Genomic DNA, 68661 nt, shown 5'->3' with positions numbered 1-68661 from the left:
TCGGTTTATATAATCGCTGGTACAGTTTGTACTGAACCTCTGCACGGATTAGAGAGCTGGCACTGGCCGTGGGTCATTAGCAGCTGGGCTGAGCCCCCCCAGCGTGGCCACCCAGGCCCCGGCCCCCCGGCCAGCGGCCCCCAGCCTTGCACCCTATTTACCTACCCAGGTACTTTTTAACAAGCAACCTTGGGAAGGGCTGTGCCCGTGTGTGCATGCGTGTGTAAGTGCCTACATGGATGTGCGCGCACGGGTGTGCGCGTGTATGCGCCTCTCTGCAAATGTGCTCAAGTATGTATACGCACGGGAGAGCACGCAGGTCGTGCAGGCGCCTGCCTGTGCCCAGGTGTGCCTGAGCACGTTGGCGCGTGCGTGCATGGGATTGTGAGCGTGCGCCTGTGCGTTTTTGCGTGCCTGCGTCCACTCGCGTGTGTTTGCGTACATACGTGCACGGGTATGCACGCGCGCATACGTGTGCGCGCGCGTGCCTCCGTGTGTGCACGAATGCGCTTGTGGGCGTGCACGCTTGCGTGTGTGTGCGCACGGGGATGTGCGCGTGCCTGGGAGCGTGCACGTGTGCGTGCGTGCGTGTGTATTTGCACATGCGTTTGCGTGGGTGGGAGCGTGCCAGCATACGCGTGTGCCTCTGGCGTGTGGTGTGCGTGTGCACACGCGTGTGTGCACCTCTGCACAAGCGTGTGTGTGTGTGTCGGGGCAGGAGGGGCCACCCCCCATCGCCGTGGCACCCAAGGGAGGAGGTGACAGTGTGCCAGGACACGCTGGGTGCCAGCAGACCAGGGTCTCCACGTCCCCCCTCACCCCTCCCTCGCCTCCCGATCGCCCCCCGGCCCCCCCCCCCCCCCCAGCCTCTACAACCCACCCCGGGAGGGGTTGGGGAGGGGGCCCCGGGGCAGAGCATCCCACGGCAGGGTCGGCCGACGTGTCCCTCTCCCCACGGCGTCGTCCGGGCAGCGAGGACGGTCCCCGGGGCGTCTCCGGGCTCAGCCCGGGCTGTCCCCGCCGGCGGCCCCGGTGCCCCGGAGGACGCGGCTCCGCCGCCGCCGCCCGGGGCCGGGACCGTGTGCGCTCGTCTGCTGCCATCTAGTGCTCGCCCACGGGCGAGCCCCGGTCCCGGCCCGCGGGGAGCGCAGGGAGCCCATCGCCCGTGGCCTCTGGGCACGGCGGGGCGGGCAGTGCCCCGGTTCTGGGTGCCGTGGGGAAGCCACCTACGAACTGGGGTAACCCCGGGGCACCTTGGGTCTCTCTTTGGGGAGGTGCTGGTGGGCTGGGACCCCCTTGGCTCTGGAGCTCGGGTGGACCCGGAGCCACATCGTCCTGGGAACTGGGGGAAAAAAAGCCTTTTCTTGGATGAACCCCACGGAGCCACGCCGCCAGGGAAGAGTTCGATTGACGCTGGGTGCTGCGATGCCGTCTGGTCACCCCTTCACCTTCTCCCCCCCGTCTACCCCAAGCACAGGCTGTGACGGCGGAGTGCAGGATCCCGGTTTTACCCACAGGCAACCGTGCCGCCACGCTTTGTCACTGGAAGGGACGGTGCCACAGAGGGGCCGACACGTCGCCAGGGCCCGCTGCCGTGGGTGGCTGCACCAGCCCCGGGCACCTTGCCACCACTGTAGCGGTGAAGGACCAGCCTGCAAACCACCACCGCAGCGGTCCCCAATGGAGCCTTTTTATGCACGATGCTGGTGAGCAGGTTTCTTCCCTTTCTCCCGAGGCAGCCGAGTTTCCCCGAGATGGATGGCCTCACCCTGCGCTCGATACCTGCTGACTCAGGGACTTGTGCGCTAGCATTGACTGATCGGCCCGCCGCATCCCTGCTGGGGCTCGGCAGTAAATCGGCTGTGCCGAAGCCAGACGAGCCTGTGAAACACTCGTGTGCAGATGCTCGTTCCAGCCCCACGAAGAGGGGGGGGTGATCGATGGGGTGTCAGCAGAGACTCGGGCTCCTTGGTGCTTTGCTCGGGGACGTCTCGGCAGGAGATGCCGCAGAGGTATTTTTAGCTGCGTAATTCATAGCTACCTCCAGCCTGATTAATTTTTTTCTCCATTGGTCAATCCATCACGCGCCCTTCACCGGCTGATGGATGGGAGCTGGGCGTGCTGGGAGGGGCTGATGCAAAGACTGGGCGCCGGGTGCGTCCCTCTGCGTCAGCTCCAACCTTTGCTCCTGTTTTATAGGGGGTAACACAAAATGCGACAAGCCGGAGCGCAGCGTGGCAGGGAGACAAGGCGCCTGGCTCAGGGGGCTCGCAAGTGGCTGGTGCCATCCAGCTCGGCAGGACGGGCACAGCGGTGAGCGGCTGTGGGGCAGAATTGGTGCTGGGAGCGTGTGTTGACCGTGGACCAGCTCCCGGGATGCTCCAACCTTTGCCAGGGCACTTTCCCAGCCAGAGATCCCCAAATGGGAGACAGGGAGAGGCTGCAGCATCCTACATCTTTCACCCTGGGGAAAGCATCTCCACTCAGCCCTGATTCAGCAAAACAGTGTTTTTTCCAAGTGCTGCTGCTCCCAGGATGAGGACAGACAGTCCCCAGGGGCTGCCGGCATCTCCCAGACGTGCGGGCGCAGCAGATGGATTCCCAAAATATTTGGGGGCTTAAAAGCAGGCAGCTGATGTGCTTGTCGCCTTAGTGGGAGATGTGGGCTGAGGGAACTGAAAGGACCAGTCTTATTTGGGATTTAGGGTCCCATCTGTGTTCGCACCCCCCCCCCCCAGCCCCCCGCAACTCTCCCAAACCCTGCAAGTCCCATGGCGAGCGGCACCGCCTGCCCGTGCGAGAGCCGGCACATGCGGGCGCACAACGGGGCTCCCAGCAGCAGGGCCACCCCAACACCGACCCCCCAGAGCCCCTGGGCTCCTGCCAGCCCCCCTTCCGGCCCGCCAAGCGTCACCCGCCACCCCCGTGTCCTGGCGCGACCCGGGTCCCCCACGCCGGTGGCTGCAGCCGGAGGCAGCTCGGGGCTGCGGGGGCCGCCTCAAAGGCCCAATTTTCTCGCTCTGAAGCCTTGGCTCTGTTCACGGCCACAGGCAGGGCCACGGGGCCGCCGGGGCAGCGTGGGTGCTCCCGAGCGAAGGGGCACCGCGTTCCCGCCGCGGCGCAGAGGGCTGCTGGGGGGGGGGCCAAAAAGCCGGTGCCCTCCACCTACAGCCCTTTGATACTGGTCCAGCCTCTTGCCCTGGAAATGGCAGCCACCCACGGCAGGGCTGTGCAGGGCAGGATCTGGCCTCCTGCTCTGCCCCTGCCCTCTGTGCCCGAGCCCGGTGGAGCTGGCGCGACGCCGGGTGCCATCCCTGCACAGAGACGGGGACAGCTGAGTGTCCCCGGGGTTTGTCCCTGCCTGAGCACCCTGTGCTGCTCACGGCCGGGGCTTTTGGGCTTCCTTTGCAAGCCTGAGCTGCCTCAGTGGTGGCGGCTGGTGCTTCCCAGCAGGAATCCACTCAGCAAATCTGCTTCCCAGAAATCCCACATACCAGTCCGGGAGAGCTATAGGGTCCCCTGCAAAGGGAGACGGGTTTTTGGGAACTGCTGCAAATGGCTGGGTGGAAACCTTGATTGCTCCCTGGGGACCCACAGCCCTGGCTCAACTTCTTGCTGTGAAGCTGTGGAGGGATTCCTCCCCTTCCCAAAACCAGGCCGGGGCTGTGCCCAAACCAGCCTTAAGTTGGGCTTAAGGCGATCCCCAGCCCCTGCCTCGAGCCGAGGGGGTGCTGGCAGATGGGCCCCTCGTGGGCACCTTCTCAAGGACAGGGGCTGGCAGAGGTTGGGTGAGGCTCATACACCAGCAGAGACCTTCACGGCCAAGCAGGGAGATGCTGTTTCCTGCGACAGCAAGGTTTTCTCCAAAAAACAGTCATGGAAGCAAAGCACCTGGGGTGAGCTGGGGCGAGGACAACCCAGCACAGCCCCAGGCCTGGCCGGGACCCAGTGCAAGGCCAAGATCAGCAGGAAGAAACAGAAAGCCAAACCCCCAGTTCAGGGAAACCACCGGACCAAACGAGCATTGGCGAGCGGATTGCATCCCAACCCTCCTCCACCTTAGCCCCAGCCAGAGCTGCGGCGTAACCCCCGTGTCCTTGGCCCAAAGTCCCACTTCTGCCCAGCAATTGGCCTCCCCCTTCTAAAATCAAGTGGCCGAGACCCGACCATGACTCCCCATCCCCGCCGCCCCCACTCACCATCCACCACGTCTTCGCCCTCATGTCGTAGCACAGCTGCCACTTCACCGAGCCCTCGGCCGCTGGTGCTGCCGCCATTCCCGGCGCCTCCATCCCCAACCAGCTACTCCAGGAGGTACCCGGTGTGATGCCCCACTCTCGGTGTCATCACAGACCTTTTTTACCCCCAAAAGTACCCAGAGCAGCTCCCAAGCCCGGAGGGCACTTGGGGGAAAAGCAGTTGGATGGAGGCGAGGAATAATCCCTATCCGGGAGCTTTCTTGGCTGCCCCCGAGGGAGGCGGGTCGGCTGCTCTCAGTTGGGCTCGTGGGTGGTCACTGCGCTGCAGAGGCTGTGCCAGCGGCCGGCCAGGCACGCCTGCGGGACGGCACCCGTGTCAGGGGAGGCCAGAGGGACCCCGAGGGGTGGGGAAGGCAAAGGGACGTGTGGGTTGTCCGAGGCTTTGGGGGTTGCTTTGGCTTGGTCATCCCAGGGAAGGGGCTGCTGCAGGTACCACCTACAGCCCACAAGCCCCCGTGCCAGGGACCCTTGAAACCAGACAGATGCACAGACACGTCCCTGTGTGACTGAGGGACTCCCACACCATCCCTTCCAGCACTGCCCGCCCGTGTCCTCCCAACACACGTGCACCGAGCACAGCGTGCTCAGCCGGCGGGGTCCTGCTCCCCTCTGGCTCTTACATCTGTAGAAACTCAGGGACGAAGCGGGGGTGCTGGGGGCCAGCAGGGCTGTGGGGGCTGATCTCTGCTCACAGTGCAGTGGCAGGATCCGGTCATTGGGGAAAAGCAACTGCAGGTCCCAGCCGGGAAGCCCCGGCCCTGTTGCCCTGGCTTGGTCCCAGCATGACCCAGCCCTGAGGATGTCGGTTGCTCTTGGGGGACTGACATCCTTCAGGCCCCACTGGTGTCATGTGTGCTGCAGGGATCCCCAAAGGATCCTGGCTGGGGTCATGCCTGCCCCCTTCCCCCTGAGCCTGTCCCTGGCTCCATCCCCAAGGACTTTGGGCTCTGCCACGGGGAATCTCGACCTCCAGCGAGTGCGTGGGGCTGTCAGTTGTCCATGTCGCCATCAATTTAGATGGATTTAGTATCCATCCTCCCAGTTTTTACAATTCGACTTGGGGTTTGGGGGTCGCGGGCTCATCACCTCCTTTTCGTGTAGTTGAACCTCTGGTTATGGCTTCGTTATCCTCAGCTGCAGCCGGGTCCTTCCTGGCGCTGCCCACTGGGACAAACCCCAGTCCCTACTGGGTATCCTGCCTTCCCCCTTGCTCCCTGCCTGCCCTCCTGCCTGCTGCCCGCTGGTTTTCCCACCCTGCCTAATGGCTCAGCCAACGTGCTGGCAGAGCCCGGCTCTTCCAGGCTCCTCTCCACAGCTCTGCCAGGAGGTGCAGCAGCTGCCCTGGGGCATCTCTGGAGCCCGGTGATGCTGTTAGCAGGCAGGTGAGACCCAGGGTTTTGCTGGGAGGATTGAGAAGGTTTGGGTTTTTTTTGGCTTTGAAGGCCCAGGAGTCACAGGAGAAGCTGGTTTTATGCTGAGCTGGGGATTTGATGACATTTGGGGATATTTAGACAAGAAGATTTTGGGGATGGGAGGATCCTGCTGGCTGGGGTCTGCCAGAGCCGGGCACTGCCTTTGCCGGGGGGGGCTTGGGCACTGCTGCAGACACAGCACCGAATGATTTGGGGATGGGGGAAATGGCCGTGTAGAGAGGGAAACAGCACGAGAGGCAGGTTGCAGGAATTCAGCTCCTGGAAATAATTAATTTCAAGGCCTGGAGATTACTTTCTGGTTTTTTTTTTCTGAATACAATTTTTTTATCCTTAGTTCTGATCAAAAGCCAGGCTTTTTTTGGGAAAGAACGCAGGAGCTTTTCATGAACATTTCCCCTTCTGATGAGACTTGTTTTCATCCAAAGAGGGGCTTGGGGCAGAAAATAAACCCAAAAGTGAGCCATGGGAGCAGCTCAACATTGGGTGCCAGGGCTGGAAGGGAGATGCTTTGGGGCAAGGGTGCTGGAGGGTGGCATCAGGCAGCATTGGGTGCAAGCCCCTCAGTGGAGGTGGGGGCAGATAGACTGTGCTAAACAGGAAAATCTTCCTGTTTAAGAATTGCTGTTTGGCTTGAAAAGGATTGTTTTAAAGCAGTGTGTGCCTGCATGCACGTGATAATGCGTGCATGCCCGTGCGTGCGTGCCTGTGCATGTGTGCATGTACCAATATGTGTGTGCACAAGCATGCATGTGTGTTTGTGTGCATGTGTGTGGCGTGGCATGCACGTGTGTCAGTACATGCAGGCGATGTGTTGACTGTGAGCGGAGGAGACGCGTCCTGCTCAAAGCAGGGCTTTCCTGCCCGGGGGCTGCAACGCTGGCAGAAGCAGGGAGGAGATGCCACAAGACAGCACCCAAAAATACATTTGGGACTGGAGGGACCTTGGTGGAGTTGGGGAGGGCCTGGCACGTCCCTGGCTGTGGGGAAGTGCCCTGGCAGGATCTGGGGGGACGCTGCCAGCATGGTGGTCATGAGGGTGGGCACTGTGGGAAATGGGATGCTGCCAGGGCTGAGGGGGTACCATGCAGCCGGCCTGGTTTAGCAGGAGCTGGTCCATCATCATGGACATCACCCTGACTTTATGGAAGTTTGGAAGTGCTTTTTATGTACCAGTGGGAGGCAGAAGGGGGGGTGAGCCCCCCCCGCCCCCCGAGTGGGCAGGGGGAGGTAGCTGCAGTGCTGGCTGCCATGCCAGGCGTTGGCACCTGCCCTGGCATAGGCCAGCTCTGCCATCCCTGGGGCACAGCTGCTGGGAAGCAGAGTGCCAGAGGAGTGGATGTGGTGGGAAAAGGGATAAGGCTGAGCCAGCCACTCTGGCCAGGGGGTCCTGGGGAAGGACTGCCTCGGCATCCCCACATTGCCCAGGATGATCTCTTCTCATTTGCCTCATTATGGATCTGTCGGTGCAAAGCCCAGCTCTCTGTGCCTCAGTTTCCCTGGCAGGCAGGGCTCTGCCTACCACTGCATCCCCCTGCATCACCTCCTGGGGCATCGCCCCCATCGTTCCCTGCTCATGCCTGGGGCCTCATCCCTGGAGGGAAGGGAGGGAGCTGGCAGCCGTGCTGCTCCCAGCATGGCTCCCTGGGCTTCCCTGCTGCCTGCCGTGGGTGGGCCTGCCGTGGCTGTCCGTGTACATGTGTGTGGGTACACGTGCTGCTGTGGATGTGCGTGGACATACGGGTCTGTGCACATCTGGATGTGCGCAGGCATGCCTGTGTGCGTTTGGACTGTATGCACACACCAGGGTGGGTGTACACGTGTGTGTGCTGGCACACACGGACGTCCAGCCTTCCTGCCTCCTGCTGCCACCAGTGACTCCAGTCCACCACTGGCAGAAGGCTGACCCACTCTAGGCCCACAACTACTTCTTGGGGGGGTCAGGTCCTGCTGCGACCATGCAATAGTGATCAGGGGCCGGTATATGAGATCAGACCAGGGCACTCGGGTCTCTGCACATGTTCCTTTGCTGCTCTGTGCCTCAGTTTCCCTCGGCATCTCTTTGTCCCCTGGTGTCCCCGACCCCATCTTCTGCTGGTCCGTGCAAGGCGCGGCGATCCCGTGGGAGTGGCACGGTGCCACCCTTGCTTACGCTACAGAGGCAGTGGGAACAGTAGGATGGCAGAGTGAATCCCATCACCTGGCTCCACAGCAAGAAGGGAGGCAGATGGGGACAGGCTCAGAATGAAACCCTGACTGAGCTCATGTCCCCAGCTGATGGACTTGGGGGGTCTGATTTAACCCCCGTGTGGGACCCCTCCCGTGAGGGTCAGCGTCTGGAGCTGGGGTGCTGATGCCCCCCTGGGACCATGGCAGCTTCTCCAGCCCCTGAGCAAGGATCACTGCGCCCAGATCTGAGCATCTCTTTGGGATGTGACATTTGGAGGTGGAGAGGAGAGAGGGGACCCTCTTGGGGAGGGACAATGACAGTTTACCCCCACCTGCTCAGACCCATCTCTGAACAGGCACAGCACGGCACATTGCTGCCCCCAGGGGCTGGGAGCCCCCACCAATGCCTGCCCCCGGGCTGGGCTAAACGCTGCACCCCCAAATCATCCCCTCTTTCTGGGGCTGTGCAGGCAGGACAGAGCCCCCCCAGACCTGTCCAAACCAGACGCCCTCCCCCCCCCCCCCCCCCCCCCCGCCAGGGGCAACGAGGGCACAACAGCCCCCCCCGGGGGGTTGTACAAACCAGACAGCACACCCCCCCCCCCCCCCCCGGCGCAATATGGGCAGAACAGATTCCCCCCAATGTAGACAGAACAGCACAACGCCCCCCCCCTCCCCTTCCCGGGGCAATGCGGACGTGAAAGACCCCCCCCCCCCCGCCGCGGCTATAGGGGCAGGACCCCCTCGGGGTCCATACATTCAGGACAAACCCCCCCCTCCCCCCCGGGGCTGCACAGAACCGGGTCTTCCCCCCCCCCCCAATAAACCGACTCGCCCCTGGGTGCGGCGGAAAGGCGGGGAAGGAGGGGGGGGGGAAGTTGGGGGGGGGGGGGGGGCGGTGCCCGGCGGTTCCTTTAAGGCGGGGGCGGCGGGGCTGACGTCAGGAGCTGTCCCCGGTGCTGAAACAAGATGGCCGCCCGCTAGCCAACCGGGGCGGCGGCGGCGGCGGCGGCGGCGAAGAGCCCCCGCGCCCCCCCCCTTCCCCTTCCCCTTCCCCCTCCCCCCCGGGCACCGGCGCCGCCACCGGGACCATGTCGCTGCTTTGCGTCGGAGGTACCGGGAGGGGGGGGGGAAGAGAAAAAGGGGGGACATAACGCGGGGGAAAGGGGGGGGGGGGGGGCCAGATTCGGGTGCCCCCGCTGTCCTCCGCGGGGGGGGGGGGGGGGGGGGGCAGGGGAGGGGGGCTCGCTGCCCCGGTACCGGGGCAGCGAGCCCCCCTCCCCTGCCCCCCCCCCCCCCCCCCCCCCCCGCGGAGGACAGCGAGGCGCTCAGGGGTGACGGAGATGGCGGGGTGGGGTGGGGGGGTGTGTATGTATGTGTGTGTGGGAGGGGGGGGTCGTGAGAACGGCTCCATTCACAAAAAAAAAACCCCCAAAACCGGCGCGTGGATTTATGAATGAACCGGCGGGGGCGCGCGCGCGGCGCCGGAGCCGGCAGTGGGGGTGGGGAAGCGAGGAGGAGGGGGGGGGGGGGGGGGCGCACCCCGCCCGACGAGGGTGTCCCCCGTTTCCCCCCCCCCCCCCCCCCGCCGCTAATCTCCTACCCCAGCCTCTCCCGTCCATCCCTCTCCGCCTTTCCGCCCCCATCCCGGAGCCCCCTTCTCCTTCCCGCCCCCCCCTCTCGCATCTCTTTCCACCCCCCCCCAAACGCAGACCCCCACGTCCCCACCCCCCTAAACACCCTCACCCGTCCACCCTCCCCCTCCCAGCTCTGCCCAAATGCCCCCCACCCCAAGCACCCCACGCCCACCCCTCACCTCTATCCCCAAGCCCCCCCACCCCGCAGACACAGCCCCCCGCATTCCCAAACACCCCCCACCCTAAACATGCCCTATACACCCCCCAACGCCCCACATCTATCCCCAAGACCCCCCCATTCCCACCCTCCAGTCACCCCCCCACCCCAAACACCCCCCCAAAACATCATCAGTCCCCGAGCACCTCCACATTCTCACCCCGCCCAAACAAACCCCACGCACCCCCAAATCCCCCTATCACCCCCCCAAACCCCTAAATACCCCCCCCCAAATTACACCCCCGGCCCCCTAAGCCCCTGGAGGCATTGCCCCACCTTGGGCATGGAGGGGGGTTATGGGCAACTGGGAGGCTCAGGGCAGGAGCGTGGTGGTGGTCTGGTGCTGGTGGGGGCCCGGTTAGGGGTGCTGGTCACCCCATACTGGGAGGAACTGGGGGGAGCGTGCAGGTAGGGGATCCCCCCCAGTCCGGCGTGCTGAGACCTGCCCAATTCGGTGCACAGATGAATCCCGCAGTCTGGGGCTCGGCCTCACTGGCAGTTACTCTGGATTGGGTGCTTAGTCTAGAGGGGGAGAATTCTGGGGGGGGGTGTGGGGGGGTCCCTTTCCCCCCTCCCCAGGCCCTGCAGCACCCTGATGGGGAGGGGGTGGCACCTGTGGGTCCCTGGGGTGGTGGGATGGAGGTGGCAGAGTGGCAGCTGGGGACAAAGGTGGGGCACAGGGTGTCTGCGATTCCCCCACCGGCATCTCCTCCCCCCGGGGAAAATCAGGAGGAAAGTGGGGGCTCCCCCACTGCTGCCTGGGCTCAGTGGGATGGGGGGGGGGGGCTGTGTCCCTCCCCCAACCCCCCCCCCCCCCCCCCGCCGTGTCCTTGTCCCTTAGGTGCTGTCACAGCCCCCTCTCCCATGGTGGTGCCACTAGGGCATGCAGGGAGCGGCTCCCCGGGGGGCCGGGAGCTGTGCCCCCCCCCCAGCCAGCCACCAGCCAGCCCCAGCTTTGGGGTCCCCCCCTCTGGCAGGGGGAGGGCTGCGTCTTTACTCCCGTTTAAGGGACTGTCACACGCAGTGACACCCTCAGTGAAGCCGGGGGTGGATGGTGAGAAACAGCTCTCGGCGGGTTCGGGCTTCCCCCGCCACCTCGTCACTGGTTTTGTCACCCTATTTTTGGGGTCTCAGGGGTGGAGGTGCCACCCCAAAGCCTCCCCCAGCCTTCCCCTTGCCCCTCGCAGGGGGGCCGGGGCCACGCGCAGCCCCCAAGGGCTTCGTGGAGGGGGGAGGGATGCGCCCGGGTGACGGGCATTGAAGTGGCCGTGGGAGGTGTGGGGTGAGCGGGGACAGGGGTGCGTGGCCGGGAGGGGGGTGTCTGATGTGGTGCGAGGCAGACGGACAGATGGACGAGCGGGTGGATGGGCATCCGGAGGGACAGATGGAGAGACAGATGGACAGATGGATGGAGGGGTGGGGAGACGTGAGCAGGTAGACAGAGGGGTGGAGGGACAGAGGGAGAGGATGGATGGAAGGACGGATGGATGGATGGAAGGATGGAGGGAGGGAGGGGGTGGATGGATGGACAGACGGAGGGAGGGGATGGATGGAGAGATAGGTGAGTAGATGGATGGTCAAAGGATGGACAGACGGAGAGATGGGTGGACAGAGACATGGGTGGATGGACAGACAGGTGAATGGATGGGCGGACAGAGGGATGGGTGGATGGACAGGTGGATGGACAGACAGGCCTGTTGCGGGATGCCTTCAGCCCAGCCTGGTTTTCATGCTGTTGCCAGTCTGATCCCTGCCAGCTGCCTCCTGCCTCAGTTTCCCCAACACCCCCCCAAGACGAGGCTGATTACCCCAGCCTGGGAAGCACCTTGGGTCTTCCACCCTGTTGTGGGAGTCCCCAGCTCCCGGGGGGTCCCCGCTGTCCCCAGCTCCTTATCTTGGGGTCTCAGGTTGAATTTAGCCCAAGGGTGGCACCCAGGGACCCACCACCCCTGTGCCAGGACCCATTGGTGGGCAGGAGGGTGGCACAGCCCGCTCGGGGCTGTCAGCCGCAGATGGTGGCAGCAGGACTTCTCCCTGGCAGTAGATGACAGCCAGGAGAGCCACGTGTTCCCTGGGTAATTGTTTGTTCCTGTCAGCTCGGGTATTTTTGGAGCTTTTCCTTCCTCTGCTCTCCCGTTTCATTTGGGAGGCAGTGGCTGGTGGAGAGCGGTCGGCCCCAGCGGTTGTGTCTGGGGCACGGGTGATGTCCCACGCCGGGGGTCCCTGTGCAGCTCCGAGTACGCTCCATGGGCAGGTCCTGGTACCAAATACTGTAGAATAATAACAACAACAACAACAACAACAAATAATAATAATAATAATAATAATACAGTTTATATAATCTAATACATAAATATACATATAATATTATAATAGACAGTGATACCGGTCGTCCCCACGCAGTGCCCCGGGCTCCCAACCCGGTGACGCTAGGGGATCTTTGGGATCCCAGAGGCTCATGCCTGGCCTCGAACCAATCCCCCACGCGTGCCCCCCCCCATCCCTGAATGAAGCCGCAGCTCCCAGAGTTCTGTGATTCCCCGGGAACCCAGTTGCCAGTGACGCGGCTGGTGACCTTCCTTTGGGCAAAGAGCCGCCCAACGCGTGACCCTCTCGGCGGTGCAGGACAGGCGGCCGAGCCGAAGGATCCCCAATTATTTTCTGAGCAGTGTGCTGAGGCTGAGCCAATGATTCCCCCCCTGCCTCAGTTTCCCCAGAGGTACCCTGGAGCCAGGCGGGGGCTGTTTATGCCGTGTTGCCTCCTCCGAGCCCCACCGGGCACATGGAGCCGGCAGCAGCCCCGTGGCCTCTCCAGCGCTGGCAGCGGGTGATAAGCGGCTGGCGAGTGGCTCGTCTCTGAAATCAAATTACCTTTGATATCGCCAGGGCTATTTTCATCCCTTCTCGGTCACGTTGGTCCTCTACCCGCTGGCACCCGCGTCATTTAACCGTTCTCCGGGTGCTGTGTCATTCCCTCCCTGCCTGGTCCCCTCATGTGAGCCCCGAGGACACCCCTCGCCCCCGCCACCCCCTGGCATCGGCAGCGTCGGTACCTGGCTCTGCCCAGCTGCCCGTTTGCCTCCCCATCGCGGGCAGAACCTGGATACCAATCCCCCCTCCACCTCCTGCTCGCAGCACTGGTGTAAAGCTGGGGGGGGGGGGGTGGGGTGGATCAACCAGAATCGGGGGCGTTTGTTCCCGCGGTGCTGAGCAGGATACGGCCCAGATGCAAGCACCCCCCTGGATGCAATCAGCCAGTTGGGAGGGGTCCCCTATGGGCAGGATGGGAACCAGTCCCTCGGTGCCCCCGGGATGGGGACAGGGCTGGGGTGCAGTGGGGGGTATTTTGGGGCTCTCTGCTACAGTGGAGTTAGGGGAGCATCGCCACCACCCCTGGGGCTGCCATCGGGTGGGGAGGGTTACAGTCCCCCCCGGGTTTCCTGTATGAAATCTGGGTCAGCAGTTTGGGAGACCATGAGAGCCTTAACCCTGGTGCTGTTGGGCCGGTGCCCCACGGCAGAAGGTTCCCCCAAACCCCACCTTTCCCCCTGGGATATGTATGGTAACATTGTCTCTTTTCCCAAATGGATCTGAATTCAGAAGTGGGGGGGCAAGGGGAGTTAAACACCCCCTTGACAGATGAAGGCTGGTCATTTGGGGTTGCAAGTTGTCCCAAAGGGGCAGTTTTTTGGGGGGTGCCTTTGCTCCCCACCGGTGCCCACCTCCAGCTCATGCCTGATACCCCTCCTTCATGCCTGGCACTGGGGACCCCTGATTCCCAGCAGCAGGAGGGATCCCACCACCTTTCCCCACCTTGCACCTGGGGGTGGAGGGGGTGGCCAGCTCTGGGGTCCTCCCACCCCCTTGGCACCCTGGTGGGGGTCCCCAGCCCCCTGCATGGGGTTCTCAGGCTGAATCTTTTCCCTCCCTCTCTGTCCCCGCAGTTAAAAAGGCAAAGTTCGACGGGCCCCAAGGTAAGTGGCCCCCCCACCTGCCTGCCCACCCGGGGAGGGGCCGGGGCTCGGGGGCTTCGCTCTTGGGCTGGTTGGATGTGGCAGGATCAGAGGAAGGGCTGGGGGGTGGTGAGGGGACCCCAGGCTCAGCCTCAGCTCTGGAGGCATCATTTGGGAAGTGTGGGGGGGGACACATACAGAGATGGGGGTGCCCTGGACAGGAGCGGGGGGCAGCTCACAGCCAAGCCACCCATGGCAGGGGTAGCATCCATCCTGCCTGCCCGACTGGGGTTGGGGTGCTGAGGGCAGCGTGGAGGAACCCCACAGGAGGGTGGCAGTGGGGGGTGTCCAGGGAATGGGAGCATGGCTGGGGTGGGGGGCGCACTGGGGGCCACTTCACCCTCCGCTTGCTCCCGCAGAGAAGTTTAACACCTATGTGACACTGAAGGTGCAAAATGTCAAGAGCACAACCATCGCGGTGCGGGGCAACCTGCCCTCCTGGGAGCAGGACTTCATGTTGTGAGTGTCCAGGGGCCATCCCATGTCCCCTACCCCTGCTGCTCCCCTCCGCCCCCCATCCGTGGGAGGTCCCCCACTGCCGATGCTTCCCCTGACCCCAGCCCTGGGGGGCTCACCTGAGTCCTGGGGCCAAGGGGACAGGCAGAAGCTGGGGTGGCCGCAGGGGGCTGCTGGGGAGGGGGGTGACCTGATGCCTCTGCCTGCTCCCCAGTGAGATCAACCGGCTCGACCTGGGCCTGACGGTGGAGGTGTGGAACAAAGGGCTCATCTGGGACACCATGGTGGGGACGGTGTGGATCCCCCTGCGGACCATCCGGCAGTCCAACGAGGTAGGGAGCCAGGGACGTCCATCCCTACACTGGAACCTAAGGGACACATAGCCAGCCCTCTGGCTGGCTGTCCTTCGAGGGGGCACAGAGCCTTCCCCATCCCTGCTTGGAGAGACCCCTGCTTGGGGCCAGATCCTGTCTGCGTGGGGTTGTGAGACTGGGGAAGGGGAGTCCCTGGCAGCTCTTCTCACCCTCATTTCTGCCCTGCAGGAGGGTCCTGGGGAATGGCTCACGCTCGACTCCCAGGTCATCATGACTGACAACGAGATTTCGGGCACCAAGGACCCCACTTTCCACCGTATCCTCCTTGACACCCGCTTCGAGCTGCCGCTGGGTGGGTACCATCCCTGGGCACCCCAGGACCAGGGTGAATCCTTCCTTGTCCCCAGCCCCAGGGATGCTCATGAACCTCAGGCCTGGGGCTCAGGTCTGATCCTGTAGCCCCAAAGGCTGGGGGGCTGTTTTGGGGGGGTGGGGTCCGTGCATCAATCAGGGTCTTTGCCCTTGCAGATATCCCCGAGGAGGAGGCCAGGTATTGGGCCAAGAAGCTGGAGCAGCTCAATGCCATGCGGGACCAGGACGATGTAAGTCAGTGCAGAGTCAGGCCCGGGGCGAGGGCTGGGCAGCAAGCAGCAGTGCTGCGAGCAGGCAGCCCTCACCAGCCTGTCTCTCCCCAGTATGCCTTCCAGGAGGAGCAGGAAAAGCCTCTGCCCGTTCACAGCTCCCAGTGCTGTAAGTGCTGCCCTGTCCCTGCTGCGCAGCAGGACCCCCCCACTGCACCGTCCCCCCAGCTCCCCACATTGGGGATGCGCAGGAGTGGGGTCCGTGCCTGCCTTGGGGTGCTGGACCCCAACCCAAGTGGGGCTCAACCTCACCCCACACCCTGTCCCCATCCCTGTTCCCATCCTCCCTCCCGTGTCTGCCGGTGTTTCTTTGCTGTCTCCCCGCCCCACAGTGTGGGAGCTCTCCCGTGGGGCTGAGTCGTAGTGGACAGGGGTGTGGGGGGACATGGCAATGGGGGGCGTAAGGACTGTCTCCCGGGGAGCCTGGGCAAGGGGCAGCAAGGCTGGCGAGAGGCTTGCTCAGTGGGGGCAATGGCAGAGGTATCTGGGGGATCTGAGGTGGCAGCTTGGTTTGTCCCAACCCGTGCCTCAGTTTCCCCTTCTGTAATCACACCAGGGCCATGCACGCCCTGGCACTGCCCCAAGAACAGCTCAGTGCCTCTGTGCCCAGCCCCAGGCCCTGTCCCCTGTGCAGTTCAGTGCCACCATGCCTAGCCATAGCACTGTCCCCAGCCTGGGTCAGTGTCACTGTGCCCAGCCCCAGGGACTGCCCCAGCACGGTTTGGTGTCACCATGCCCAGGCCCGCGCACTGCCCCCAGTGCACTTCAGTGCCACCATGCCCATCCCTAGGCCCCATCCCATCTTGCTGCTGCCTTGCCCAGCCCCAGTCCCTGTCCCCAGCATGGCTCAGTGACAGCGTGCCCCATCTCAGGGCACCGTCCCCAGCCCAGCTCTGTGCCACCGTGCCTGGGAGATACTGGTTCTTCCTGGCCAGCTCATGCTGCTGCCCTGGAGCTGCCTCCATCCTTATTGTCTCTGCCCCTTTTTTTTGTAGGCAACTGGAATTATTTTGGCTGGGGAGAACAGCAGAGTAAGTATCCCGTTGCCTCCTCTCCTCCCAGCCTGGTGGTCCCCGGCGCATCCCCCTTTGCCGTGCCATAGCCTGGCCCAGGGCTCAGGGGACCTGGAGCTCTGGTCCAGCCTACGGCCTCGCGCTGTGGCTCTGCGCTGGGTGAGGATGGAGGCACCAAGCGCCCTGTCTTGGGCAGGGCTGTCCCCACGGGCTGGTGGGGACATGGCACCGTGAGGCTCTGTGCCCTCGGGGTGCCCTGGTGCAATGAGCAGCTCAGGCTTTGCCTCTGTGGTGGGATATCAGTGGGGCAGAGGGAGGGTTCCTGCACCCTGTCCTCCTCTTCCCTGCTTCTGTATATCCCATTTCCCCCCTCTGCCCTCCCCTCCTCCCTCAAAACCCCTTTCTGCAGAAGGGAACACGTGTAGCTTGCCCCTTCCCCCTTCCTGGGTCTGTCTCCCCAGCACAGTCCCACAGCGGTGGGGACAGAGTGGTGGCAGTAGCAGGGCTGTGCCGGGCACGGGGCGGATTTGTGGCATCCCTGGCTGCAACAGCCGTGCGGCTGTCCCCTGTCCCACTCACCGCGGCCCCTTGCAGATGATGACCCTGACAGCACGGTGGATGACCGGGACAGCGATTACCGCAGCGAGACCAGCAACAGCATCCCGCCACCGTACTATACCACCTCCCAGCCCAATGCCTCCGTCCACCAGTACCCCATGAGGCACCAGCAGCAGAGCTCCCGCGACTCCTACACTGACTCCATGCAGAGCTACGAGATGGACTACTCAGACCAGCGTCCCATCAGGTAGTGTCGGCGCAGCCAGCTCCCCCCCAGGACCTGCTCTCTCAATCCCCCTCAACGGGTGGCAGAGGCCAGCGGGTCCCCAGGGTGGCACCAGGGACGGTGCTCTGGGTGACAGAGGCATGCTGAGGCGAGGAAGAGGGGAATGGTGCTGGCCCCAAGCCTTTCCTTCTCACTGGAAAGTTTTCAAGCTCTTTTGAGTCACCACCCTCCTCTGTCCTCACCGGGCTTCAGGACCCGCAAGCCCCGGCTGTCCTTGCTGGGAGCTGAGCTAGCGGGCTGTGGCGTGGCTGGGGATGCAGACGTGGCTGTAGGCAGAGCCACAGGCAGGGACGCCTGCCCGGCGCTTTGTCCCCGTGGTCGCAGCACAGCCCAGTTCCTCGCCAGCATCCAGCCCAAGGTGCCAGCGCCGTCCACCAGGACAGAGCCTCCCTGCCAGCATCCCCACGGCGGCAGGGGATGCCGGGGCGCGGCGGGTGGCGGCGAGCGCGGCACCTGGAACCTTGCTGATCATCTTCCTCTCCTCCCCGGCAGACGCTATGGTAGCGTAGACTCTGCCGCAAACGGACGCAGCGACGCTGAGTCCGCTTCCGAGTCGAGCAGGCGGACCAGCCGCCAGCCTTCCCTTGAGAGCAGGCGGTCCCTAGACCTATCGGATAGGTGGGTCGCTACCTCGTCGCGTGCCGTGTGCCGTCGCAGAGTGCTGTGGTCGGTCCTTGCAGCCGTGGTGAGGCCAACACCAGTCCCGGCAAGGGCGGCCTCGTGCCGCCGCAGGGTGCCCCTCTCCCCGCCCCGGACTGCTTTGCAGAGGAGCAGCACTGGGATGCTCTGGGCGTCTCTTGGCCCCGTGGCGTCCCTTCCTGCTGCTGCACCCCAGTTCATAGGGGCGATGCCCCAGTATCCTGGTCCCGCTCGCCGGCACGGCGACCGTCTGGCAGCACTGCCTTCCTGTTCCCTGTCGTGCCAGCGGGTATGGGCGCTGGGGCCTCGGGGACTCAAATGCCACCCTCTGTTTCTGGTCACCTCCCAGGGAGCACCTGGCTGGGCAAAAGCCTTGCGCAGTGTTTTGGGACCCTCGTGATGTGCCAAGGGCCCCTCTCCCAGCTCTGGCCAGGATCAGGCCGGGGAGGCGAGGGGATTTCCAGGCATGAGCCGTGTCTCCTGCACTCCTGTGCCCCAAGTCCCCTTTCCCAAGGTACCTGGATGATGCCAGTACCCCTCCCTGCTGGGGCCAGCCTGGGCAATCCCCCAGCACCCTCCTCCCTGTGCTGTCCCCGGCTCCCCACTGCCTGGCCCAGCCGCTCTGGACCCAGGGCTCTGCCCATCCCGAACCCTTGTCCCCTTGTCCCCTTGCCCACCCCTGAGCCCTGGCTGCCGGTGCTGGAGACGTGGTGTCGGCCTCTTCCTAGGCATGTCCCTGTCCTGTCTGCATGTTTGCTTATGTGAGCCTCTCCCCACGGAGCCCCGCGGCCACCCCGTCCCCGGCAGCCTCCTCGGACGCAGGGAGCCCTCTGCGCCGCTGGCAAGAAGAGTGGAGAGGGGACCCCTGGGTAGAGATGATGTGGTTAAGGAAAGCGATGGAGTTGAGGGGGTGTCCTTGGAGATGGGGTGCCCGGGAAGTCTACAGGGAGCGCTGGGATGTCAGGGTGGAAGCTGGGTGACAGATCCGTGGGTTGGGGGCAGGACAGGGTGTCTGGCAGAAGCAGGAGGCAGGATCTGGCTGGGGGTGCTGCCTGGCTGCTCTCTGCCCCCACCCCTGGCAGGGGGGAACCGAGGGGACAGACACCATCCCCCATGTCCCCACGCTCAGCCCAGGCACAAGCAGGAAGGTCAGACCCCTGAGAGTGCCCCAGCCTGCGGGACTAGTCCCAGTCCGTGGAGTCTCCTGGGTCCATGCCTTCGACTCTCAGGACGAGGAGCCCGCTGCTCACCTCGGGCTGCGTCCCACGTGGAGCCACGCATCCTCCCACCCGCGGTGCAGGGACCCCGGGGGGCTCTGGCTGGGGCGGCACGGGGCAGGCGAGGCTGCGGCACAGACCCACGGGAGCCCCTGTTCTTGTCTCCCCTCGGCCCCGCAGCCCCACGGGGAGCAGCCGCTACGCCTCGTCGGCCGAGCTGAGCCAGGGCAGCTCCCAGCTGAGCGAGGACTTCGAGAACGAGAGCCTGCGGGACTCGGAGCTGGACGAGCGGGACGGCGATTCCTACCACTCCTGCCACAGCTCTGTCAGCTACCGCAAGGACTCGCCCCGCTGGGAGGAGGAGGAGGACGATGACCTCTATCTGGAGGAGGAGGAAGAGGAGGAGGAAGAGTTCAATGAGGACTACAGCGAGAACGAGGAAGGCTACCCCAAGGAGGAGGAGGAGGAGGAGGAGGACCTGCGGGAGCAGGGCACCTACGAAACCCCGGAGCATGACGCCTACCCCCCACCGCAGAAATCCCCTGGGCAGCAGCAGCAACAGGTCCCGCAGCAGCAGCAGCAGCAACAGGTCCCGCAGCAGCAGCAGCAACCCCAGCTGGTCCCACAGCTGAAGCCGCAGCAGCAGGAAAGGAAGGAGGAGAGGAAAGAGGAGAAAAAGGAGGAAAAGGACACCCCTGCACCCCAGGAAACCCCAGAGGCCCTCCAGGCCCAGCAGGGAGTGGACGAAGCTCCCCTACAAGAGGCAGCCCCCGAGCCCGAGCCCCTGAAACCGGCTGAGAGGTAGGAGGGAGATGTTGATCTGTAGCCTCCTTGGGATGGCACCGTGCTTGGTGACACTGAGGATGTTCTGGAGGTGGCCCGGGGTTGGTGTTGGCGCTGTGGTGCCAAGGGGCATCGCCAGGGACCTTCTGGGGTGTCTGGGGCTTTTCTAGGTGCCTGAGGCATTGAGGTGGGGGAAGCCCACCTCGTGCCACCCAGGCAAGGGTCAGCCCCCTCGGGCATGCTGCCCTGGTCCAGCCACCAGTGCCACGCTAAGCAGGGGCAGAGCTCAAGGCATTTGAGATCCCGCCAGGGCTACGGGGGGTGCAGGTTTATAACCTGGGACAAACCTGGGGATGGAGGAAGTGGGGACTTGGGGCTGCGATTCCTCTCCTCTGGCTCAAGCTATTGGCCCCCTGGATGGAGGGATACCCCGGAGCTTGGCACAGTCAGAGGAAGAAATTTCCTTCACAGGAGTCAATCCTCTCTCTAGGCCACCGGTAAAAGCTCGTCTGTGGCCTCCTGTGCTGTACAGATGAATTATTTGGTGTCCAAGTTCCTGGTACAGCGTCTGAATAATTCATATATCGGTCTCTGCCTTTAATTATTGAACGTGTCCATTTTTACATGGTTCGATGAGCGCCACCGCTCTGCGCAGAGGGGAGGCGTGATAGGCTTTTTTGGTCTTTTATTTAGTTTAAATTATAGACCAGAATTGGGGAAATCTCTAATTTAAAAGAATGTGTAAGGAGCATTTTTTTTTTAAAAATACATATTTAGGCTTAAGGGCTGGCCAGAGTCCTGGCAAAGGCGGCCTTAGTTCATGTCTGCCTGCGGTCCCTGTTCTCCGGACAGGGGGTCTGGGAGGTCCCACGCTGGGCACTGGGGCCCATGGATTAGTGCTGGGAACCACAGGTTAACACTGAGGACCCCAGGTTAATGCTGAGGACACCAGATTAGTACTGGGGACCCCAGATTAGTGCTGGGGACCACATGTTAGCACAGGCAAGGCCCCACAGGGCCGGTTTGGGCAGGTTTGTCTCCTGAGCTCCCCACGGCCTCATCGGAGCCCAGTTCTGGGTGCCCATCTCCAGTACCACGTCACACCAGGCTCTCCAGGAGGCTGGTATGTTTGGAGGATTTATTTTCTTTTTTTCTCCATGTCTTGATTTTGCAAGAGAGGAGGAACCCCCTCCCCCCCGAACAACCAGCATGTCCAGGGTGGCAGGTCCCACTGGGCTTGGAGCCACTGGGGTGTTGGGACCTCTTAACCCCAGGAGGTCCCAGCGTGGTGGGAAGCGGCCAGAGGATGTCCTCTGAGGAGATGAGGGGCGAAGGATGTTTAATCCATGTGCTTGTGTCCCTGGCAGTCCCGTGACCCTTTGCTCCTGGAGGGATTCCCTGTGTCACTTGGGTGCCCAGGGCAGAGTCTCCCAAGGAAGAGGGAACTCCTGGCTTCTCCCCATCGCTCTGCCTTGACTGTGCTGCCCTTTGCAGCAGGACTTGCTACCTTTTTAGAGTCATTCCTGGTAGCAAGAGGGGGGTTTTGCCGTGGCCACACTGGCTCAAGGCCCATCAGGATCCCTAAATTGCAGCCTCAGCCCTGTGCCGGAGTGTGGGGGCTGACTCCCCACTCCCCGGTGCCATGCTGGGAGGTGAGCAAGGTGTGTGTGCTTGCAGGGAGCAGGCAGAGGTGGAGGTGCAGGACCCCAAAGCACGAGCCAAAGCCAACTGGCTGAGAGCCTTCAACAAAGTCTGCATGCAGCTGCAGGAGGTGAGCAATTCTGCGGCTGCCTGCCGCCAGGTCCCAGCGCCGGCCACGTGCTGGGCTGGGGGCACAGCCCCTTCCCACGCCTGGGCATCTTCCGCTCCCCGATCCCATGGACGTCCCACACCTTGAGGGCAGTGGGCACCTGGGGCTCCCTAAGAGTGGTGGCCCTGCAACCCCATTCATGCCAAGTGGGACCACCACGAGGGGCAGGGAGTGCTGAGGACCTTCCCCCGGTGTGTGCTGCATGTGGTGTGCTGGTGCGAGCCCCTCCGCTCTCTCCCCTGTATTGAGTTGACAATTTTTTGTTCTGTTTTTAGACTCCATCCTCCATCTTTTCTTTTTGTTTTGGCTCTGGACTCGCCCCCTGGGGCTTCGATCCCCCTCCCCACCGCTTCTCTTTTCAGTTGTCCACCACCATGGCCCTTGCATCCGCGTCTCCCCTTCCTGCAGGGAAGGGGTATAGCCTGCCTGCAGGTAAGCATGTCCAACGGGAACGACCCAGCCACGCGTGTGCGTTCCCAGTGTGTGTGTGTGTGTGTGTGTGCAGGGATTGCCCCATGAAGGAGGTATAATTGGCTGTTTCCTCCCTTCTTCCCAAATAATCTCCTCCTTGCAAGGGAGGTGGCACTGTGGGATGGTCCCTGCACACACCCCATCCCCGGTGTGCTCTGGCTTTTCCCTGCGCTTTGCTCCAACTGGCTGCAGGTCCGTGCGGACCTGCTAAGCCTTTCCAATGATGCTTCTCCAGTCCCCCAAACCCTGAATTTTTGCACAGTGCAGCCATTCCCACTGCTTTGCCAGCCCCAGCCCCTCTGCTGAAGCCTGCCCACCGCTTGCCCAGCTCAGCCTCTTGAAGATATTTTATTCCCAGTGCAAGCTCTTTGTTGGAAAGAGCCCCAGCGTTTTAGGAACATGCTTTTCTCCACCCACCCTGTAAACCCTTTACATGCTTCCCCAGTGCTGCGGTCGCCGGCTGGGCGCTCAGCTGCCAGCAGCATCGAGCCCTGGGGAGGGCTGCCATGCCCACCGGGGGCTCAGTGCTGTGCCCGTGACGGCCACCCTGTGTCTTGCAGGCCCGCGGGGAAGGCGATGGAGAAGCTAAATCCCTGTGGTTCAAAGGCGGGTGAGTATGTGGGGAAGCCAGTGCTTTCTGCCCCCACCCCGGGGGTCTCGTGGGCTGCTTTTCCCTCCTCATTTAGGATATGCTTAACAAGCTTGTCGGGGGGCTGGCGTGGGGAAGTGTTGCCAAGCTGTGGGCATGCGGGGGGGGGGGGGGGCAAGATTTTGGGGCTGAATGCTGGTTGCTTTGGTGCTTTTGGAGGAGCCAGCAGATATGGCATCACTCCGTGTCCCCAAGAGACGCTGATGAGGGGGAAAGCGAGGAGGTGAGTGGGTAGGGACGAGACTGAGCTGGGGTGGCAGCTCCCACTTCTCTCCTGCCATCTGGGACTCGAGGGGTGCCATGGGGACCCTGAACCTCTCACCCGGGTGGGCTGTGGGTCTCACCTCCGTCTCCCCCTCGCAGGTGGCCCCGCTGCTGACCCAGGCAGAACCTGGCAGGTTTCCTTGAGAACCCACCAGATCACACTGGGGTTTTCTTGCAGACAGGGCTGGAGGCTGTGAAGCGGTGCTCCTGCCTCGGTTTCTCTTGCAGCAGAACAGCTCGGTGCTCACCTTTAGTGTCCCAGAGGGAAACCCCGGCTCTCCTGTTCCACGCTGCAAAGCCAAAGCTAACTAAGCCAAATGGGCTATGTTTTTCCTGCATTTCACTGTCATGCCACTGAAGCAAAATATCTTCACGTGGGGAAAATCACAGTTTTCTGCCAGAATCCCCTTCCAGTTTTTAGTCTGGTGATCCCTGCCATGGCCAGGGTGGTGGTGGGGATGGGGGTCCCACGGGTGGGTCCCAGGCCACCTGAGGGTTGCTCTGCAGTCCTGTCTACCAAGTCCCAAGTGAACATGGGGCAATAGCAGGGGGGCCCTTCCTGCCTCAGTTTCCCCTTCCCCGCTGACTCTCGTCTCTCTTGCAGGCCTGGTGGCGGGCTGATCATTATAGACAGCATGCCGGACATACGCAAGCGAAAACCCATTCCCCTAGTTAGCGATTTGGTGAGGTTCCTCCTAATGCCTTGCACCACACAGCTGCCGGCTTCACTCCCGCTGTGCCCCACTGGACTGCGCCGCCCGCCCGCCCTGGCCGGCTCTTGCCGGGCGCCCGTGCCCTGCTCCCCAGCTGCCTCTAACATGGCTTGTGTTTTCTGTTTTCTTTTCTCCGGCCTGGCTTGGCCGTCCCTGGCGGCAGGGGGGCGGCAGTAAGGTTTCTGCGCTGCATTAACAGCATGCCCGACATTAAGCCTGGACGCAAATCTCTCCCTCTAGTCAGCGATCTGGTGAGCGTGGTCCGAGGGGTTAAAGAGAGAGCTCCCTTGGGTGCTGCTGGCCAGGCCTGCCCAGCCTCCTCCAGCCCTGGTGGTGGGGGGCGGGGGTGTCCCAGGCTGTTTTGGGGGTCTCCTGGCCCTGGACCTCGCAGTGGGGAGCTGTGAGGATGACACAGCTGGGCTCTCCCCACCCGAGGGTGCTTCTCTTTAACGGAGCTCCAGGGCCCTGTCCCTACACCAAGCATCAGCCCAAGGCTTCCCAGGGCTGCGTCTGGTTTCCCTTTTTTTTACTGGTGCTGCGTCCCCGGTCCTTTCCTGTCCTACCTGCCACAGGCTCCCTGCAGCTTGAACCGTGCTGGTGCTGAGCAGATGGACCCATGTACCAGAGGAGGGGTAGCGCTGGTTTTTCCGAGCTGCACAGACCCTACGCCCCCGTCCCCACCATTGTCACGCTGCGCTGCTACAGCCCAGTGCCCATGCTGGAGTCCCATCCAGCCCCTGAGCTGTAATGCACAGAGTCACTCTTCTGTCACCCACCTGGTGACAAGAGACAGCAATTTTGGAAACCAGACACCCTTTGCACCCAGAATTAGGTGCCCTTTGCCTCCTTCCCCCTCTCTACACCTCACCACCTCCACTTTGTGCCCTCCCCAGGGTGCCTCCATCCTGTCCCCAATTTGCCTGCCCTCTCCCGTCCCGCTGGCCCCCCCCTTGCTGCCCTCACCCCCCAGCCCGCTCAGGCAGCCGCTGATGCTTCTGCACTGTGCTGTGTTGGTGTCGGGGTTTTGGGGTGTTGGGTTGTGGGTGGTGATGGGGTGGGCAGAGTGCAGGAGTCCGGCAGGGCTGCTGCCTTTCTCTGCTGGGATTTGGCAGGCTGCAGCCAGTGCTGTAGCTTGGCGTGAGAAACCCCCCAGGGACTGGCCCAGTGCTGAGTGAGGGGTTGGTGTTGCCCCAATTCCCACTCGTTCCGGCAGGGAAGGGGCCAGGACTTGCTCTGCTGTGAGGTGGCTTGCACTAACGGCCTTTTATTCCTTCCTTGCTGGCCCTGGCTGCCCGCAGGCAATGGTAAGTGTCCCCCACCCCAGACTCCCCAGGGTCTCAGACTCACGTCGAGAGGCTGTGCCCCACTGGGGCTGAACTGGGAATGCTGCAGGCTGCTGAACTGGTTCCAGTCCCGCTGCACAGCTGGGTGGCGCTTTGCAGCGCTGGCATCACTGGGAGCTGGGCTGTCCCCACTGCCAGCCCAATGCAGCCAGCACCCACCTCTGTCTGGGGTGGGGGTCTGTCCCAGGTGTTTTATGGGACCTCAGAGTGTGGGAGGGACAGCCCATGCTCTGCCAGATTTGGGAACTGTGTTTCTTTCCCACAGTCCCTGGTCCAGTCCAGGAAAGCGGGAATCACATCCGCGCTGGCCTCAAGTACCTTGAACAATGAGGAGCTGGTAGGTGCTGGGCTTGCCTGGGGTGTGGGTGGTCATGCTGGGAGGGCTGTGGGGATGTGATGAAATGAGAATGTGGGGTCTGCGCCACACCACATCCTCCTCCAGCAATGCCAAAGCAGCCAGGATGCTCACAGCTGCACCTGGGGATGGTGGTGGTTGTCCTCTGCCCTGCTCGTCTACAACCAGCGGTCACATTGCACGTGGCCCAGCACCCGTGGATGGGGTCTCTGCACCCTGCTGCATGGCTCAGCTGCTGTACATTGCCTGAGCTTTTCTCCCCCTTTCTCTTCTGTCCTTGCACAGAAAAACCATGTTTACAAGAAGACCCTGCAAGCCTTAGTGTACCCCATCTCCTGCACGACGCCCCACAACTTTGAGGTGTGGACGGCCACCACCCCCACTTACTGCTACGAGTGCGAGGGGCTGCTCTGGGGCATCGCCCGGCAGGGCATGCGCTGTGCCGAATGTGGCGTCAAGTGTCACGAGAAGTGCCAGGACCTGCTCAATGCTGACTGCCTGCAGAGTAAGGAGCCGTTGCCTGCAGCCTCAACCCTTCTCACTTTGGAGAGGGAGGAGGGAGAGGCCCGGGGAGAGCTGGACTCCTGCCTTGTGCATGGGGGAAGCGGTGAGCCAGACAGATCTGTCCTGGGCAGGGTGTTGACCCCTCCAGGTTTGAATTCATTCATGCACAATGGGCTTGGGGAGCTCTTGGCTCTCTCCTGGATGCGCCTGCAGCCCCGTGCCCCGTCTCACTCGTGGCTGTCCTCTCCCAGGGGCAGCGGAGAAGAGCTCCAAGCACGGAGCAGAGGACCGGACCCAGAATATCATCATGGTGCTCAAGGACCGCATGAAGATCCGGGAGCGCAACAAGCCAGAGATATTTGAGCTGATCCAGGAGGTGTTTGGGGTCACCAAGACCACGCACACGCAGCAGATGAAGGCAGTGAAGCAGAGTGTCCTGGACGGCACTTCCAAATGGTCGGCCAAGATCAGCATCACGGGTAGGCACCGGTTGCGCCTGGCACCATGTGCTGGGGGGGGACCACGTGGCTGTCCCCTTGCCCAAGGATGCTGTGTGCTCCAACTCCCCTCCTGCCCCTCATCCTGCAAAGTGGTTTCAGCCCCTGGGGCTCTGCCAGGGGACACAAGGTGCCTGTTGTGGGGATCTCGGTGTGGCTGTGGCACTGACTCCTCTCTCTGTCTGTTCTCTCTGCTATGTGTGCCACGCGTGTGCCTCGTGTGGATGGGTGTGCGTGCTGTGCCGTGCCATGTTGTGCTGCAGTCGTTTGTGCCCAGGGCCTGCAAGCAAAGGATAAGACGGGTTCCAGTGACCCGTATGTCACTGTCCAGGTTGGAAAGACAAAAAAAAGGACTAAAACTATCTACGGCAACCTGAACCCAGTCTGGGAGGAGAATTTCCATTTGTAAGTTCACCCCTGGCCCCTCCATCCCCCTTCCTAGCCACTCACGGTCACGCTGCGCTGCACTGGCTGTCAGCACATCCCTGAAGGGTGGTGGGGAGTCGGCTGGGGCCTCATCCTGCCCCAGCTGAGGGTGGAGGAGGGCTGCTGGGTTCACTGGGAGTGCTGGTTTTGTGCCATGAAGGGTTTGGCTCCTGGCGACGGGGGCTGATCCAGGCTGTGTTGGGGCTGCCTGGACATGGTGCAGAGCCCTGCCAAGCCAACTGGGGAGGGTTGGTGCACCCACATCTGCTCTCTTCCCCAGTTCCTGCCTGGTCCTGGGATGGTCCCCCTTGTTTAGGGAAACAGAGACTGTGGAGAGGCTGGAAAGGTTTCCCTGCTCATCCCGGGGCTTGCCCCTTCTCGCCTCTCCAGCGAGTGCCATAACTCCTCCGACCGCATCAAGGTCCGTGTCTGGGACGAAGATGATGACATCAAGTCCCGTGTCAAGCAACGCTTCAAGAGGGAGTCTGACGATTTCCTGGGCCAGACGATCATTGAGGTCCGGACCCTGAGCGGGGAGATGGACGTCTGGTACAACCTCGGTAACCGGCTGCCCCAGCATGGCCCGCTGGCCCTGCGGTCCTGGGGGGATGTGCTGCCAGCCCTGGTGTGAAGGCTATTTCAGCATATTAGTATAGGGTCTGCTGTTAAAAACACTTAATATCAAAAGCCATTGGGATCAAGCATTTCCCCAGGGTCGTTCTCAAAACCCTTTTCCCAGGAAGTCTGGAGCACCGGCCCTCTGCAGAGGGGAAACTGAGGCACAGACAGGCCACATGTCTGTAGCAGCTGGAGATATGGCCAAATCCCTCTCTGCAGTGCCTTGGTTGCACTTACCCTGGCTTAGCTCCACTTAGTGCTGGGCATCCCCCTGGCCCTGGCCCCAAAAGCCCCTCCATGCTTGGAGCCCTCTGTCCCTCTCTGGGGCGAGGGGTGAGCAGAGTTGCTCTAGGGAAGCCTCACATCTCATCCCCCTCCCTGTACCCCCGCAGACAAGCGGACAGACAAGTCGGCTGTGTCGGGAGCCATCCGGCTGCACATCAGCGTGGAGATCAAAGGCGAGGAGAAGGTGGCTCCCTACCACGTACAGTACACCTGCCTGCATGAGGTGAGCAGCCCAGGCAGGCGCGGGGGGCATGGTCCCCACCCCAGCAATGCTACCATGCCACCACCGGTCCTGGGGACCTGACGGGACTCATTTGTACCTCCAGAACCTGTTCCACTTTGTGACGGATTTGCAAAACAACGGGGTGGTCAAGATCCCCGACGCCAAGGGAGATGATGCCTGGAAGGTGTACTTTGATGAGACGGCGCAGGAGATCGTGGATGAGTTTGCCATGCGTTACGGAGTGGAGTCCATCTACCAGGCCATGACGTGAGTCCCTCGCCCTCCACCCTTCTCAAGGGGGCTGCACCAGCCCTGGGTGTGGGGGGGTCACTGTTGGCATCTTCCTCCCCTGCAGCCGTTTGCACCCTCCTTCCCACTACGGCTGCAGACATGTTCCCCTGGCTCACCCACAGCCGTGCACCCCTCCCTGCCCTTCTCTGTGTGTGCACCCCAAACCCTGCACCCCCTCCTATAGGCAGCCCCTCCTATGGCTCCGTACCCTCACGTTCCGCCTCCTTCTACAGGCATTTTGCCTGCCTTTCCTCCAAATATATGTGCCCGGGGGTGCCAGCGGTGATGAGTACCCTGCTAGCCAACATCAACGCCTACTATGCCCACACCACGGCTTCTACCAACGTCTCGGCGTCCGACCGCTTTGCCGCTTCCAATTTCGGGGTAAGTCCGATGGTGCGTAAACACTCCTTCCTTCTTCTCTCTCTTCTCTTGGGAGGGGGTGGGGGGCTTGGGGAGTAAACAAGGCCATGCAAAACACCCCGCTCCAAACTGCAGCTGGGCAGCAGGAGGATCAGCCCCTGCTTGCCCCAAAATCCATCCTGCTCCCATTTTGCAGGAAGGAAAAGAGCCACCACCTTCCTGGGAGAAGGTCTAAATTTGATCCCCAAATTATTCTGGTAAAACCACGACTGAAGTCTGAGTGGACTGGGGTGCTGGGCGACGGTGTGAGAGGAGGGGGAAACCTTGGTGTCAAAATCACAAGCAGGTGGCAAGGAGCCATCCCTGCAGCTCGCCGGGAGTTTTGCATGGCCCTGTGCGCTTTGGGCGCACCCCAGGACCACTGCAAACTCGCCTGGCTGTGCCAGCACCCATGGGTGCCCGCTGGGTGCCTCGCTTGCGGCAAGCGGGGCGAGTTTGTGCCGGGGCCGGGTGTGCCCATGGGGATGTGGGTGAGGAAGGGCTGAGCTCTTGCCCCGGCTCCCCCCGTGTCATCCCAAAGGCAGCAGGTGATTGCTCTGGATGCACAAGGGTCGAGCCAGGATCAGTGCCCAGCCCTGGGTCAGGCAAAGTGCTGGGTAGCCAGGGACACAGCCAGGGCCGAGAGCAGCTCCGGCAGCAGCTGCTTTGGCTCACTTCCCAGTTCCCGTTGCAGGGGGTAGCTAGAGCCAAGCAAGCTGTGCCTCCGGGTCACGCAGGAGGAGGAAACGGTATGAAGAAAAAGCGCCTATTCTTTAACGTGGAGGGTTTTAAAAACTTCTTTCTTTCTCTTTTTTTAGAGAGCCTAAGGTTGGGTCCTAAAGTGCCCGGCCGTGTCGCTTTAACCCCGAGTACCCGTCGTGTCCAGTTTTAAAGCGCTGCAGCCGTTCGGTGGCGGGGACGCACGGTCTCGGCCCAGAGCCTGGCTTTGCCGTCTCCGGCGGGCGAGCGCGCCGAAGGTTTGCGGTTGCCAGTGCAGGCTGCGGGCTTGGCTGAGCCGCGGCCAGGCGGGTGCAGGACTCACTGCCCCGTCCCGTTCCCCTGTCTTCCCCCCACCCAGGACATGGGGAGCTGCTCTGGGGTCTTCGGAGCCCTGTGGGGCAGCCCTGACCCAGCGCAGCCAGTGCTGGGGGGGGAATCCAGGGCTCTCGTGGGAAGCCCACGGGGTTATCCAAAGCCCCCCCTGGCAGAGATGCAAAGTGAAACGCCTCCTGACAGCTTTTTGGGGCAGACTGGTTGCTTTGCCCTCAGTTCTGACACCCGATCCGCAGCCCAATGTGGGATTTGCATCCTCCTGCCTCATGCTACCTGGACGGGAGCTGGGCTGAGCTGAATTAAAGCCACTCAGCCCCAGTGGAAACCATCTACCTGGGGCAGTTCCCTGCCCACATCCCTCGACGCAGCCTGGTCAGGCGAGTGAGGAGCCCACGGAGGCACCCAACTCCTGGGGGCCATCCCAGCCTTTCTCAAAGCAGCTCAGCCCCGAAGATGGGCAACTGCTGCAAAAGCCCAGCTACAATTTCCCTGCCCTTTTTTCCTGAGCTCTTTGAAAGCTTCAATCCAGGGGCCATGCAGCCCAGGGGCACAATCCTGCACACCTCTCCCTGCTCCTGCCCCGAGCCCAGGCTTGGAGGTGTTCAAGTGGGCAAGTCAGATAGAGTAGCCGGTCCCCGCTCCGGCACTGAGCGCCAGTGAGAGCAAAGGGGATGCACGGTGTTGCCTCTCAATGCGGTACTGCGCCGTTGATGGCTGCCAGTGAGCCCCGGCCACCAGTGAGGACATTCGCTTTGCCACCAGCATCCTATGCCCACCTGCAGGGCTCTGATGAAGGAAGGAGGGAAGGAAGGACAGCAGTACAGCGGGAAGGAGAGGGATGAGCCGGGGGCAGCACAGGCTGGGTTGGGGGCAGAGAGAGCTGGTGCAGCGGGGAGGGGGGGACGGTCCCTGCTGCCTTTCCCCCATTTACCTGGCTCTGGGGTGTTTCTCCACAGAAAGAGAGGTTTGTCAAACTCCTCGACCAACTGCACAACTCGCTGCGGATTGACCTCTCCATGTACCGGGTAAGGTGCCTGCCGTGCCTCAGTTTCCCAACCTGTCTAATAAGGTCTGAAACAACAGGTGACTGTTTCCTCCCCCTCCACTCGCTCCTGCGAGAGTTTTGTGTGCAACTCTGCTCCTTTCTTCCCCTTTGGCAGAACAACTTCCCTGCCAGCAGTCCCGAACGGCTGCAGGATCTCAAGTCCACGGTGGATTTGCTGACCAGCATCACCTTCTTTCGGATGAAGGTATTGCTGGGGCCCCACTCACCCCATCCCCCTGGTGGGGACCCTTACCCTTACTGGCCTCACTTCTTTGCAAGGCTGGGGTTGTGCTGGCTGGTCGCTCCCGGGTGGTTGGCCAGGGCTGCGGGTCTGCCTCCAGCACCTCTCTCTCCCCGCACACCCAGGTCCAGGAGCTGCAGAGCCCCCCACGAGCCAGCCAGGTGGTGAAGGACTGCGTGAAAGCCTGCCTCAACTCCACCTACGAGTACATCTTCAACAACTGTCACGAGCTGTACAGTCGCGAGTACCAGACGGACCCGGTGCGTGGGTCGGGGGGAGCTGGGACGCGCTGGGATGCTGGGCGCTGACCTTCCCCATCCCCTGCCCTTCTCCTTCGTGCGATGCTCCTGCTCCCTCTCCAGATGGCTCAGCCCCATGCAGGATGAGCCCCAAGCCTTGGGCAGGGTTTGAGCCCCACTGCTGCGGGGTTGAGACCGGGGCCAGACAAGGGGGGGCTGCATGGGGGCCTCCAGGGTGTTCCCAGAGCCCTCCTGCCTCCTCGTTAGCCCCGCCGAGAAATCGAGCCCCACGAGTGGGGTGACCAGAGCCTCCGCTGTGTCCCCATCACTCCAGACTAAGAAAGGCGAGGTGCCCCCCGAGGAGCAGGGCCCCAGCATCAAAAACCTGGACTTCTGGTCCAAGCTCATCACCTTGATAGTCTCCATTATCGAGGAGGACAAGAATTCCTACACGCCCTGCCTGAACCAGTGAGTAGGTGCGGGGAAAGGGGACCTTGCTTTGCACGCTGGGGGATGCCCACACGGTGGCAGCAGTAGCTTTAGTCCTTTGGAAGTGGGTTGTAATATCCAATTCTACAGATGGGGAAACTGGGGCAGGTGGGAGGTGTGGGGGGGGATGTATCTCCAAGAGAAGGGCTGGTCCACGCCGTGTCCGTGCTTTCCCCCTTGCCCCAGGTTCCCCCAGGAACTGAACGTGGGGAAGATCAGCGCCGAGGTGATGTGGAACCTCTTTGCTCAGGACATGAAGTACGCGATGGAGGGTGAGTCCCCCCATGCTGCCCTGAGCCAGGTGGGGGAACCAAGTAGGACCCACACTCTGCTCCCACCTTGCCTGTTCCCTGGGCAAACCCATTTCACCCCCTCATCAACACAATGCCTAGCTTATATCCCACCCAAGAAGCACTTCCATCTTCACCCCGTTACCCTGGCATCCCCGGAGCTGCCCTTGGAGCAGCTGCCCCCCAGTTTTGGGGCTTGAAGCAACACCCGCATGCATGTGCCTTCCCCGCGTAGAACACGACAAGCACCGCCTGTGCAAGAGCGCGGACTACATGAACCTGCACTTCAAGGTGAAGTGGCTGTACAACGAGTATGTCACCGAGCTGCCCTCCTTCAAGAGCCGTGTGCCTGAGTACCCTGCGTGAGTGCAGCCCTTGGGGAGCAGGAGAGGGGGGTGCTTGCACCCTGTGGGCTGGTTGGCCTTACCAGGGATGGGCCTCTCTTCCAGCTGGTTTGAGCCCTTTGTTATCCAGTGGCTGGATGAGAATGAAGAGGTGTCACGGGATTTCCTGCATGGAGCGCTGGAGAGGGACAAGAAGGATGGGGTATGAACAGGACTGTCAGTGGGCACAAGAGCCACAGCTGGGGGTGGACAAGGGGCTTGTCCCTTGATGCCCAGTGTGTCCCCATCGGGGCCAAAATCTCCCCTCCCTGCCTCCTGCTGACACTGTCTCTCACTCCTCCAGTTCCAGCAGACGTCGGAGCACGCGCTCTTCTCTTGCTCCGTGGTGGACGTCTTCTCCCAGCTCAACCAGAGCTTTGAGATCATCAAGAAGCTTGAGTGCCCTGACCCTCAGATTGTTGGGCACTACATGCGGAGGTTTGCCAAGGTGGGCAGCTGCCACGGTGGGGGCCGCTGGGCCAACAGTCCCAGCCCTGGGGGTCCTGGGTTCTCTCTGCTGCCTCCCATCCAGCTGTGGGCAGCAGCACAGGGCAAACATTACACCACCTCTTAACAGTGATGCTTAAGCAAATGTGCCACCAAAAGACCCTGTGGCTCTCCCAGCTTTGCTAGCACAGGAGATTAGCTAATTAATGAATTAATTGGTTAATTAATCTAGATTAATTAAATGCCACTGGCTTCCTGCAGTGTGGGAGGGATTTGCGTGCAGGCTTGAAGGCTGATGCCTGCACAGCTGTGCTGGTGAGGACATTATCAAGTGAATACTGAACTACACCTACAGCTCTGCTCACAGATGTGGGGGCCCTGAGAGCACTGATAGGTCTTAATGGCCCTGAACAGCCTCACCTGGAGCCTCCACCCACACACCCAGCCCTGCCCCTATTTAAACTCAGTCTAGGGCCATTAGTAGAGTGGGTAGTTTCTGATATAGTTGTATCTTCCCATAGGCTTTGCTAATGATTGTAGGATTGTGTCTGAATCTGGTTTCTTTTACCAAACATGATGATGGCCTGTAGATAAGCTTCCTAGCTTGACCTTAGATGTGTCTCATCGCTGCAGACTCACTTGGAGATCCAGACTCTCAGTTGAACCTGGCTGCTATTTCCTAGCCTGCTTGCCTTGCTGGGTGCTGCAGGACAGGCCCTGTCTGCCAAGGACCCTGCTGGCCTGGTGTCCTCTTTGGCACCCTGCCCTTTAGGCAGCAGCTGGCTGGTGCTGTGCTCTGCCTGCCAGATGTGCTGGATCTGGCTTCCAGTGGCTCTGCCTATGTGGCTCCCGGTGCATCCGTGGGGCTCGAGGGTCTAGGGGTGTCAGGGTGTATCCAGGCATTGGGTTGTTTCACTGCTGTGGGACTCATGGTCTCCTTCTCTCCCTCCTTCTTCCCCTTTGCTACTGTCTGGGTGTCTTTGTTGCTGCCCTCGTTTGGCTCCAGACCATCAGCAATGTGCTACTCCAGTATGCCGAGATCATCTCCAAGGATTTCGCCTCGTACTGCTCCAAGGAGAAGGAGAAAGTGGTGACGTATCTCCCTTCTGCTTGGCACCTGCCTGGTGCTGCCGGGCAGGACTGTCCACACACAGTGGCCCCAGCTCCAGAGCTGGTCCCCATGATGCAGGTCCTGCTCTCAGTCTCTGTCTGATGGCAGTCCCCGAAATGCTGCCAGGCAGGGGCTCTGTACCATGGCTGTTCTTGTGTCCCCCAGTGCAGGGTGGGAGGGAACTGGGGCAATGGGCAGCTGTTCCAACCACATTTGTTGGTGCTGACTCCCGTCTCCATCCCACCACTCCAGCCCTGCATCCTGATGAACAACATCCAGCAGCTGCGCGTCCAGCTTGAGAAGATGTTTGAAGCCATGGGTGGGAAGGAGGTGCGTATTGGGGGTCTCCAGGTGGGAGCCCTTTGGAGAGGCTGTATCAGTCCTTTCTCCCCAGAGGCAGGCCCTTCCCCGGCTCCAGAGTGCTGGGAGCACATCCCAGTTCCTCACTCCTGTATGGGATCACGCTGTCCCACCGTGTCAGATGACTGATGGGCTTCACCCTGCCCAGGGGTGCATTTGGGGTGCAGAGACACCCCCCCCCCCAGGGCTGGGCCAGGCACTCTGACAGCTTCTCCAACCTGTCCTTCCTCCAGCTGGACACAGAAGCCAGTGACATCCTCAAGGAACTGCAGGTGAAACTCAACAATGTCCTGGATGAGCTGAGCCGAGTCTTTGCCACCAGGTACACCTGGGAGAGAAGGGGTGGGCGGTGGGCCAAGGAGAGGTTTGGGGGTCCAGGAGCTGTGGCTGAGGCCAGCCTGGGGGGTCCGCTTGGCCAAGCGGGTCCTGGGCGCAGCTGTGGGGGATGCTGAGCTGCCTGGGCGTTGCGGTCCCCAGTTTCCAGCCGCACATTGAGGAGTGCGTGAAGCAGATGGGTGACATCCTGGGCCAGGTGAAGGGCACCGGCAATGTCCCTGCCAGCACTTGCAGCAGCGTTGCACAGGATGCTGACAACGTCCTGCAGCCCATCATGGACCTTCTGGACAGCAAGTGAGTGTGGGGGGGGCAACAGGGACTCTCACCCTCCCCAATGCCTGCCGTGTGGGGAGTGTTGGGGGACCTGCAGGGTCAGGGTGACTGGGCAAGGGGTGGCATCGGGGTGAGCTGCCGGGACCTTCAGCCCCATCCCCTCTCTGCAGCCTGACGCTCTTTGCCAAGATCTGCGAGAAGACAGTGCTGAAGCGGGTGCTGAAGGAGCTCTGGAAGCTGGTGATGAACACGATGGAGAAGACCATCGTCCTGCCCCCGCTCACTGACCAGACGGTGAGTAATGGAGAGGGGGACCAGGGACAGGGGACCCTGCAGCTGAGACACAGGTGGCTCATTGAGGCCAGTGTGGGACATTGAGATGGCCAGGTGCCCACGCTGGCTGCTGAGGGGGTGGGGACTTTGGTGGCCTTCCCAAACCTGCCCCTAGCTCATGGCCAGGGAAGGGATGGAGGAGAGAAAGGTCATCCTTGACCCAGGTGCCTGGTGCAGCCCAGCATCCTCTTGCCTGGCTTTGCCAAAGGACCTTCCTGCCATCTCCATCATGGCACCAAAAGGGGCGCTGGTCCTTTCCTCTCCATTCTTCCCTCTTGAGCTGGGGCAGCATCCCATGCCATGCTCGTCAGCACCGGCTGTAGGCACAGTCCCTGTGCCAGAAGGTGAATCGGGAACCTCCTGGAGTGCGGGGAGCCACGGCATATCGGCCTTGCTGTGGGGCTGGGGTTGCCTGGGGAGCAGGGACTGGCTTTGCGGGGATGGGGGTGATGTGGGTATGGGGGGGTATGTCCCTGCAGCAGGGCTGAACTCTTCCTTGCTCACGGGCTGAACAGGCTCTAGAGGATCGGAGTGAAGCCCAGGGAACGGTCCCTCCTCAGAGGGAGGTTGCCTACAGGCTTTGAGGCTCCGTATCGCATCGCTGTGTGTCTGTCCTCCCCCACACGTAGCCATGTACCCTGAAGCTTCCCAGCGTGGCTGTTCCCTCAGGGTCAGGCAGGGAAGGGTGACAACAAGGGCTCTAAGCCAGCCACACATCTGTCCCTCTCGGTGGCTTTTGTCACTGTCACAAAGCTGAGCTCAGGCTCTTACTTGCAGTCCCTGGAGCCACCGGCTGCTGTGTTACCTTTCTGGGGCTGTGGGGCTCTTCATGCTGTGTCTGTAAGGGACAGCACTTTGGTGACCTTTCAGCCCTCACCTCACTGGCACCTTGTCACAGTCCAGAGCCCCGCTCAGGTCAGCTCTGCATCATACCCAGCCAGGCTTGCACACTCTTGGCCAGAGGTGACCAATTCTAGCAGGAACACTGCTGCCACTGGGTCCCGGTCGCCATCCCAGTCCCTATCTCTGTCCCTTCCCGGCCATGTGTGGCTATGCTGTGTTCTGGAGGCAGCGAGCCCTGTGCTGAGGGCAGAGGAGGTGGCACGGACATGTGGATCTGTTGGGCAATTTTCCTGGGGGGCCGTGCTGGGTCTGGTCCCTACAGCAGGGGACAGACCGCCCAGGGTGGCTCTGGGCTCCAGGCTGGGGGTGACTGGGCAGATTGGCAGCGTGGGGCTACGTGTCTCAGAGCTGAATGTCGAGTGAGATCCGTCAGCTCCCTGGAGCTGAGTCGCCCTGGGGCAGAGCCCCGTTGCCACAGTGAGGAAGGACTGGGCAGGTTGGGATGGGGCCACTTCAGGGCTGTGGAGATCTGTGGTGCAGGTGACAGGGCATTGACACCAAGTGCTGTGGCACGTCAGATGGGGGACACCCGTGGCTCTGCTGTCCCTCCTGGCTGGTGGGAGTTGGGGGGTGGCCAGGGCTGGTACCTAGCTGTGGGGCAGCTGGGGCTGGGGAGGATGGAGGAGGGGGCCGACACTCATGTCATGGTTGTTCTCTCCAATTGCTCCGCTCGCCTCTCAATGGCAGATGATTGTAAGTACGGCAGCTCCCTGTCTGTCTGTCTGTCTGTCCGCTGTGTGTCGGTCCTGGCCTCGCCGGTTTTTGTCTTGTGTGGCTGCCCGTGCCCTGCCCACACCCTCCTCCGGCTCCCGACTTGGTCCACCTCTGTGGTCCCCATCCTCGTGCTGCCTGCTTGGCACTGGCTCCTGGCGGGCATTTGCCCGTGGCCCCACCTGGGTTTTGGGGGGTTGAAAGGTCCCGGACAGATTTGTGGTGCCTGGATGTGGGGAGGTGCAAGGGTTAGTGATGGGGTGGGAGGGGATGGTGATGGGGCAGTGCCATGTAATCAGGGACAGCCAAACCCAGGCTGATCCCATCTTGCTCCATGCTGAGGGTGAGAGAGGCCACTGGAGACATGAGCAAGGGGAGCAGTGCGTGCCTGGCAGCCAGGGCTGCTCTTCCTGACCCCTTGTGCCTCAGTTTCCCCTTGAGGCCCTGGCTGGGGTGTGGCTATGGTGGGCACTGAGGGCAGAGGCTTTCCCTGCCTGCGGAGAGGAGCATCTCCCTGGGACACGATGGTCCCTGGCCCAGTTGCTCAGTAGCGGGGCAGGTTGCTGACACAAGTTATGAGACTTTTTCCCCGGTCAGGGTATGGCCCAGGGAGCCCGGACTCCTGGATTCCCTTCTTGGCATTGCTGCTGGGTCCTTGCATGGCTTTGACTGAGCAGTTTCCTTTTGTTTGTCCTCTTCTGCTCAGTCTGTGGCCATGGGCTTATGCCCCACAGTGCAAGGGAAGGGCCATGTCCACTCCCAATCCTGTCCCCACCCCTGCTTTGACCACAGGCACCTTCACAGGCACTGGTGGTTGGGTGCTGGTTGCCAATCCCTGTGGGGACAAACACCCGGCCCCTGTCCCCCAACACCTTTTGTGTCCAACAGCAGCATTCGGAGAGACCCTGGGGGTCCCTGAGCCTCCCCTCAGACCTCAGGGGACCCCATGTCCCAGCCTTTCTGAGGCTGCTGGTGGACTGCGGTGGCATCAGCTCTACAGGGTACAAGGTCGTCTTGTTCACCCATCACCCTGTGCCTCAGTTTTCCTCCAGGGCAAGAAATCCTTCTGGCAGCCCTGCTTGGCCCTAGCTGTGTCGCTTGTCCCTCCTGCAGTCTTCCCTGCCAGCTGACTCCCCTGCTGTCCCCTCCCGATTCAGACGTGCCCCAGCCCCCCCTTCCCCCCACAAGAAGCTGGTCAGGACCCCCCCGCATGGGCACTGCTGCCCCATTTTACACTGTTTCTCTTGCCACTGCTGGGCTTGGGTCAGTGTGGGGTTGTCACTGGGGTCAGCACTGCAAGGACCAGAACTCTGCGTGCAAAACCCAAGCACAGCTCTCTCCTCCCCTCTGCCTCCCCAGCATTGTGAGCATCTGCCAGAGCTGGAGGGGAACGTGGGGGCACAACAGGCTGCCCACACACAGTGCCAGCTGGCTCCTGCCTCCCTTTATCCCAGTGGGGGGCCAGTCCCCCATGGGCTCGGCATCCCTGTATCCCAGCAGGGACCAGCTACCAGTAAGCCCAGCATCCCAGTGTGGGGACCAGTTCTCCATCAGTGCAACATCCTGCGTTCCGGTGGGGACCAGTTGGCCCAGCACCCCAAAGGCATCAGTCTCTCGCTGACCCAGCATCCCTCAGGGGACCAGTCCCCTACTAACCCCATATCCAGTGGGGACCAGTCCCCCATGGGCCCAGCACCCCAACAGGGACCAGTCCCCCGTTGGCGCCGGTTGTCCTTTAGGAGCTCAGAAGTGTCTTTGCCGCCAGCTTGCGGCCACCCCATATACCCAGCCTTGTCCTGCACCCCCTGTGTCCCGTCCCATGCTGGCCCCCCACCCCACCACTCAACCTCTGACATTGCTTCTACAGGGCACGCTCTTGAGAAAACATGGCAAGGGGACAGAGAAGGTAAATAGCTGTGGGCTCCGTGTGTGTCATTGCCCCGTGGCCACACTCGTGGCCCCACACCCGCCTGCTGTGGAGGTCCAGGCTTGTCCGTGCTTCCTCTGTCGTGCTGTCTGGATGTGCCATTGCCTGCGTGGCGTGTTGTGTTGAGGTGTGCCGTGTTGTCTGGGACGTGCTGCCTGTGTGCAGGATGGGGGCAGTGACCTGTTTCTGTGTGTCGCCTGGGGTAGAGAGTGGGTGTCGTGTGATGTTTAGCCCCCGTGGGTGGGTATGTGGGGTGTTACCCATCCCCAGGCAGGCACGGGGGATGCTGCTCCACAGCACTCGGCACCCCTCCAGGTGCCTGGCTGGGACAGGGTGCCCAAGCATGGGAGAACCCAGGCACAAAACCTGTCCCACCACTGGGGGCTCATGAAGAGGTGACCTTCAGGATACTGGGCCGTGCTGGGGATGTGCAGGGCGCACTGGGGGCCATGGAGCTGCTGAGATCCCCTGGACCTCTGAGCCCCCTTCCCCCTGATGTGGGGGGCCTCAGCAGGGCTTGCTGAGCCCCAAAACTTGCCAAAAGGGCTTTCTCCAGACACACGGGCTCTCCCTCTGTCTGGGTGCTCCCCACTACCACACTGGGGGCCCAGCACAGCCCTCCAGTCTGCCTGCTCCCAAAACGCAGCTCTCGGGAAGAGCCACGCCAGCATCTGTCTGGGCAATGCCTGCAGCTCCCCCCGGCTCCCCCCTTCCTCCCACAAGGGACACTTGGTCCTGCCCCAGTTTGCTGAGCATGCTGGGCAATTTGCTTTCCTCCACTTGCTGCTCTTTCCCGAGGCCCAAATAAGGTGGGGAGCAAGCCTGCCCCCACTCAGGAAGAGACCTGGCACGCTCATCACAGGTTCACCAGCAAGTGCACAGGGCTGAGCCTTTGCAGGTGTGAACTGGTGCTGAACCAGTGGCACCAGCGGAGAATGGGGCACAGCCAGAGGAGACTACAGGGCCGGAGCCCGCACGGCTGGGGGATGTGGGGGGCCCAGACCTGCGGCTGGCCGCTGCTGGGGCCACCAGTAACTGTCCCTTGCTGTTCTCTTCCAGAGCAGGGTGAAGCTGCCCAGTCACACTGAAGTAAGAACATGGCTCTTCTGCTCCCCACTTGGCTCTGGTCCCTCCTCTCGCCTCCTCCCCATCCCTTGTCCCGTGCGCTGCGGGGTTTTGGGGGTCCCAGCTCAGTACAGTGTCCCATTGTGCTGTTTGGGTGATACCAGTGTCCCCAGCTCCCAGCCTGTTCGCTGGCTGGGGGAGAAGGGGACAGCAAAGGAAGGATTAATGGGACAGAACTTGGGGGTGGGGGAGCACAAAGGGTTAATGGGGGTACAAAATGAGGATATGGGGGGCCAGACCCCTGCAGAAGGTAATGGTTAGTGGGATAGATGCTGGGGTTTCTTATTGCTGGGAAGGACTGGAGCTACTGGTGCCTGGAGGGGGAAGGAAGTGGGAATCGCTGGCTCTGCCCCGCTGGGCCCCAGTTTACCCAGTTGCATGGTGCACACTGGAGGCCTTGAGAAGGGGAGCTTGCGCTCAGCCCTGTAAGCAGGTGCCAGACCAGGGAGGTAAGAGGGATCTGCCTGTGCCATGGGGCTGTGTCTCCAGGAGCTGTGCCAGTGGACCCCATGGAACGGCTTCACGGCCCCTGCCCATGGGGGTGGCATGGCACAGGGCAGGCAAAGGTGGCCAGGGGCTCCCATCTGTGGGTGTTCCCTGGGGTGCAAAGGGGCCGGGAACCTCCCTGGGGCTGGGACTGGGTATGGGTTCAGGTGGCAGGGGGGTGTTTGGCTTGGCTGCCAGCGCTATGGGGTACAGGGGGGGCTGCGCCGCATCCTCCCCGTGCCCACTCTCCCCCTGCACTCACCCTCTGCTCCCCCCACCCCAATGACATATGATTTTCCATGCGGTGCCAATGATGTGCCGTGCCGGGCTCTGTTGGATGCAGAAGTGGGTGCTTGGGCACCACAGGGAGCAGGACGGGACCCTTGGGCCAAGCTGCTTGTGCTGAGCAGGATCTGAGGTCCCTGATGCCAGGGGGCCTTCGTGCCCTGAGGTCCCCAAGCCACACACCTGTGCTGAGAATTCAGGGGCTGGGCTGGGGGCCGCCAGCCCCACACCTGCATCACCATGCCTGGCATGGCCAGTGGCCCCTGGGGCTCTCCGAGGAGCACCTCTCCAGCCCCCTGAAGCTTGGGGGGGGCCAGGGGAGTCCCCGGAGCTGCAGCAAGCTCCTGGCACTGCGTGCCCAGCCTGGCCATGGCACCCCCAGCCCAGCCGCTGACTGGGGCCATTCCTGTCCCTTTGCTCTCCGCAGGGCACGCAGATGATTTTCAATGCAGCGAAGGAGCTGGGGCAGCTCTCTAAGCTGAAGGTAAGGGCTGGGAGGCTGGGCTGGGTGGGGGCAGGCAGTCTGAGCTCCTCTCTGCTGGGATGGGTGACGCTTTGCAGGCTGGCACTGTTGCAAGGACCCCACCAATGCTCATTCGCTGGCACGGCTGGGGCGAGGGGAGCGGGGCCCTGGTCCCATGCTGAGAGCAGGATTCGTGCCCTGCAGGACCACATGGTGCGGGAGGAAGCCAAGAGCCTGACCCCAAAGCAATGTGCAGTGGTGGAGCTGGCGCTGGACACCATCAAGGTAAGGGCACTCTGGGGTACGAAGGGGTGCCCCTGAGGGCTCTAGCCCTGAAGCACAAACCCGGGGGGGTGCTGGGCGGGGGCAGTTCCAGCAGAGCCACTGAGGACATTGTGGCCGTCTCCCCCTCTCCAGCAATACTTCCACGCCGGCGGCGTGGGGCTGAAGAAGACATTCCTGGAGAAGAGCCCCGACCTGCAGTCGCTGCGCTACGCCCTGTCCCTCTACACCCAGGCCACTGACCTCCTCATCAAAACCTTTGTGCAGACTCAGGCTTCACAGGGTAGGACGCACTGCCCTGGGCCCCCGCCCGGGCCCCCTATCCCCACACACGGGCACGGCTGCCCCATGGTCAGGGCCCCACCGTGCCTCTGTCCCGGTGGAATTGGGGACCCCGGCCAGGCTCGTGGAGGGGTGGGAGGGAAGGGTTTTACCTCCCATGATTTGCAGGTGAAGAGGGGCTGTGGGTGCCCAGAAGAAGCCTGGCACCCCTGAGTCCCTCACCAGCAAGAAGAGTGTGTCCCCAGTGCCAGGGCATGGCTGGGCTGGCACAGAAATGGGGCCCATGGGTGGGGGAGAAGGTGACGCGTCACTGTGTTTGTCCCCTCTGGATGGCCCCTGTCACCTAGCACAGACACCTCTGGTCCGGTGCTGCCTTGGAGCTGCTGGTCTCGGCCGAGCAGTGCCAGTCTGGCCAGGGCTCAGACCTCTTGCAGGATCAGCCGGATCCAGATGCAGTGCCAGGGCCTGTCCTGGGCACGCTGGGTGCCCCACATACCCCGTGATTTGGGATCTGTCCAGGATGCCGGGTGCCTCTCAGGCACGTCCCCCATCCCAGAGTGATGCAGTGCAGGGTGCTGGGCACCTTCCAGGGCAGGACTGTATCTTTAGCTCTAAATGCTGCCCTTTTTGTCCCTTGGCTGCTCGAGGAGGGGACGGATGCTTGGTGGCAGTCATGGGCCATCGCATAGTGCCCCAGCCAGGCTTGTCTGCGTCCTTAGGGAGTGGGACGTGCGTTTGCTGTCTGTGCGTCTCCTGTAAGGGACATCTGTCCTGTCTGTGCCTCCTGTGCCAGCCTTGTCAGGGGTGTGGGGTTAGGTCCGGTGGGTGCCAGCACCCCTGGGTGCAATCTGGCCTCGGGACCCCCTGGGCTCAGAGCTGGGTGGTACCTGGCACTCCTGTGTTGCTGCAGTGTTGTCCAGATGCTTGGCCGTCCATCTGTCTGTGAGATCTGATCTTTCTCTCTCTTTGTTTTCTCCCCCCTCTTTCACTGTTCCCGTCCCCCACGCACGTCTCTTCGTCTACTCTGTGCTGTGTCTCTTGTCTCTTTCTCTCTCCTTCCCACTAGTTCATGGTGGGAAAGGTATTAGGTTTACCCTTAGTGAAGAAATTTATCCTGAGAAGGGTACGTGTGCCGCTCGCCTGCCCCTGCACCTGCCTGCTGCCGCCGGCCTGGGCTAGTAACAGTCCCGGCACTGCGAGCCGGGGTGGCCAGGAGCCCTGTCCCAGCACCGCTGGCCTTGGGGACCTCTTGTGTGGGCAGAGCCGGAGCCCTCTGCCCACAGACTCACACTCCCAGGGCTGCTTTGGGCTGAATTTGGAGGAACTGTGCTCAGCCGTATTGACCACCCCCCAAACCGGGGAGGGGGGCTGTGTCCCATGGGGATGGGGGTGCCCGCCTTCGCTTGCAAGCTCTGGGCACCCCCCCCTTTGTACCCAGTGCTGCTGCCTGGGGGTGGGCACCTGCCATGACCTCCCTGCAAGCTGGGGAGCTGTCCCAGTGGGACGTGTGGTCCCAGGGGAGGCCATGACCATGACCATGTCCCTGTCCCATCCACCCTGTTGCCAGAAGGACCATTACTAGCCTTGCTCCGGCGAGCTCCGTCCACCTGCCCCGGGGCGTAAGGAATGAGCCCAGCTTCATGGGCCCTGCTTGGCCTCCATCGCACCCTGCCGGAGGGGCTGGGACTGCACCCCATGCTTGGCCTCCCGTACCCAGACACCCCCTCCTCGCCCGCCATTGCCTCCATTTCGGCTCAGCATGCGGCACTGCCCGGGTGGCGGGTGCCTGGGGGGATGGGGTGCTGGGGTGGGGCGGAGGATGAAGGTGGATGGAGAGGAGAGTGTGCCATCACCAGCCTCCCCCCCAGCCTGGCACCCTCGTCCTGGGGGCCATGCAGTGACACACGGGGATGTGTCCTCCTTTGCACTGTTATTTCCACCCTGGGAACTTTCCGCTGAGCTCGGTTTGATCTCCTCAGCCCCGTCTGACTCGTGGAGCCTGTCCCTCTGCCTTGCACTCCCTCCTTCACCCATGGGTGCATGCACGGCTCTTGGCGGGGAGGGAGTGGGCTGGGCTGTTGGTCGCAGGTCACCCGAGTTCCCCAGGCTCGGGCACCCCAGGGCTTGATGTGGTCCCTGAGATAAAGGGAGCAGGTCAGCCCCAAGCCCCTGGCAGGGCCACGGCTGCTCTGTGGCACAAGGGCCAGATCGGGTCCCTCCTGCCTGGTGCTGTGCCCATGCTCATAGCCATGCATGGAGCACTGACACCCCCCCGCCATGTCTATAGTAGGGGGAGCTGGGCCACTGTCCCCTGCCTCATCCCACCCAGGCACCTCCACCCCTGCCTGGGCAAGGGGGTCTCACTGGGCCCTGCCGATGTGGGGTGGGATGACAGGGAGCCAGCCTGGTGCTGGGGATGTCCTGCTGTGCCCCAGCCCAGCCTGGTGCCAGCTCCAGCTGTCCTTGACAGTTGCGCATCTACGCTGCTGTCCCCAGAACTCCTTGGCAGAGGCCAAGTTGGGCCAAATCCTACTGCTCACCCCTTCCCGCCCCATGGTGGGTGACCTGCCTCCTCCAGTGGGGTTGGTGGTGGGCAGGGGACGTCAGGGACGCAGGGGGAACAGGCGCTTATGTCTCCTCCCTTTGCCACACAGGCTCTGCTGTGGATGACCCTGTCGGGGAGGTGTCCATCCATGTGGAGCTCTTCACCCATCCTGGCACTGGCGAACACAAAGTCACTGTCAAAGGTGGGTTCTGCCGGATGGGATGTCAGGATCTGGCAGGTGGCAGTGCCCCGTGAACCTCACGTGCTCCCTCCTTGCAGTGGTGGCCGCGAACGACCTCAAGTGGCAGACGTCGGGCATCTTCCGGCCCTTCATCGAAGTCAACATCATAGGGCCCCACCTCAGTGACAAGAAGAGGAAATTTGCCACCAAATCCAAGAACAACAGCTGGGCCCCCAAGTACAATGAGAGCTTCCAGTTGTGAGTAGCACCACGGGGCTGGGGACGTGGGGCTGGGCTAGGGGGGTGTCCCCACAATGTGGGGACCCCCTCTTCCTGGGATCTGCCAGTGAGTTTGCTTGTCGCCCGAGCAATGTTTTAAATGTTTTCTCATTGGTAAAAGCAGGGATTGGGGAAAAGGGAAAAAAAAAAAAAAAAAAGGCTTTTTTAGGGGCAGTGGGGAGGCAGCACCCATATAGGGTGCTGTCGCAGAGCTAGGGGGCCTGGGAGCATGACCCCCTATGTCAACACTGCCTGTCCCTTGCCCCCCCACAGCACGCTGGGGACGGAGACGGGCCCTGAGTGCTACGAGCTGCAGGTGTGTGTGAAGGATTACTGCTTCGCCCGTGAGGACCGGACAGTGGGCATCGCTGTCCTGCAGCTCCGTGATATCCTGCAGCGACCCGGCTGTGCCTGCTGGCTGCCCCTGGGCCGCCGCATCCACATGGATGACACTGGCCTCACTGTTCTCCGCATCCTCTCCCAACGCAACAATGACGAGGTGGCCAAGGAGTTCGTCAAGCTCAAGTCGGACACACGCTCGGCCGAGGAGGGCAGCAGTTAAACCCCTTCCACTCCCCAGCCCTCTCCCCCCACTCCTGGCCCCTTTTCTACAGCATCCTCCAGCCATGTATAAGCCATAAGAGCGGCCACAAGAGGAGTCTTCTTCCCGGCCCTGGTGTGGGTGTGGGGGGGACATGGCTGCAGTAACAGAACCCCCCCATCCCTCCCTTGGCCAGACTGGCTGGGTGACAGTGGTGCAGAGCATGGCCATGCCCCCATCCTACCCCGATGGGAAGGTGCTGGGACTGGTGGGGTTGCAGGGAAGGACTGGACCCCAGACTGGGCAATGGGACAGATCTATTTCTTCCCAGCCTGTCTGAGATGGAGGAACCCTACTGGCCCATCCCTGACCCTACCTTGTCCTACCCAGCCCCAAACCTCATCCAGCGATGCAAGGAAAGGGCTGAGGGTGGGGGTGTTGTCTCGTCCCACCTGGGGGTGTTGGTGAGTGGCTGGCACAGCACGATGGCCGATGGCCCCTTGTCTCCATCCCTCGAGCAATGTCCGGCGCCCTGAGGGACAGGGAGGCTCCCACCCGCTGAGCACCCTGTACATATGTAAATAGCTGTACATACACGGGGCAGCCGGACAACACGGCTGTGTCCTGCACCTGGAAGGGCTATTGGGGCTGTTGGGTCGGCGGGCACAGCCCCTGCATGCCCTGCACAGTGTCCCGTCCCTGGCTGGCAGCAGCATCACCGGGGCCGGGAGTGGCAGGGAGAAGCCCCCGGCCCGTATCCTGTCTTCCCTGCCTTGCCGCCACTGTGGGCTTCCCCGCTGTCACCCCCAGGGTGCCAGGGCCTGGGGGTGAGGGCTGGGGGAGCTGGAACAGAGGGACCTGTTTCCCCTTGCTCTGGCCAGTGGGGACCAGCCATCCCTGTGCAGTGCAGCAGTGCCCATGAGACCTCCTTGGCGCAAGTAAGACCCTTCTCACTCCCAAACCAGAGGACCCCTCCTCCCCCCCCCCCCCCAGTTTCCCATTAACGACCATTTCTGCGTGATCAGTGGTGTGCGTGTCTTGTGCGAGTGCCCGGGAGGCCAGGGTGCGTGGTGTCGGGGATGGCCACCCCAGCTGGCCAGCTTGCCCTAAGTACCAGGGAAGACAGAGGCCTGATGACCCTACAAGTCAATATAGCTCTCTCAGCCCCATCCCAAAACAGGGTACCCCAACTGGCCCCCATGGTCCTTTTTCTATAGGGTTTGCCTGGGACCAAAGGGTTTAGCTTTCCTCTCTCGTTTCTGTTCAATGTTTACACCCCTTTTCTAACCGCTGCTCCCACACGGCCAGGCTGGGGCTCAGCCCTGCACCCTCTGACCGTGGTGCCCCTGGTCCCGTGCCCCTCCCCAAACTGTCCTGTTTGGCATGTGATTGAACCGACCAATTCTGCTCCTGTAGCACATGTGTCACTGATGCCTGTGTGTCTGTACCACCCCGCGCGGCACTGCCGGCGGCGGCTACCATGGATGCATGACAGTGAGATGTTTTGCACTATTTTGAATTTTTTGGGCTCTGTAAAAATATTTTATTATAACTGACATTAAAAAGCACACCCTTCACTGCAGCTACTGTGGGGCTGTGGGAGGGCAGGCACCCAGGGGCTCTTCATCCCCACTCCCACCCCAATCCAGCACTTGCACCTTTAAGGTTAACACCAAATAAATAGTCCAGGGATGCTGCAGCAACTCTGTCTGCACTCAGCCTCCCTGAGGGCTGCTCTTCAGTGCACCCACCCTTTGCAAAGCCAAGAGCTTCAGGACAGGGGTCAAATGGAACTGGGACAGACCTGTCCTGAGAAGTGTCACTCTATTCTCGACCACCACCTGCAAACTCCCAGGCACGGGAGTGACTAGTGACTGCTAACGTGGCCTCACGAAGGGCAAACCATGCCTCGCTAGTGGCCTTCCACAACGGAGCGACTGCATCAGTGGACAAGGGAAGAGCTATGGATATCATCTATCCAGACTTCCATAAGGCTTTTGACACAGTCACCCAAAACCTTCTTGCCACTAAATTGGAGTGATATAGATTTGATCCATATCGCTCCCTGGTGATATGGATCACCAGGGGCCCTGGTGCCCTACAGGGAGACCTGGGGCTTTTACTGGGCTTTTGCTGGGGCCTGGGCAGGGGTCTGCTGCTCTCCAGAGAGCCCTGGGGCTTTTGCTAGGCTTTGCCAGGTTCCAACTGGGGCCCTGACGACATACAGAGCCCCAGAGCCATCACCAGGCTTTGCCCTAAGCCTCAAGGGGGTCTGCAGCCCTCCAGAGTGCTTTGACTGGGCTTTCACTGAGCTTTGACAGGGACCAGGCAGGGTCCTGCTGCTCTCCAGAGTACTCTGGAGCCTTTGGTGGGCATTGTCAGGGCCTGGGTGAGGCCCTGTTGCCCTCCAGAGAGCCCCGGGGCTGTTGCTGGGCTTTGCTAGAATCACAGAATGGTTTGGATTGGAAGAGACCTTTAAGGATCATTGAGTCCAACTCTTTCCAGCTACTGGGAACTCTTGTCTTTTCCCAGTGATCCCTGGGAGCCCTTCTCGAGGCTTTCTGGATTAATGCAGCGCCATCTCTAGCTTTAATCATCAATACTGGGGCTACTGTGCCCATGTAAAAAGAGCGAGAATATCTATCATTTACCACTAATGGTATACAAAGGCTATCACAAATATTTATTCCAAAAAGTTTGGCCACTTGGGATGGGTCATGGGACCTCACTGGCCTGGGGGTTGGGAGTTCCTCCCTTAGCTTCTCGATAGTGGGGCTGGAGAAGCAGACAGGACAAATTTATCTAGCACCTTCCCAACATGCAGGCCATTGGTGCAATCCCTTTCACAGTTATCCCATAGTTTCTGTCAGGCAGGTGTGGGGAGCCTGCTGAAGTGGCCTGTCATAAATCCTGTTTCTTCCAGGAGGCCCCATAAACATCTCTGTTCTGGGTCTCACTCCTGTCAGTCAGGGGTTCCTTTTATGTCAGATTGATTGCTTTTAAGGAGGAAGTTTTGAATATTTTTGTCCCTTACTCTTATGCCTGGTCAGGACCCCACTGTCCTCCAGAGAGCCCTGGGCCCTTCACCAGGCCTTGCCAGGACCCACAGGGGCCCTACTTCCATAAAGACTGCCCCGGGGCTTTTCCCAGTCTTTTCCAGGGCCTGGGAAGAGCTCTGCTGCTCTCAGGAGACCCTGAGGGACTTCACTTGGCTTTGACGAGACCCACAAGGAGCCCTGCTTCTCTCCAGAGTGCTTTTGCTGGTGTATTGGGTTTATGTGGAAAGGTTTTGGGAGCTGCAGGGGTGGCTTCTGTCAGACGTCGGAAGCTGCCCCGCCATGTCAGACAGAGCTGGTTCCAGCCGGCTCCAAGATGGACCCGCCGCTGGCCAAAGCTGAGCCGATCTGTGACGGTGGTAATGCCTCTGGGAGAACAGATTTCAGAAGCGGGGAAAACCGCTGTGTAACAGCAACTGGGAGAGAATAATGAGAATATGTGAGAGAAACAACTCTACAGGCACCAAGGTCAGTGAAGAGGGAGGGGGAGGGGGTGCTCCAGGTGCCAGAGCCGAGATTCCCCTGCAGCCTGTGATGAAGACTATGGTGAAGTCCATGGTGAAGCAGGCTGTCCCCCTGCAGCCCATGGACGTCCAGGGTGGAGCAGATGCCCACCCTGCAGCCTGTGCAGGACCCCATGCCAGGGCAGGTGGCTGTGTCCTAAGGAAGCTGTGACCCTATGGAAAGCCCGTGCTGGAGCAGGCTCCTGGCAGGACCTGTGGTCCCATGGAGAGGAGCCCAGGATGGAGCAGGTTTTCTGGCAGGACCTGAGGCCCCGTGGGGGACCCACACTGGAGCAGTCCATTCATGAAAGACTGCAACCTGTGGGAAGGACCCATGCTGGAGCAGTTTGTGAAGAACTGCAGCCCGTGGGAAGGACCCACGCTGGAGAGGTTTGTGAAGGACTGTCTCCTATGGGAGGAACCCCATGCTGGAGCAGGGGAAGAGTGTGAGGAGGAAGGCGCAGCAGAGACAACTTGTGATGAACTGACCGCAACCCCTGTTCCCCGTCCCCCTGTGCCACTCGGGGGAGGAGATAGAAAAGTCAGGAGTGAAGTTGAGCCTGGGAAGAAGGGGGGTGCGGAGAGGGGGAGGTGTTTTAAGATTTGTTTTTATTTCTCATTACCCTACTCTGATTTGATTAGCAATAAATTAAACCAATTTCCCCATGTTGAGTCTGTTTTGCCCGTGATGGTACTTGCTGAGTGATCTCCCTGTAAGTATATCTCAACCCACGAGCCTTTTGTTGTATTTTTCTTCCCCTGTCCAGTTGAGGAGGGGGAGTGATACAGACTGGCTTGGTGGGGACCGGGCAACCAGCCTAGGTCAACGCACCACAGCTAGGCTTTGCTGGGGCCCAGGCTGAGCCCTGATGCCCAACAGAGAGTCCTGGGGCTTCCAGTGGGCTTTGCCAGGGCCTAGGCAGGGCCCTGCTCCTCTTCAAAGTGTCCTGGGGCTTTCGCCAGGCTTTGCTGGGTCCTGGTTGGCCCCCTGATGACCTACAGAGAGCACGGGGGCTTTCACCAGGTTTTGCCATGGCCTCGACAGTGCTCCGCTGCCATCCAGATTGCCCCGAGGCCTTCAGTGAGCCTTGCTGGAAGGGGGCCCGGTGCCCCCAGGAGTGCCCCAGGGGCTTTATCGGGTGACATAAGCAGCCCTGCCTAGCTACAGAATTCCCCAGGTCCTTTTCCAGGCTTGCAGTCACTCGGGTGATGCCCTGCTGCCCTCCAGAGAGACCCCTGGGGCTGACGCTGGGCTTTGCTAGGGGCTGGTCAGGGCCCTGCCGCTCTCCAGGGAGCCAGAACTTTCCAATGGCTGGGAAATGCCTTGGTCCCCACCGGGAAGATACCCCCTTGGTGCAAGGACAGGGTTAGGATACAGGTACTGGGGCGCAATGCTGGTGTCATTTTGGTGTTTATTTTTGGTAGGTGGATTATAACTGGGCAGGAAGAAGAGTATACTGTGTTCGCTGCTGTTTGACCAGTCAGAGCATGTCGTGCCATGGGGGTGAGGAGGAACAAACAGCTTCTGGGGGTCGCTGGCAGCTTTCTGGGTGCCTGCAGCACTGCCTGGACAGCCTGGGAACCAGAAGGTCTGTCTGGGCTGGCTCTGTTAGGGCAGGAGAGATGCTGCAGGCAGCCCCCACCAGTGCTGCAAGGTGCCTGGAGGCCATGCGGCCCAACGAACGAAGTGCCAGAGCCGAGCTTCGGGAGCAGAGGCTGTGAGGGGTCGGTGTGTGCAGGCTGCCCACCCGGCTATGCCTGGAGGTCTCTGCCGCTGTGTGCGGGGGCGAGCTCTGCTCCGGAGTGGTTTGAGCACAGCATTTATGCCTAAAACAAACACTGTGGGTCACTGTCCTGGTTTTGGCTGGCCTGAGTTAATTTTCTTGACAGTAGCTATGTTTTGCATTTGCGCTGTGACGTTCATGTTCCCCTACCTGGGGAACATTGGTGGGGGCATGCCAGGGGTCCGTCCCAGGTGTGGGCAAGCATCATGGGGCAGCGGGTGGGCGTCCTTCCCTGCAGCGTCTGCCAGTGTGAGGGGTATGCCAGCAGTTAGCAAGAGCTGCAGGGACCCTTCCCTTGCACCTCAGATCAGCCAGGCTCTGGGAGCATCCCTGACAGATGCTCAGAGCCTGAAGGAGGCTGAGGAAGAGCTGTTGGAGGGACCCGGAGCTCTGCAACGCTTGGACATGAGCTTGACAGAAGCTCCTGGGGGACAGGGTCTGCCACTGCACCCAGTAGACCCCTGGCCTAGAGCTTGAGTGCTCTAACGTGGGGGATGTGGGAGGGACAGGTCTCCTCTGATCCCACAGAGCTGCAGAGGGAGAAGGATAAAATATTAGGGGGCCAAGGAGGAGCCCTCTCCCCTCCTTGTGTGCCCCCACCCTGGGCAGCTCGCTCACCCCGTGCCTGCGGCTTACATAAGCCAGTTGTCGATGGGGCAGAAGTTCTTGGTGAGCCTGACGGCGAAGATGATGTTGGGGACAAGGAAGAAGGTGCAGCACCCTTGGCTGAAGCAGAGGGTGTTCTGTGAGGAGAGAGCACGTGGGTCCCTGCTCGGCTGCACAGGGAGAGGCAGCCCCCAGGATCTGGGGGAGTTTGGGGAGCCCTGTGGTAGCTGGTCCCCATGGTGTGGGGTGCCAGGGCTGCTGTTGACCCTGGCTGCCCCAGATTTATGCTGATATGCCTGTGATGGGTTGACCCTGGCTGAACACCAGGTGCCCACCAAAGCCGTTCTATCACTCCCCCATCCTCAACTGGATAGGGGAGAGAAAATATAACAAAAGGCTCGCGGGTCGAGATAAGGACAGGAGAGATCATTCACTATTACCGTCACGGGCAAAACAGACTCACTTTGCAAAATTAACTCAATTTATTACAAATCAACCAGAGCAAGGTAATGAGAAATAAAAATGAAATCTCAGAACACCTTCCCACCACCCCTCCCTTCTTCCCGGGCACAACTACCCTCCCGGATTTCACCACCAAGCCCCCCCAGTGGCACAGGGGGACAGGGATGGGGTTTATGGTCATCACACGTTATTTTCTGCCGCTTCACCTCCTCAGGACGAGGGCTGATCACACTCTTCCCCTGCTCCAGCGTGGGGTCCCACCCACGGGAGACAGTCCTCCACGAACTCCTCCAACGTGGGCCATTCCCACGGGCTGCAGTTCTTCACGAACTGCTCCAGCATGGGTCCATTCCACGGTGTGCAGTCCTTCAGAAGCACACTGCTCCAGCGCGGGTCCCCCACGGGGTCACAAGTCCTGCCAGAAAACCTGCTCCGTGGGCTCCTCTCTCCACAGATCCGCAGGTCCTGCCAGGAGCCTGCTCCAGCGCGGGGTTCCCACGGGGTCACAGCCTCCTTCGGGAACCCACCTGCTCCGGCGTGGGGTCCTCCACGGGCTACAGGTGGAGATCTGCTCCACCGTGGACCTCCCTGGACTGCAGGGGGACAGCCTGCCTCACCAGGGTCTTCACCACGGGCTGCAGGAGAATCTTCGCTCCAGCGCCTGGAGCATCTCCTCCCCCTCCTTCTTCACTGACCTTGGTGTCCGCAGGCTTGTTTCTCTTACATGTTCTCACTCCTCACTCCGGCGGAAGTTTCTCCCCGTCCCAACTTTTTTTTCCTTCTTAAAAATGTTATCACAGAGGCGTTACCACTATCACTGATTGGCTCGGCCTTGGCCAGCGGCGGGTCCGTCTTAGAGCCTGCTAGTATGGGGTCGCTCTCTCTCGAACACAGGGGAAGCTTCCAGCAGCTTCTTACAGAAGCCACCCCTGTAACCCCCCCCCCCTGCTACCAAAACCTTGCCAAACAAAACCAATACAGTGCCCTACCAAGTGCAGGTCCTGTGCAAAGTACCGCAGCTCTTTCCTCCTGAAGCAGCTGATCTGGACAGAGAGAAGGCAGCATGGAGGGCAGGTACCGTGCTTCCCAGCCTGGCTCCGGCCCTGCTCCAGCCAGATCTGGGCTAATGTTGGGCTTGGAAATGAGGGCTGGAGGCTTCAGGTGCCCCCTGCCCTCTTGTAGCACCCCTTTCCCACTCTTTCTTTCTGTCCTTGGGGAATTTTGTCCCCCCTGATGGCTAATCCGGCCCTGGATCACCTGCCAGAGGATCTGCTGGGCTTGCACAGGCAGCCAGTCCTCCACTGAGGCTGTGGTGGCCGGTGTCTTCTTCTTCACCCATTCCTGGGGAAGCAGAGGAAGGGCAAAGCATCCTTAGAGCACCAAGCAGCAGAACGAGTACCCTGGGGGTGCCAGGAGCAAGGCGTGCAGTGCTGTGCAGCACGTGCCGAGATTTGAATTGGGTCTGATTGCCAGAGGGCAGGGAAAGAGGGCAGAAACCTCGCAGGAGCGAGTGAGATTAAACACTGTGGGACGGCTCTGCTGGGGACACTGAAATACTGTGAGCACTGCAGGGGGATTTCTGATTTGCAGCAGCAATTCTAATCACTAAAGGAGACCGATCCTCCCCAGATGGCTTTTTGGGGCGCTGGCTGGTGGGACCCATAAGGTACGTCATGAAAATTCCCTTCTCTAACTATTATATGAACCAGTCTTTAAAGTGTATTAACTTTTTTTAGAGAGAATGAGTTCACATTATACACTGTAATAACATGATGAAGTAGTGGAATTTTCCTGGAGACTTTGGTATTGGTCATGCTTAAGTAAAACAAACTAAAGAACAGCCTGGCCCTGGAGATAAGGACTTTGCTTCATGAAAGCTTAGAGCTGTCCATGAAGGAGAAAGGATACTCCAGGACAACCAAGATAACACCAGCATCCCAGCCTCTCTGACACGTATTTGAAACCCTCCCAATATCATATATTTTTTTATTATAATGGGAGACAGATAGTGAAGAGGTCCCTGGTAGATGAATTGTTGCTACACTGTAAGTTTAGTGATGGGATGGCTGGGTCATCAAAAACCTGAGCCCTGTTTCAGGAAATTTGGACAGAAGTGACTGCCTTTGGCGATGCGTACCAAACGTGGCCACAGTCTGGTTCTTTTGATGATATTAAGCCAAGCCATTTATGCCAGCAATTGGAGCATTGTTTCCCATCACAAATGCACTATTGGTATATCTGGGACAATTACTGGAGTATTGGTAGACCAAGTATCAAAAAAAAAAAAAAAAAAAAAAAAAATTCCCTTCCTGAGCAGAGAGTAAGCAAAGATCTCTGAACAAACGGGAAAAATAAGAGTTCTTTACATCCCAGAATTTGTAAGTATCAGAGTGAAGCTTCCCATTCAGGTCAGAAATTGAGTAATATCTCTGTCCAGATGGGAAAAACATGGACGTTCCACATTTAGCTCCACCTGCCCATCCTGATGCTCTTTTTTCTGCTTTTACTCTGGTTTCTGCTCCAGCTATGGCTACGACTTCTTGTTTGCAAGCACCTCTCTGACAAGAAATTATAGGACTGGGACTGGAACCTTGCCAGCTTTCTGTGGGAACAGTCCATGTGACATTTCCTCCCACTGATTTGGCTTTTGAGCAACAACAAGTGCCCAGACTGTGGGATGAAAAAAACATAAAAAATTGGAGATACCATTACAGTCTCCTTGCTGATGCCATAGCAGATGCACACACCATTGCAGATGAAGATGCCATAGCAGATGCAGATATCATTGCAGAGACCATTCCAGATCACACTGCAGATGCAGATGAAATTTCAGGTGGAACTACAGATGGAGATGCCATTGAAGATGTTGATGCCACCGCAGATGCCATTACAAACGAAGATACCTTTGAAGATGCTGATGTCATTGCAGGTACAAATGCCAGGGAAGATACCGTTGGAGATGCAATTGCAGCGGCAGACACCATTGCAGAAGCAGATATAGAGGCTCTTGAAGATGCAGATGCCCAGGCAAATGCAGAAATAGCTGCAAATGACATTGCCCATGAAGACAGCGTTGCAGATGCAGATACCACACAAATGCCGTTGCAGTTGTAGGACCTGCTCAGGTATCATTGAAGGTGCCTTTGGAGATACCACAGCAAATACCATTGAAGATACCACACCAGATGCAGATACCACTGCAGAAAGCATTGCAGATGGAGATACCATTATAGATATCACTGCAGACACAGATGCCATTGTAGGAGCAATTCCAGAAGTTAATAGCAATGCGGACACCATTACAGATTCCGTTTAAGGTGCAGATACCAAGCAGGTGCAGATACCATAGCAGATGCAGATGCCGGCACTGATGTCGTTGCAGAATGAATTAGCATTGTAGACACCATTGAAGATCGCACTGCAGAGGAACAATCCGTTCCTCATAACATCACAGATGCAGATACCAAAGCAAAGACCATCGCAGATGCAGGTGTCATTCCAGATGGAACTATAGCTGCAGATGCAGATACCATTGGAGATGGCATTGCAGATGCAGAGAAAGTAGAAGAACAACATTTGGCTGGAGATAGATACCACTGAAGATACATCTTTGCAGATGCCAGTGCAGATGCATGTACAATTTCAGACACAAATGCAGATGCCATTCCAGCTCCAGATACCGTTGCAGATGCAGATACCATAGCAGATGCACATATTGCAGATGGTACTACAGAAAGAGTTCGCGGTGCGGGCACCATTGCAGATACATTATCCATGCAGGTACAGTTACAGGTACAGATACCATTAGAGACACAGATACTGGCACTATCAGAAATAGATGTACTGGTTCCATCACCCATATTGACATAATTACAGACAGACTCATACTGAATTGCAAATACAGTTGCAGATGCAGGCACAAAATAGATAAAATTCCACGTACAGACACAATTACACATGCAATTTAGGATACAAGTACAGTCACAGATACAAGGATGCATTCAATTACACAAGCAGCAGCAGATAAAGCAAGCAACACCATTACTGACTGAGGTACCATGACAGAGGAACCATTACACATAAAGGCATTGATACAAATCCAGCTACCATTACACACAGATGTGCTGTTACAGGTAGAGGTACAGATAACTACACAGATAACTATACAGACAGTCACTGACTGGGATATGGATGAGGATACGGAGATGTATCCAAATACAACGACAGACACGGGTACAATTCCAGAGATGGGCACAATTACACATAGAGATACAGGCAGAGAAAGAACTATAGCTATGGACACTGAAACACATTCAGTACAATTGCCGATACAGATACAGTTGGAGGTACAGATACCATTATACATATAGGTTCCACTATACATACAGGTTCCATTACACACACCTATAAACACATGTAACGTGCCACTGAAGATACCACTCTACATGTAGATACCACTCCAGATATCACTGCAGATGCAGATACCATTGCAGATGCAAATGCCACTAAAGATGGCATTGCAGAATGAAATACCTTTGCAGATGCACAATTCGTTCCTCAGAACATTGCAGATATAGAACCCAATGCTAATAGCATTGCAGATGCAGATGCCATTGCAGATTGAGATACCACGGCAGATGCTCATTCCATTACAGGTGCCAAAACAGCTGCAGATACCTTTGAAGAAGTCAGTTCAATTGCAGATACAGGTACCATTGCAGATACCATTGCAGATGCCATTTCAGCTGCAGGCACCCTTGCAGATGCAGATACCATTGAAGATGCCATTCCAGGTGCAAACACCAATAGAGACAGCATTGCAGGTGAACATACTATTGAAGTTGGAGATACCACTACAGATGCCATTCCAGTTGCAGGCATCCTTGCAGATGTCATTGCAGATGCAGATACCATTGCTGATACCAATGCAGATGAAGATACCATTGCAGATACCACTTTACACTCAAATACCATTGCATGCACCACATTGCAGATGCTATTGCATTTCACATACCAGCACAGATACCATTGCAGATGCAGATACTTTTGCAGCTGCTATTCCAGGTGCAGATATGATTGCCAGCAACAGCTTTCAGTCCTGGCACCTTCTGTGTGTGAGAAGTCACTGGACATTTTCAATTTTGGAGCTGGCCTCTGGTGAGAGTGAAGGTACTGTTAGGTGGCGAGCAAGCACAGAGCACCACCAACACTGGCACCCTGTGCTTGCTCTACCACTTAACCCTCTACCTTGCCAGAGCTCTAGAACAGAAACGACACAGCTCTGCTAGGGCTCCGACAAAGAAGTGGACAGGGCTTGAAGTTGTTGATGGCCCTCACATTCTCTTGGAAGTCCCTTCAGAGCTCCACCAACACTGGGGCTCTGTACTTACTGAAACTCTCATCCTCACCAGAGCCCAGCAAGAAAACGGACAGGAGCCAGCAAGGGCTCTCACACAGAAGTGGCAAGGACTGAAATATGTTGCTGGCTCTCACCTTCCCTTGTCAGCCCCTTCATAGCCACACAATGTGAGAGTTCTGTGCTTCCTCTAAAAGCTCAACCTGTCACTTGCCAGAGACCAGCAAGAAAATGGAACAGCAGCTAGTGAGGGCTCCCACACAGAAGTGGCAAGGGCTAAACGCTATTGCTGGCCTCCAGCTTCCCGTGGCAGCCACCTTCACAGCACCGCCAACACTTGTGCTCCGTGCTTGCTCTATAAGCGAACCCTACCACTTGCCAACACTGCTGAAAACCAAGACTATTGGCAACCACAGCCCCTGAGAGCTGCCACGAATTACAAATTGGCAGCCAGAGGTGCCTCACCAACAGAGAGCAATCTCTTTCATTAACAGGACACGGGCCGGGAGAGATCTTGGGCCTCCGGTTCACGGCGCTTCTCCCGACTCCCCCAGGCCACACGCCGTTCCCACAGCGGGAGCGAGAGGCCTGCGTTCCTACCGAGGGTGTCCTTGGGAGCGCCAAATCCTCCAAGGACCAGGAGGGGATGCACTAACCCCATCCCTGCGGAGCACAAACAGCCCCAGCCTCTCCTCATCGGACGTTGTGCAGAACCCAGGCCTTTTCTGGGAGCACGCGGCGGCGGGTGCTGTCTCCTCCTGGGTGTCACGCACCCAGGGCAAGCGCGGCCCCCTCCGAGGGGGATCCAGAGCTGCTGCTTTTCCGACCGGGCGACTAAAAGCCCTGACAGCACTCCTCGAGCCAGGGCTGGGGGAAAGCACGCCACCGACTGACACCGCGGGACCTTCCTTCGCACCCTCGAAGCCCTTTCTCCTATTTCTGCGTCACTCCAGCCAAGGCAGCGAACAGAAGCACGGCCAAGAGTCACAAATGCGTTGGCCACCTGCCACAAGGAGGCTGCGGCTGCGGTTGCAGCTGCGGCTGCGTTTGCGGCTGCGGCCGCATCTTGGTCCCTTCTTAGCTCGGCCGAATCAACTTGTTCTTTTTCCCCCACCGGAAAAACACTGTTGAAAGCCAAGAGTATTTGCACCCACAGCCTGAGAGCCACCTGTAGGCCCCGGGGGCCCCCCAGCCTCCCTTAACCCCTTCCCTCCCCAGGAGGAGCTGGGGACGCTCTTGGGGGGGGAGGGGGGCGGAACACAGGGAGCCCCCGCGTTCCTTCCTGGGAGACGCCAAAGAGTCCTTAGTAGCCAACAGCCAGAAGGGACCATGGCGCGGCCACCACGGCAGCTCCCACCGCGTGGGCCCGGGGGCCCCCCGGCGCCCCAGCTTTTTCAGACTTTTGTGCTCCCCGAAACCTTCAACCCTCGAGGTAGGGACCAGCCCCGAGCCCAGAGAAGCTCTTGGGGGCAAGAGCGGAGCTCACCGCCGGCCACGGCTCCTCTCTCTCTCTCGTAGGCTCAGCCAACCTGTACCATCTGCCCGGGCAGGAGCAGCCCTTCCCTGCAGCCTGGGCACCCCTGCCAGGGGTGGCACCCCAGGCCCCCCAGGCACCACCAGCAGGTAGGGCACCCCAGTCTGCTCGGGCACCTTTGGCACCCCCGTCACACCCGTCCCCCCGGCAGCTTTCGCACGGGCGTTCAGCAAGCCCGCGGGAGCACCCTTGCCCTCGCCTGGGTGACGCGTACCCACTCCAGCCAATCTGCGGAGAACTTCCCAAATATCTGGGGCCACCTCTCCCGTTTCACCTCCTAGAAGGGAGTCTCCCCCCCAACGTGCAACCCCGTCCCACCGGCACAGCAGCTCACCCCGTCAGGATGCCCCTGCACAGCAGCTCCCCACGCGCCTGGCGCGGAGCTGGGGGATGTCGGCCGTGGGGGATGGCTCGGTGGGTGCCCCTGGAGACTCCCCCCGGCCCAGCATGGCTCCCTCTCACCCACACAGGTCTGCAGATGGCTCCGTGTGGCTGCCTCTTCGACCCCCAGGTCTTCCAGATCCAGTGGACAGCCACCAACCTGCCTCCACCGGCCGGTGCCATGCTCGGCCAAGGCACCGCTTCTCTGCCAGGGGCTGCCCTGGGGGGGCCCTGGGGCTGCGGGGCCCCCCTGGCCTGGGCAGCCCCGGGGACTCCCCAGGGCCAGCCACAGTACCTTGCCCCCTACCAACATCTGGCAAGAGCGGTGGCCCCAGCCCCTACGGCGCTGCCCATGTCGATGCCCACCTACCAGCACATCCAGGGGCAGTTGCTGGTGATTGACACCTCCAGCACGGCCACCCCTGCAGGGGCACCCCTGGGCAGCGACGTCCCCCCCAGCCCCTCTGCGGCCCCCCCCAACCAAGACCTTGGGGACACTGCAGGAGACCCCGAAGTGTCTGAGGAGATGCTGCTGCAGGAGGCCCTCAGACTCTTCGGGTGCTCCACGGACACGGTGGGGGCCAGCCAGGGTGGTCCCAGCAGCAGCCCCGTGCCTGGCCACCCCAGGGGCACCAGCCCAGAGGGGACAGGGGTGGCCCCAGCCTGCCCAGTGCTGCCGACATGCAGCCCCGGCTACCAGCACATCGAGGGGCAGTCGCAGAAGATCAACACCTCCGGCACGGCCACCCCTGCAGGGGCACCCCCGGGCAGTGACGTCCCCCCGGGCAGTGACGTCCCCCCGGGCAGCGATGTCCCCCCCAGCCCCTCTGCTGCCCCCCACAGCCAAGCCCTGGGGGACACGGCAGGCGACCTCGCCGTGTCCGAGGAGGTGCCTCTTGAAGAGGCCCTCAGACTCTTCGGGTGCTCCACCGACGCGGCGGGGGACAGCCAGGATGGTCCCAGCAGCAGCCCCACGCCTGGCCACCCTGGGGGCACCAGCCGAGAGGGGACAGGGGTGGCTCCAGCCTGCCCAGTGATGCCGCTATCCATCCCCGGCTACCAGTACATCGACGGGCAGCTGGAGGAGATAGACACCTCCGGCACGGCCACCCCTGCGGGGCCACCCCCGGGCAGCGACATCCCACCAGGCAGCGACGTCCCCCCCAGCCCCTGCGCTGCCCCTCACACCCAAGCCCTGGGGGACATCGCAGAGCACCTGGCAGTGCCCGATGGGGAGCTTCTTGAAGAGGCCCTCGGGCTCCTTGGGTGCTCCCTGGACACGGTGGGGGCCAGGCAGGACGGTCCCAGAAGCAGCCCCGTGCCTGGGGACACCAAGGGCACCGGCGCAGCCACCCCCGACTGGGACTTCAGCCCTTGGTCGCTGCCGGATGAGCTGCTCACCCTCGACTCCTCCAGCCCCGAGCTCGACGACACCACGCTGAGCCTCGACATATTCAACAGCGTCGGGATGGAGCCCCAGGAGCCGCGGCAGGATGCGGGGATGGACCTGCCACCATCCCCGTCTGCCGCGGCAGAGCAGCCGAGGAAGAGGCAGGCGCAGAGCTCCTTGCCAATGCCACCCAGCAAGCGCAGGGCTCTGGCAGACGACATGGGGGTGTGAGGGGGGATCAGACGGGGCTGAGATGGAGATGGGGGGAGTGGGAGGTGGGAGGGGGGGATCAGACGGGGTTGAGATGGAGATGGGGGAGTGGAGGGTGGGAGGGGAGGGAGGTGGATTGGTTGGGGGGGGCTTGAGGGGGTGGGTGGGTGGTAGGGAGGGTTTAGGGCAGCTTTGTTGGGACCTTTTCTGTTGTCTTTTCGATTAAAAGCTATTTCTCCAGATCTGCTCCGTGCCTGTGTGGGAGAGGGAGGGAGCACGGGGGGGCACTGGGAAACAGCCCCCAAGAGCTGCAAAAGCCCCACTAAGCCCCAGATCCGAGCCAGCGAGGCCCGAGGGGAACCCAGCCACCACCAGGCCCAAGTCACCACCAGAGGGGCAGGCGATGGTGGGGGGGGGACGGGACGGGAACGGGAACGACTCCCCTGTCCCCTTCCCCAGGGGAAGCAGCCCTTTGGTGGGGAAGCCAGGACAGACAGGTCCCTGCAGGACTCACGGACACGGCCCCACGCAGAAAGCAGCACGCAGCCCCTGGGACAAGGACAGACCTTGGAGGCCGGGGCGGGGGAAACAGAAGAAAAAAAATGAATCTCTAAAATCTCAGCACCGGCCAGCAAGCGCCTGGAAAGCTCACCTCTCCTTATTGCCCATTTCCCATCCCAGCTCCACAACCCAGGAGCAAGGCAGCCCATGGCACCTTCGAGAAGCAGCCTCACCTTGCTGGGTCTGCTTTGCAGAAGGTGCAGGCTGAGGTCCCCCAGCACCGGCGGGTTGGGGGGCGGCTGAGCCCCTTCCTTCGGGCAGTCCCAGGGGTGCCGCTCGCCGCTCCGGACCCCGGGCAGGCGCAGTCCCGTCGGCATCAGCACGGCGTAGCTCCCGGTGCTGCTGCTGCTCAGCGTCTCGCCCCGCGTGCCGACTCGCCCCAAGCACTGGCCTTGCCCCAAAACTGGCCCCTGGAGCGCTGCAACACCACCGCCCGCAGCTCTCGCGGGCCACCGAGAGTCCTCCTCCTCTCGAGCAGAAGGAAAAAGGAAAGAAAAGAAAAGGAAAACCCCAAACCCAAACGTCAAGGAGCCTCCGCGCCGGAGGATGAGCTCTCCTCACCCAAAGCTGCTGCAAAAGCCCTTGGTGCCATCGGGGCCGTGGGGCAGGCGAAGCAGCGCATCCCGCAGGTCGAGGGGCTCGGGCACCCGTTTCGCTGCCGGGACGTTGCCGGCAAGAGGTCTGGCATCTGGAGAGGGGCTGCTGGGCCAGGGCGCCCAGGCACCCGCCCCGCTCCTCCAGCCGCAGCCATGGGTGCTCTCGGGGCTGGAGCAGAGGCTGTAGCGGTCGGCCGTGCCCAAGCCTGTCCCGAGCAGCGGGAAGACTTTCCTGGTGAGGAGCGATCCGGTGAAGGCGTTGCCGAAATCGCCGGGCTTGACGGTGCTGCCGGGCCAGGAGGGTGCCGAGGGGTCCTTGCACAGGAGGAGGGGTGACAACGCCTGGGCGCCTTTCGACTCCGGGGAGCTGCAGAGCAGGGAGTCCCCGAGGCCGGAGGGGAGGGTCGCGGCCACCGCCTGCGTTTTCCAACCCGGCTGGTCCACCAGCTTCTCTGCCGCCTTCCTCTCGACCCTGGGTTTCGTCTTGGAGCCCTTCCCGCAGAGCCGGACCACCCTGATGCTCTCGCCGCCCAGGCGGCTCTGGCGGCCGAGGTCCGCAAAGGCGCTACGGGCGCTCTCCAGGCTCTCGTACTCCACCAGCGCGCAGCACTTGCTCAGCAGCTCCGGGAAGCGCGACGTGTATTTCCGCACATCTGAGGGCAGCTTGCGGCCCGGCCGCAGGATGCGGATGGAGGCGATGGCTCCGAAGGGGCTGAACATCCTCGTGATGGTCTCCACGAAATTCTTCTGGAGCGGCAGCAGCACGTCCTGCTCCGGGGGCAGCAGCTCCCAGGCCAGCAGCAGTTTGCTGGGAGGAATGCTCAGCAGGGACTCGGGGATGGGGACCCGCCGCCTCACTTTGGTGCTCTCCCCGTTCACCTCCAGCAGCTCTGAGAACTGCAGGGCGTAGAGCGTCAGCCGCCAGTCACGCGTCAGGTATTTCACCTGCGGGAGAGAGGGGTGAAACCGCGTCACTGGGAGTCTCCCCCGGGCAGGGACCACCCTAAACCCATCCTCCAGGCAGCCTGCAACCCCATCCCATGAGGTCATGGCAAGGCGATATCCCTCTTTCACGTGAGCATCTTCAGGATTTGCGGGAGAAGGTCCCGTGTGCCCCCAGACCGCGGCAACAAGCCACAGCTTCCCTGTACATCACAGCACCAGTGCTTCCCTGCAGTTTTTTGCTTAAGGGATGATCTCTGCCAAAGCAGCCTTGGGGAACCGCGGGCAGAAGAGGTGAACCCAGCCCTGGGCTTGCTTTGAGGACTCTTCACCTCTTCCCCAGCCACCCTCCCTGCTTGGAGAACTGCCGCAGCCCACGGAAGGCAGAGAGCAGGGCCCAGCTCTGCACCACCAGCGAGTGCTTTGCTTTGCAGGGACACACACAGCCTGAGCAGAGCCTGGACCTCCCCGTCCACCTCACCGCAGACAGCCAGAGCACACCCAGACACCCAGGCATCCTCCACGTGAAGGCCACTTCCCACCCCGGCCGGCCAACGCAACGCGATGCCTACCTTCTTGAAGGACGGCAGCAGTTTGATGCTGACAAAGCCCATCTTCTTCTTCTTCTGAACGTGTTTCGGGAGGAAAGCATCCTTGGCCAGCTTCTCGTCACAGAGCTAGAATTCCACCTGGGACACCATCCTCCTGACCAGCTGCGGGTCGGGGACGCATTTCTCGCAGTCCAAGACATCAGCCCCCAAAACATCGCTCGCAGCGCAGAAGCTCCTGGCAAAGCAGCAGGGACACGGGTGTGAGCTGCTGGCCTTTGGGATGTGCAGCACCGCCTGGTCCCAGCCGCAACGGTCGGTGCAGATGGCGGAGTGTTGAGGAGCGGGGTTGCTCAGCTGCGCTCTGAAATGAAATCCAGTTTTATGTTCTCACGAGCGCGGTTGCCTTCACGCCCCCGGCATCGGTCCCTGCCACGAGTTACAAACTGGAAGCCAGAGGTGCCTCGCCAACAGAGAGCAATCTCTTTCATTAACAGGATCCAGGCCGAGAGAGATCTTGGGCCTCCGGTTCACGGCGCTTCTCCCGACTCCCCCAGGCCACACGCCGTTCCCACAGCGGGAGCGAGAGGCCTGCGTTCCTACCGAGGGTGTCCTTGGGAGCGCCAAATCCTCCAAGGACCAGGAGGGGATGCGCTAACCCCATCCCTGCGGAGCACAAACAGCCCCAGCCTCTCCTCATCGGACGTTGTGCAGAACCCAGGCCTTTTCTGGGAGCACGCGGCGGCGGGTGCTGTCTCCTCCTGGGTGTCACGCACCCAGGGCAAGCGCGGCCCCCTCCAAGGGGGATCCAGAGCTGCTGCTTTTCCGACCGGGCGACTAAAAGCCCTGACAGCACTCCTCGAGCCAGGGCTGGGGGAAAGCACGCCACCGACTGACACCGCGGGACCTTCCTTCGCACCCTCGAAGCCCTTTCTCCTATTTCTGCGTCACTCCAGCCAAGGCAGCGAACAGAAGCACGGCCAAGAGTCACAAATGCGTTGGCCACCTGCCACAAGGAGGCTGCGGCTGCGGTTGCAGCTGCGGCTGCGTTTGCGGCTGCGGCCGCATCTTGGTCCCTTCTTAGCTCGGCCGAATCAACTTGTTCTTTTTCCCCCACCGGAAAAACACTGTTGAAAGCCAAGAGTATTTGCACCCACAGCCTGAGAGCCACCTGTAGGCCCCGGGGGCCCCCCAGCCTCCCTTAACCCCTTCCCTCCCCAGGAGGAGCTGGGGACGCTCTTGGGGGGGGAGGGGGGCGGAACACAGGGAGCCCCCGCGTTCCTTCCTGGGAGACGCCAAAGAGTCCTTAGTAGCCAACAGCCAGAAGGGACCATGGCGCGGCCACCACGGCAGCTCCCACCGCGTGGGCCCGGGGGCCCCCCGGCGCCCCAGCTTTTTCAGACTTTTGTGCTCCCCGAAACCTTCAACCCTCGAGGTAGGGACCAGCCCCGAGCCCAGAGAAGCTCTTGGGGGCAAGAGCGGAGCTCACCGCCGGCCACGGCTCCTCTCTCTCTCTCGTAGGCTCAGCCAACCTGTACCATCTGCCCGGGCAGGAGCAGCCCTTCCCTGCAGCCTGGGCACCCCTGCCAGGGGTGGCACCCCAGGCCCCCCAGGCACCACCAGCAGGTAGGGCACCCCAGTCTGCTCGGGCGCCTTTGGCACCCCCGTCACACCCGTCCCCCCGGCAGCTTTCGCACGGGCGTTCAGCAAGCCCGCGGGAGCACCCTTGCCCTCGCCTGGGTGACGCGTACCCACTCCAGCCAATCTGCGGAGAACTTCCCAAATATCTGGGGCCACCTCTCCCGTTTCACCTCCTAGAAGGGAGTCTCCCCCCCAACGTGCAACCCCGTCCCACCGGCACAGCAGCTCACCCCGTCAGGATGCCCCTGCACAGCAGCTCCCCACGCGCCTGGCGCGGAGCTGGGGGATGTCGGCCGTGGGGGATGGCTCGGTGGGTGCCCCTGGAGACTCCCCCCGGCCCAGCATGGCTCCCTCTCACCCACACAGGTCTGCAGATGGCTCCGTGTGGCTGCCTCTTCGACCCCCAGGTCTTCCAGATCCAGTGGACAGCCACCAACCTGCCTCCACCGGCCGGTGCCATGCTCGGCCAAGGCACCGCTTCTCTGCCAGGGGCTGCCCTGGGGGGGCCCTGGGGCTGCGGGGCCCCCCTGGCCTGGGCAGCCCCGGGGACTCCCCAGGGCCAGCCACAGTACCTTGCCCCCTACCAACATCTGGCAAGAGCGGTGGCTCCAGCCCCTACGGCGCTGCCCATGTCGATGCCCACCTACCAGCACATCCAGGGGCAGTTGCTGGTGATTGACACCTCCAGCACGGCCACCCCTGCAGGGGCACCCCTGGGCAGCGACGTCCCCCCCAGCCCCTCCGCGGCCCCCCCCAACCAAGACCTTGGGGACACTGCAGGAGACCCCGAAGTGTCTGAGGAGATGCTGCTGCAGGAGGCCCTCAGACTCTTCGGGTGCTCCACGGACGCGGTGGGGGCCAGCCAGGGTGGTCCCAGCAGCAGCCCCGTGCCTGGCCACCCCAGGGGCACCAGCCGAGAGGGGACAGGGGTGGCCCCAGCCTGCCCAGTGCTGCCGACATGCAGCCCCGGCTACCAGCACATCGAGGGGCAGTCGCAGAAGATCAACACCTCCGGCACGGCCACCCCTGCAGGGGCACCCCCGGGCAGTGACGTCCCCCCGGGCAGTGACGTCCCCCCGGGCAGCGATGTCCCCCCCAGCCCCTCTGCTGCCCCCCACAGCCAAGCCCTGGGGGACACGGCAGGCGACCTCGCCGTGTCCGAGGAGGTGCCTCTTGAAGAGGCCCTCAGACTCTTCGGGTGCTCCACCGACGCGGCGGGGGACAGCCAGGATGGTCCCAGCAGCAGCCCCACGCCTGGCCACCCTGGGGGCACCAGCCGAGAGGGGACAGGGGTGGCTCCAGCCTGCCCAGTGATGCCGCTATCCATCCCCGGCTACCAGTACATCGACGGGCAGCTGGAGGAGATAGACACCTCCGGCACGGCCACCCCTGCGGGGCCACCCCCGGGCAGCGACATCCCACCAGGCAGCGACGTCCCCCCCAGCCCCTGCGCTGCCCCTCACACCCAAGCCCTGGGGGACATCGCAGAGCACCTGGCAGTGCCCGATGGGGAGCTTCTTGAAGAGGCCCTCGGGCTCCTTGGGTGCTCCCTGGACACGGTGGGGGCCAGGCAGGACGGTCCCAGAAGCAGCCCCGTGCCTGGGGACACCAAGGGCACCGGCGCAGCCACCCCCGACTGGGACTTCAGCCCTTGGTCGCTGCCGGATGAGCTGCTCACCCTCGACTCCTCCAGCCCCGAGCTCGACGACACCATGCTGAGCCTCGACATATTCAACAGCGTCGGGATGGAGCCCCAGGAGCCGCGGCAGGATGCGGGGATGGACCTGCCACCATCCCCGTCTGCCGCGGCAGAGCAGCCGAGGAAGAGGCAGGCGCAGAGCTCCTTGCCAATGCCACCCAGCAAGCGCAGGGCTCTGGCAGACGACATGGGGGTGTGAGGGGGGATCAGACGGGGCTGAGATGGAGATGGGGGGAGTGGGAGGTGGGAGGGGGGGATCAGACGGGGTTGAGATGGAGATGGGGGAGTGGAGGGTGGGAGGGGAGGGAGGTGGATTGGTTGGGGGGGGCTTGAGGGGGTGGGTGGGTGGTAGGGAGGGTTTAGGGCAGCTTTGTTGGGACCTTTTCTGTTGTCTTTTCGATTAAAAGCTATTTCTCCAGACCTGCTCCGTGCCTGTGTGGGAGAGGGAGGGAGCACGGGGGGGCACTGGGAAACAGCCCCCAAGAGCTGCAAAAGCCCCACTAAGCCCCAGATCCGAGCCAGCGAGGCCCGAGGGGAACCCAGCCACCACCAGGCCCAAGTCACCACCAGAGGGGCAGGCGATGGTGGGGGGGGGGACGGGACGGGAACGGGAACGACTCCCCTGTCCCCTTCCCCAGGGGAAGCAGCCCTTTGGTGGGGAAGCCAGGACAGACAGGTCCCTGCAGGACTCACGGACACGGCCCCACGCAGAAAGCAGCACGCAGCCCCTGGGACAAGGACAGACCTTGGAGGCCGGGGCGGGGGAAACAGAAGAAAAAAAATGAACGTCTAAAATCTCAGCACCGGCCAGCAAGCGCCTGGAAAGCTCACCTCTCCTTATTGCCCATTTCCCATCCCAGCTCCACAACCCAGGAGCAAGGCAGCCCATGGCACCTTCGAGAAGCAGCCTCACCTTGCTGGGTCTGCTTTGCAGAAGGTGCAGGCTGAGGTCCCCCAGCACCGGCGGGTTGGGGGGCGGCTGAGCCCCTTCCTTCGGGCAGTCCCAGGGGTGCCGCTCGCCGCTCCGGACCCCGGGCAGGCGCAGTCCCGTCGGCATCAGCACGGCGCAGCTCCCGGTGCTGCTGCTGCTCAGCGTCTCGCCCCGCGTGCCGACTCGCCCCAAGCACTGGCCTTGCCCCAAAACTGGCCCCTGGAGCGCTGCAACACCACCGCCCGCAGCTCTCGCGGGCCACCGAGAGTCCTCCTCCTCTCGAGCAGAAGGAAAAAGGAAAGAAAAGAAAAGGAAAACCCCAAACCCAAACGTCAAGGAGCCTCCGCGCCGGAGGATGAGCTCTCCTCACCCAAAGCTGCTGCAAAAGCCCTTGGTGCCATCGGGGCCGTGGGGCAGGCGAAGCAGCGCATCCCGCAGGTCGAGGGGCTCGGGCACCCGTTTCGCTGCCGGGACGTTGCCGGCAAGAGGTCTGGCATCTGGAGAGGGGCTGCTGGGCCAGGGCGCCCAGGCACCCGCCCCGCTCCTCCAGCCGCAGCCATGGGTGCTCTCGGGGCTGGAGCAGAGGCCGTAGCGGTCGGCCGTGCCCAAGCCTGTCCCGAGCAGCGGGAAGACTTTCCCGGTGAGGAGCGATCCGGTGAAGGCGTTGCCGAAATCGCCGGGCTTGACGGCGCTGCCGGGCCAGGAGGGTGCCGAGGGGTCCTTGCACAGGAGGAGGGGTGACAACGCCTGGGCGCCTTTCGACTCCGGGGAGCTGCAGAGCAGGGAGTCCCCGAGGCCGGAGGGGAGGGTCGCGGCCACCGCCTGCGTTTTCCAACCCGGCTGGTCCACCAGCTTCTCTGCCGCCTTCCTCTCGACCCTGGGTTTCGTCTTGGAGCCCTTCCCGCAGAGCCGGACCACCCTGATGCTCTCGCCGCCCAGGCGGCTCTGGCGGCCGAGGTCCGCAAAGGCGCTACGGGCGCTCTCCAGGCTCTCGTACTCCACCAGCGCGCAGCACTTGCTCAGCAGCTCCGGGAAGCGCGACGTGTATTTCCGCACATCTGAGGGCAGCTTGCGGCCCGGCCGCAGGATGCGGATGGAGGCGATGGCTCCGAAGGGGCTGAACATCCTCGTGATGGTCTCCACGAAATTCTTCTGGAGCGGCAGCAGCACGTCCTGCTCCGGGGGCAGCAGCTCCCAGGCCAGCAGCAGTTTGCTGGGAGGAATGCTCAGCAGGGACTCGGGGATGGGGACCCGCCGCCTCACTTTGGTGCTCTCCCCGTTCACCTCCAGCAGCTCCGAGAACTGCAGGGCGTAGAGCGTCAGCCGCCAGTCACGCGTCAGGTATTTCACCTGCGGGAGAGAGGGGTG

The 68661-nt window shown here is 61.4% G+C and overlaps 1 protein-coding gene across 10 annotated transcripts; it reads left to right on the top strand.

Annotated features, from left to right (window-relative positions):
- The first annotated feature begins 8900 nt into the window (after positions 1-8900).
- UNC13A (unc-13 homolog A) lies at positions 8901-46692 on the top strand. Of its 10 annotated transcripts, none has more exons than XM_049808751.1 (43): positions 8901-8971; positions 13657-13686; positions 14085-14184; positions 14396-14513; positions 14724-14847; positions 15024-15097; positions 15191-15245; positions 16132-16167; positions 16744-16954; positions 19030-19650; positions 21310-21403; positions 22474-22523; positions 23703-23796; positions 25148-25219; positions 25523-25742; positions 25993-26220; positions 26502-26643; positions 27055-27224; positions 27675-27790; positions 27894-28057; positions 28315-28465; positions 30493-30561; positions 30697-30786; positions 30948-31082; positions 31396-31529; positions 31737-31822; positions 32076-32202; positions 32290-32386; positions 32528-32671; positions 33677-33760; positions 34034-34111; positions 34375-34463; positions 34619-34771; positions 34921-35044; positions 38565-38603; positions 39684-39713; positions 40948-41004; positions 41188-41268; positions 41401-41548; positions 42614-42670; positions 44202-44294; positions 44372-44531; positions 44826-46692. In XM_049808751.1, the coding sequence occupies exons 1-43, from the start codon at positions 8950-8952 to the stop codon at positions 45112-45114; spliced, it is 5256 nt and encodes a 1751-aa protein (XP_049664708.1). In that variant the 5' UTR covers positions 8901-8949; the 3' UTR covers positions 45115-46692. The 10 variants fall into 10 exon arrangements, with proteins under 10 accessions (XP_049664708.1, XP_049664707.1, XP_049664716.1 ...); XM_049808750.1 differs by having other exon boundaries at positions 28315-28477; XM_049808759.1 differs by lacking the exons at positions 23703-23796; positions 42614-42670 and adding exons at positions 23431-23509; positions 24838-24843.
- The last annotated feature ends 21969 nt before the right edge of the window (positions 46693-68661 follow it).

Source organism: Accipiter gentilis, chromosome 8 (genome assembly GCF_929443795.1).
Source record: "Accipiter gentilis chromosome 8, bAccGen1.1, whole genome shotgun sequence".
In the NCBI taxonomy this organism is placed as follows: domain Eukaryota; kingdom Metazoa; phylum Chordata; class Aves; order Accipitriformes; family Accipitridae; genus Astur; species Astur gentilis.
The sequence above is the reverse complement of the archived record's forward strand: the minus strand, read 5'-3'. Positions and strand labels throughout refer to the sequence as shown.

Bases quoted from the DNA above. Each gene is read 5' to 3' on its own strand.
- UNC13A (XM_049808750.1), top strand. From the start codon at position 8,950: ATGTCGCTGCTTTGCGTCGGAG. The intron at 14,514-14,723 runs GTAGGGAGCCAG...TCTGCCCTGCAG, and splicing joins CCATCCGGCAGTCCAACGAG to GAGGGTCCTGGGGAATGGCT. The intron at 31,530-31,736 runs GTGAGTAGGTGC...CCCTTGCCCCAG, and splicing joins TACACGCCCTGCCTGAACCA to GTTCCCCCAGGAACTGAACG.